Consider the following 64,918-nt stretch of genomic DNA (forward strand, 5'->3'; position numbering starts at 1 on the left):
TCTATCTAGATGACATGGAGATTGGTCCAAAGTAATAATTAAAAGACAATGGATGCTGAGGAGACATCCCCTAGCCTTGTTGTGCTTTATAGTTGCATTATGATTAAGAGAGCTTTGTACAATTCCTTATGAATGACTGATTCAGAACAATTCCTTGAAGTGGATGTGGTAATTTGGCCCCGATGCCTGTCTACAGAGGAACAAAGCTGCCTTATTTTTAGCTTAATGCCATGATTACTTTTGCATGTCTTAGCTGCATGTATTTGTTCATCCATTCAACAAATATTTATTGAGTGCCTATTATAGATGAAGCCCTGTATTAGGAAAAGTAGATGAAAGTCCGACCTTATAAAGGTCTTATTAAGTGTTGCCAGGAAGTTCAAAGACCACAGCTGTAAGAAATGAGTTGCCAGGCATCTATTACATTCAAAGGGATGAAAGAAATGTAGATTCTATCAAAGGATTAAAGGCTTTATATTACAGTAAGTAAGGAGGAGGAAAAGAGGTACAACATAATTTTTTTCCAGTCCTGAATGGTGTGGGTGAATGCCTTCACCAAACCCTGGAGTACTAAAATAAGGGTTCCACAGTAGGAAATGAGGCTGGATTTTCTTAAAGTACACATTGCCCTTAATAATTTTCAGGTGTTGATTATATGTCCTGACTCTATTTCCAGTAATAATATTACCACAATCAGATTGATGAAACAGGGACAGAGAACTCAACTCACCCATTCAAGATCCCTCAACTTGATAGTAGAACCAGGACTGGAAGCCAGGGTGTTTGGTCCCTAAGCTAGTCTGGACTGAAAGTTGTTCAGAGAAGAATTGGTGTCTATTTGCAGAGAAAGTTAACTGGAATATGACACACATACCTTTGTGAAGCTGAGTTACAAAAGAAAGCTATACTTTTTAATGGTCCTTTAACAGGGCCTGAATTTTGGTCTGCTGTGGGAAGCTTAGTATTGTATGGCAAAGAGAACTTAATTGCAAATTTGGTTTCTGCATCTCCCCTGCACTCTGGCTAAGGATTTAAAAGGGACTAGTCAGTTAACTCTCTACAAAAGCTTCCCCTGAAAGGTACACTAAGGTGATTATTCACCAAGATCATGTATAAACGTGAGCAGGAACATGATAATAAATGCAAGGGAGAAATCTGAGACACTGATGAGTAATGGCCTTGGCTGAAACGTGCTGAATCGTTAATACAGTGTCACACTTGTGCTAAATGCAGAGTGCATTACACCCAGCAGTCATGAGTTATCACTCTCATACCTGTGTTGTAGACAAAGAAGCCAAGAAGCAGAATTAATGGCCTTGTAGCTCATAGGTGACAGAACTGGGGCTTACATCCACCTCTGTTTGAATGCAAGCAAAGTTTCTACAGGTAAATCTCTCTACTGGATCAGCATTGCAGCTCTGTTCCTGGCAGCATTTCAGTCATTGACTTATACTAGCGTAAGTCCAGCTGACCTGCCAGATCACTGTCTTGAAGACTCAGATGCAGAAGGCTAACCATTTCAATGTGCATCTTGTGATCAGCAGCTCCTGGTGTGCCTTCAGATGGAAGTAGAGCCACTCTGACTTGTGTTAGTGACCCTGGAAATGAGTCAGCTGAAACTATACTCCAGAGGAGACAGTACCTACTGCAACTCCAGATTGTAGAGATATAAATAGGAAAACACAGCTTGATTAATTCTGGCTGTACCATTTTTTTTGCTAGTGATTATTTATATTAGGGACCATGGAAGGGCAGTGGTCAGAATCTCTCACAGCTTTATCATAATTAAATTTCTATAAAATTCATATCTATGCCTTTCATTTTAGGGGATTTATGATCTTGATGCACTGATGGATTTTGGGTTAGCATTGATTGATGGAATGGTTGGTCTGATCACTTATGCAAATACAATCTTCCAAGTACAGTCCCCAGACACATAGTGTAGCATAACATATATATACATATACATGTTATGTATACATATACAAGTATATACATGTATATATGTATATATACATACATATAATATATATATACATGTATATATATATATATAATGACTTTTAAAAACATCTTTAGAATTACTGTTACATACTGTTGATAAGAATCCAGTCCTGCCTGAAATTTTATTTGTGAAAAAATATTCTGTTCCACAAAGAAAAAATCAAGTGTGCATAGAGTAAGCCCATAGACCAGAAATAAAATTTTTTACCTATGTGTCTGACAGAGGAATCATATTTAGTATAGTCAGCAAAACAAATGACCCAATGTAAAAATAGACTACAGATCTGAACAGAGAGTTCTCAAAATAAAAACAGTTAAGAAATAACTTTTGCCCCTTATGTCTCTCGGCTGGTCCTTGTGGCTGGAGCAGACACCTAGCTGGTCTGCTCCTGTGAAGACACAATATCCTGAGATATCCTAGAGGAGACACTGCACCCACAGCAGCAGACACATAGCTGGTCTACTCCCGTGAAGACACCATATCCTGAGACATCCTAGAGGAGACGCTGTACTCTGGAGCTCAGGATTACAAGATCACAGAGGCATCTGGACCCTGAGGAATTCTAACACAAACAAGATAACTGGAAAGACAGGCTCCAGTCAGAGACAGTGAGCGCAGGTAGCAATAGGGTTAACCAGATGGTGAAAGGCAAGTGCAAGAACATAAGCAAAAGAAACCAAAGCTACTTGGCATCATCAGAACCTAGTTCTCCCACCATAGCAAGCCCTGGATACCCCATTACACTGGAAAAGCAGGATTCAGAATTCATCACTTCTCATGAGGATAATAGAGGACTTTAAAAAAGACATAAATGAAACTCCCTTAAAGAAGTACAGGAGAACACAGGTAAACGGGTAGAAGCCCTTAAAGAGGAAACACAAAAATCCCTTAAAGAATTGCAAGAAAACACAAGCAAACAGGTGAAGGAATTAAACAAAACCATTCAGGATCTAAGAATGGAAGTAGAAACAATAAAGAAATCTCAAAGAGAGACTACCCTGGAGTTAGAAAACCTAGGAAAGAGATCAGGAGTTATAGATCCAAGCATCACCAACAGAATACAAGAGATAGAAGAGAGAATCTCATGTGCAGAAGATACCATGGAAAACATTGACACAAATGTCAAAGAAAATACAAAATACAAAAAGGTTCTAACCTAAAACATCCAGGAAATTCTGGACACAATGAGAAGGCCAAACATAAGGATAATAGGTATAGATGAGGGTGAAGATTCGCAACTTAAAGGACCAGTAAATATCTTCAACAAAATTTTAGAGGAAAACTTCTCTAACCTAAAGAAAGAGATGTCTTTAAATATACAATAAGCCAACAGAACCCCAAATAGACTAGCCCAGAAAAGAAATACCTCCTGTTACATAATAATCAAAACATCAAATGTACAAAACAAAGAAAAAATACTAAAAGCAGCAAAGGAAAAAAGTCAAGTCACATATAAAGGCAGACCTATAAGAATTACACCAGACTTCTCACCAGAGACTATAAAAGCCAGAAGATCCTGGGCTGATATTATACAGACCCTAAGAGAACACAAATGCCAGTCCAGACTACTATACCCAGCAAAACTCTCAATCACTATTGATGGAGAAACCAAGATATTCCATGACAAAACCAAATTTACACAATATCTTTTCACACATCCAGCACTTCAAAGGATAATTGATGGAAAACTCCAACACAAGAAGAAAAACTTCAACGTAGAAAAAGCAAGGAAGTAATGTTCCAACAATCCCAAAAGAAAACAATCATAATTCCACCTTTAACAACCAAAATAACAGGAAGCAGAAATCATTTTTCGTTAATATCTCTTAATATCAATGGACTCAATTCTCCAATAAAAAGACATAGACTATCAGACTGGAAACATAAACAGGACCCAGAATTTTGCTGCATACAGGAAATGCACCTATGTGAAAAAGACAGACACTACCTCAGAGAAAAAGGATAGAAAAGAGTCTTCCAAGCAAATGGTCCCAAGATACAAGATGGAGTAGCAATTCTAAAATCAAATAAAATCGACTTTCAACCAAAAGTAATCAAAAAAGATAAGGAAGGACACTTAATACTCATCAAAGAAAAAAGTCTACCAAGATGAACTTTCAATTATGAACATCTATGCCCCAAATGCAAGGGCACCCACATACATAAAAGAAACTTTAATAAAGCTCAAAGTGTACATTGCACCTCACACAATAATAGTGGGGGACTTCAACACCCCACTCTCAGCAATAGACAGATCATGGAAACAGAAACTAAACAGAGACACACAGAAACTAACAGAAGTTATAAACCAAATGGATTTAACTGATATCTATAGAACATTTCATCCTAAAGCAAAAGAATATACCTTTTTCTCAGCACCTCATGGTACCTTCTCCAAAATAGACCATATAAATAGACCATGTCACAAAACATGGCCTCAACAGATACAAAAAGATTGAAATAATCCCTTGCACCTTATCAGATCACCATGGTCTAAGGCTGGTCTTAAATAATGACAAAAACAATGGAAAACCCACATACACGTGGAAACTGAACAACACTCTACTCAATGATGACTTGGTGAAGGAAGAAATAAAAAAAGAAATTAAAGATGTTTTAGAATTTAATGAAAAGGAGGACACATCATACCAAAACTTGTGGGACTCCATGAAAGCAGTACTAAGAAGAAAACTCATAGATCTAAATGCCTACAAAAAGAAACTGGAGACAGCATACACTAACAACTTGACAGCACACCTGAAAGCTTTAGAACAAAAAGAAGCAAATACACCCAAAAAGAGTAGACAGCATGAAATAATCAAACTCAGGGCTGAAACCAACCAAGTAGAAACAGAAAGAACTCTACAAAATATCAACAAAACCAGGAGCTGGTTCTTTGAGAAAATCAACAAGATAGATAAACCCTTAGCCAGACTAAACAAAGGGCACAGGGACAGTATTCAAATTAATAAAATCAAAACTGAAAAGGGAGACATAACAACAGAAACTGAGGAAATTAAAAAAATCATCAGATCTTACTATAAAGGCCTATACTCAACAAAATTGGAACATCTGGATGAAATGGAGAATTTTCTAGACAGATACCAGGTACCAAAATTAAATCAGGAGCAGATAAACCATCTAAACAGTCCCATAACCCCTAAAGAAATAGATGCAGTCATTATAAGTCTCCCAACCAAAAATAGTCCTGAACCAGATGGTTTTAATGCATAATTCTATCAGACCTTCAAGGAAGACCTAATATCAATTCTCTTCAAACTATTCCACAGAATAGAAACAGAAGGAACACTACCCAATTTGTTCTATGAAGCTAAAATCACACTCATACCTAAACCTCACAAAGACCCAACAAAGAAAGAGAACTTCAGACCAATCTCTCTTATAAATATTGATGCAAAAATATTCAATAAAATTCTCACAAACTGAATCCAAGAACACATCAAAACAATCATCTATCATGATCAAGTAGGCTCTATTCCAGAAATGCAGGGATGGTTCAATATTTGAAAATCCATCAATGTAATCCACTATATAAACAAACTCAAAGAAAAAAACACATGATCATCTCACTAGATGCTGAGAAATTATTTGACAAAATTCAACATCTCTTTATTTTAAAAGTCTTGGAAAGATCAAGAATTCAAGACCCATACCTAAACATAGTAAAAACAATATACAACAAGCCAATAGCCAACATCAAACTAAATGGAGAGAAACTGGAAGCAATCCCACTAAGATCAGGGACTAGACAAGGCTGCCCACTCTTACCCTACCTATTCAATATAGTACTGGAAGTCCTAGCCAGAACAATTAGACAACAAAAAGAAGTCAGAGGGATACAAGTAGGAAAGGAAGAAGTCAAAATTTCACTATTTGTGGATGATATGATAGTACACTTAAGTGACCCTAAAACTTCCACCAGAGAACTCCTAAACCTGATAAACAACTTAAGCAAAGTGGCTGGATATAAAACCAACTCAAACAAATCAGTAGCCTTCCTCTATTCAAAGAATAAACAGGCTGAGAAAAAAATTAGGGAAATGACACCCTTCACAATAGCCACAAATAATATAAAATATTTTGGAGTGAATCTAACCAAGCAAGTGAAAGATCTGTATGACAAGAACTTCAAGTCTCTGAAGAAAGAAATCATACAAGATCTCAGAAGATGGAAAGATCTCCCTGCTCCTGTATTGGCAGGATTAATTTATTAAAAATGGCCATCTTGCCAAAAGCAATCTACAGATTCAATGCAATCCCCATCAAAATTCCAAATCAATTCTTCATAAAGATAGAAAGAGCAATTTGCAAATTCATTTGGAATAACAAAAAACCCAGGATAGTGAAAACTATCCTCAACAATAAAAGAACTTCTGGGGGAATCGCCATTCCTGACCTCAAACTGTACTACAGAGCAATAGTGATTAAAAACTGCATGGTATTGGTACAGAGACAGGCAGGAAGATCAACGGAACAGAACTGAAGATCCAGAAATAAACCCACACACCTATGGTCACTTGATCTTTGGCAAAGGAGCTAAAACCATCCAGTGGGAAAAGATAGCATTTTCAACATATGGTGCTGGCTCAACTGGAGGTCAGCATGTAGAAGAATTCAAATCAATCCATTCTTATCCCCTTGTACAAAGCTCAAGTCCAAGTGGATAAAGGACCTTCACATAAAACCAGATACACTGAAACCAATAGAAGAGTAGGTGGGGAAGACCCTAGAATACCTAGGCACAGGGGGAAAGTTTCTGAACAGAACACGAATGGCTTATGCTCTAAGATTAAGAATTGACAAATGGGACCTCATAAAATTGCAAAGCTTAAAGCTTCTGTAAGGCAAAGGACACTGTCAATAGGACAACATGGCAATCAACAGATTGGGAAAAGATCATTACCAATCCTAAATCTGATAGAGGACTAATATACAATATATACAAAGAACTTAAGAAATTATACTCCAGACAACCAAATAACCCTATTAAAAATTGGGGTACAGAGCTAAACAGGGAATTCTCAACTGAGGAAACTTGAATGGCTGAGAAGCACCTTTAAAAATGCTCAACATCCTTAGTCATCAGGGAAATGCAAATCAAAACAACCCTGAGATACCACCTCACACCAGTCAGAATAACCAAGATCAAAAACTCAGGTAATAGTAGATGCTGGTGAGAATGTGGAGGAAGAGGAACACTCCTCTATTGTTGGTGGGATTGCAAGCTGGTACAACTATTCTGGAAATCAGTCTTGCAGTTCCTCAGAAAATTAGACATAGCATTGCCTGAGGACCCAGGTACACCACTCCTGGGCATATACCCAGAAGATGCTCCAACATATAACAAGGACATCTGCTCCACTATGTTTATAGAAGACTTATTTATAATAACCAGAAGCTGGAAACAACCCTGATGTCCTTCAACAGAGGAGTAGATACAAAAAAAAAATGTGGTACATTTGCACAATGCAGTATTACTCAGCTATTAAAAAAATGAATTTGAGAAATTCTTAGGTAAATGGATGGAACTAGAAAATATCATACTGAGTGAGGTAACCCAATCATAAAAGAACACACATGGTGTTTATTCACTGATAAGTGGATATTAGCCCCAAAGCCTGAAATAGACAAGATTCAACTCATAGACCACATGAAGCTCATGAAGAAGGAAGATCAAGTGTGGATACCTCTGTCCTACTTAGAAGGAGTAACAAAATACTCAGGGGAGCAAATATGGAGACAAAGTGTGGGACAGAAACTGAAGTAGGGACCCTCTGGAGGCCATTCCACCTGGGTATCCATACCATATGCAGCCACCAAAGGTAGATGCTGATGTGGATGTCAGGAAGTACATGCTGACAGGAGTCTGATATAGCTGTCTCCTTAGAGGTCTGTTAGAGTCTGACATATTCAGATGCAGATGCTCACAGCTAACCATTGATTTGATCAAGGGTTTCCCAATGGAGAAGTTAGAGAAAAGACTGAAGGAGCTGAAAGAGTTTGTGGCCCCATGGGGAGAGCAACAATACCAACCAACCAGAGCTCCCCAGGGTCTAAACTACCAGCCTAGGAGCACATAGGGAGGGACCCATGACTCCATTTGTACATGTAGGGGAGGATGGTCTCGTAGGGCATAGGTGGGAAAGGAGATCCTTGGTCCCATGAAGGCTGAACACTGATTTGGGGGGGGGGGGGATTCGAGGGTGGGGAGGTGGGGGGGTAGATGGGGGCACATCCTCATAGAAGCAGGAGAAGTGGGGATGGTATAGGGGGTTCCTGGGTGGTGGGGGAAATGGGGTAAGGGGATAAAATCTGAAATGTAAATATAATATCCAAAAAAAGATTAATAGAGGAAAAACAAGAACTAACTTTCAAAGTATTAACATACTTAGCAATTAGAGAAACAGAGGTTAAAACTGCTTTGAGATTTCCTCTTATGCCTGTCAAGATAGCTAAAATCAAGAAAACTGACAGAAACTTGCTAGAAAGGAATTAGAGAAAGGGGAACAATCATCCACTAATGGTGAAGTTGAAAACTGATTCTGCCACACCTATGGACCAGAATAGATTTACCATACAGTTTTCAACTGTACCACTAGTAGATGATGTGACATATGCCCAAAGACTCTTTCTCCACAAATACCTGCATGGTCATGTGACACTTGCATGGTCATGTGACACTTGCATGGTCATATTCATTGCCACTCTATTAACAATAGGAAATGGAGACAACCTAAATGTCCTTCTACTGATGAATGGATAATGATGTGGTACATAATACACTATGAAATACTATTCAGCTATAAAGAAAAGTGAAATTTTGAGATTTGCTGGTAAATGGGTAGATCTAGAAAATTCTATCCTGAATTAGGTCACTCACACCCAGAAAAGCAAACATTGCATATTCTCTTTTGTTTCTGGCTCCTATCCCAGCTTTTAGATATAAGCATATAATCTGAAGTAATTTCAGATGCCAGAAAAGTAATAAGGGAATATAAGGACAGAGAAAGGAGCTCTAGAGAGTGTATAATAGGACACAAGTCCCATGAGGGAGAAAACAGAAAAACATGGGGAAGGAGAGCAAGGGGAATACACAAAAAGGAGGAGAAGGAATAAGTGATAACCAAGGGTGTGCTGATGATAGAGAGGGTGGAGCGGACATAAACATGAATTCAAGTGCGTATGTCCAAATCAGGATTTTCCTCCTCCGGCCAGCTGGAGGGCTGCCATCCACAACAGCTCAGCTCAGAAGCCATTCCCTCCAGTATACATGATCCTTCCCTACCCAAACAATGAAGTGTAGTTCTGTTGCTCTAGGCTACCTAAGGAGAGTTTGTGGAATGAAGTTGTCTCTATTAACCCCCTTATTTGTCTTATGCAGATTAGTTAGTGGGAGGGAGCCTCAACCTCCTGGTTAAAGTTTTTAAGGGCAAAACAACGCCAGTTATGACATTTGGAAAAGCATCTCTGGACACTTGCTGCAAGCAAACGTTATTCACAGAAGCAGAGTGAAAGCAGTTAAATGGTCAGACATTTATGGTCAACCTTTAGCTCAGAGTCACACTGTATAGGGATTTAGATTCAGAGACCACTTTTACCCAAGATAATTTTAGTGCTTACAATACTTTTAGGAATACTTTTATGAGATGGCATAACTATAGTTCAGTAGCCCACTGTATTATGGGCTAACAACATAGCAAACAAACAAAACAGCAACAACAAACCCAGTAATGTATAATTCTGCATTTTTATTAAACTTAAATAGTATTTCAAACTGTACATTCACCACAAGTACACAGTTATTAAAATGTCCACACTTCATTTGGTCCCCCCAGCATGCCATGTTCTGTTTTCTGTACCTGGACTTACCGGCTTCTCTACTTTCTACATGGCTGCTCCCATCACTGGCAGCATCAGCTCATCTCTCTTTCCCTTTGAGGACCTTTTGTCTGTGGACTGCAGGGCCCATTATCAGGCTTGGCTTGGGGCTTTGGAGGAGTAGGGTTAGCACACAAGTTTGACCAGCTTCTCTGTGGTTCCTGCTTCATCTTGATGTGGTCTCCTTCAGCCTTTCTTTGTTGTGTGTAGCCATCACAGCAGGACATGTATGTAGAATATATCAGTAGGTGTGGCTTTGCTCAGTCCAGGGGTCTTTGCTAAGTCTCACTTCTTCAACCTGCCATTCCTATGTGCTTAGCCTCCTGAGCATCTCCTATGTGCCAGGTCCTGTGCCCGTTGCTGGAGACATATTGGTGAGTGTTATAAATAATCATAAGAAGTGATCAATCGCCAGTGTACTGGTTATAAAGGAAAAAGTCACAGCTCTTAAAACTTATAACTTAGACCCTGAGGTATTCTGAAGGATGAGAGAGGGCCTCCCTGGAAGGAGACATTTAGTCTGAGATCTGAAGGGTAAATTAGAGTCACTACCCAAATCAGTGTCTTTCTGGTGGAGACATTGCAAGAGTTTTTACCCAGGCATCTTATCCATGCTAAAGGACAGAAGGAGGCAGATGTAGGGAGTATGTGTTCCACTGTGACTTAAGGCCCTTTGCTATCTGAGCCTTTAGATTTTCCAGTTAGAGCATTCAGAGGAAGGATGAACAAAAGGCAGGATTTAGGCCAAGGTTAGTGCATTTTCTGTTTGTGAAAGCAAACCCTGGTATAATGGCCATGGAGAATAATCAATGGCCTTGTTCTTAAGAGACAGTCTGTGCTGTGGAAGATAAAGATGATTTGCTCTGACTGTCTATGTCAGTCGGTGTCTTGGCTATCGGAAATGCCTGGGGACAAAGATAGGAGCAAGGAGCCATGCTCTGGGAATCCATAAAGCATTGGTTATGCAAAGATATCTTTATTTATTTCAGAGTAAGTGTGTTGATGGCACCAGAGAAAATAATAAGGACAGAACAAAGCTCAATTTTCCAACTAAAAAGGCAGTCTAGGAAAGGAGTTTATAGTAATTCATGCTCAAGATGTGGTATCGACGGACAGTAGAACTGGGAGTAGAATGGTTCTTACATCAGGTGCTACTGAAATATACATATTCTGGAACTTGGGGCCACTAACTACTTTCATTATTATATACCTCATTATGCCTGGGGCAAAATGGGAGCACAATCCTTGGTTAGTAAACTGTGATAGAGTTTGTTTATGCCTTTACTGCAAATATTCATGAAGATCACAGGGGCATTTACACTTGCAATTAGTGTCAGGTTTGTAATTAGTGCAAGCCTATGACTATCAAAGTATAGATAGGCTGGCGTCACTGTCAGGATACAGGCTTTGGCTAATTGGCAAGAAAGCATCATTTCCAAAGAAATTGCTCTTCTCCCTTCATGTACATTGTACCCAGAAAAAAATGCATGGTACCTTGGATGTAGATACTTTGGAAGGGGAAGGAATGTGAGAAGACTGATGCAGTGAGGAGAGAAGGAAGAAAGGGAGAAAAGTCTGTTATGAGTTTTAGACTGGCAGGCCTCAATTCTGACTCCTGCTAGAATCATTTTATTTTCTATTAGTTATACATTTTACAATATAACACACACACACACACACTGAGACACACATGCACACACACACTGAGACACACATGCACACACACACTGAGACACACATGCACACACACACACTGAGACACACACACACTGAGACACACACACACACTGAGACACACATGCACACACACAGAGAGAGAGAAAGATAGAGAGAGGGAGAGAAAGGGAAGAGAGAGAGAGAGAGAGAGAGAGAGAGAGAGAGAGAGAGAGAGAGAGAATGCTTGGCATAGTTTTTATGGACATACCTCAAGAAACAAAAGGTAATAGGCATCCCAGAAGCTCCTCGAGTGTCTTCCTCACTGTTAAAGATAACCACTACCTGGACTATCAACTCAGTGGGTGAGTTTTGATTGTTTTCACAATTCATGTGAACAGGAAGGTAAGAGCACATTCCCAGGTATCTGGCTTCTTTCAGCAAACAGCATCTGAGATTGGTCCATATTGTTGTATGTAGTATCAGAATCCGCATTCACACTCTTCATGGTGTTTGGATGTTTGAAAATAAATGGTGTCCATTCTAGGAGAGATGGCACAGACAACTGATTCCTTTTCTGTTTTTAATTAGACTCAGCAAGACTATTGGGAACGTGTTTAAAATGTTGCTTTATGAACAAAGGAACAGAATTCCTGGGCTATAGTGCTTGTATGTGCACAACTTCATTAGTTATTGCCAAACCCAAGTTGGTTGCACCAGTATGTGCATTTGCTTCTTGGGTGAGAGCTCCAGTTGCTCTGAAAACATTACTCTCATGTAATGATGTAACGTCATATGCCCTTATCATTTCCACCATTTTGCAGGCATGTGGTATTGCTCTGCAGTTTTAAGGGGCATGGCCCTGGTAATTTGTAAAATTGATTACCTTTTCTAATGTCAATCAATTATTCAGATCACAGTTTCAAAGTTAATGCTTTCGGTCTTTTGCTTGATTTCTTATATTTTTTTCCTTTTATTTCTTGTTTTGTAGAAATCCCCAATATACTCTGAATATGAGTTCTTACTTAATATGTGTATTAAATGATTGTTTCACCTTGAGTTTACCTTTTCATTTAATATCATTTAAATATTCATATGCTCTTAATTTTAATATTGTCTAGTTGGTCAGATTTTTCCTTTCTGGTTGTTCTTTGAGTGTCTGTCTGTTCATGTCATTTTACCTTTGCTAAGCTCATAAAAATATCATCTTCTTTTTAAAAAGAACCATTGTTTTTTCCTTCTTTGTGTAGATACATAATGAGTTTGGTATTGTAGCTTGGGTATAGTGTGAAGTAGGTGTCAACTGCTTTTCCATTTAGATATCGAGTTGACCTAGCCTCAGTTGTCTTTGTCTGCTGTACCACACTATTTGTTTGTCTTGGTCATTCGTGCGTGTCTGTTGATGTACACTATCCTGTTCTGGGTGTGTGGTCTTGCATACGTCCTAGCTCCTCTTACTAGGTTTGTGTTACATAAGGTGAGCCCTACAGATCTGTTCTATTTCAGGATTGTCTTAGTTTTTCTTGACTTTCACATTTCATTATAAATTTAGCATCAGCCTGTCAGTTTGTACTAAAAATAGCACACTGGGATTTTGATGTGGATTGCATTGAACAGGTAGCTTAGTTTGGGAGAGGTGACATCTACAGAATATTGAGTATTCCTCCACATATACATGATACATTTACTTAGGTTTTTTTTAAATAACATTGTTATAGTTTTCAGTATTAATTGCTCTTGTGCACCTATTGTTGTTGTTTTATTGGTACTTAATCGATTTTCATGCCATTGAAAATGGTACTCCAATAGCTTTTTATACATATATGTAAAACAATGCCAATGTATAGGCCTATGACATACACATTCTGATGTAACTAGTTCATGATGAAGCCACAGGTTCACAATTGTAAATTTGGAGCACCTTTCTCTAGATCTGTTTCCTCACTTGCTTCAGCAAATTGTCTTTCCATTATGTGAAGACACTTAATTTGATTGTCTACTTCACTGGTTCAAGAAAACTTTATGATTCAAATCTGATGCTAAGTGTAAAATCCAGACGTAAGATAATGTGACCTAGATTATTTTATATTTCTTTTTTTTTTTTAATTTTTGGAGGCAGATCATTTGCTGTGTAATCTAGGATGCCCTTAAAGTGGTGCTCCTTCGCCTCAACACTGTACATGCTGTAGTTATAAGTGCCTGCCACCATGCCCAGTATATTGATGTTTTCTTGTTAAGGTGTGTGTGGTGGCTACCCTAGTGCATTTTTCTGTAATTTAATACTGCAGACAGGGTAGTTTAGAAAACTGAGATTGATTTAGTTCACAAGTTTGGAGGTTGAAGTCTCTATGCACAAGGTGTTGGCATCTACTCTGCAGTTGGTCAAGGCCTCCTGACTGTATCATAACAGAGTGGAGGACATCACATGTTAAGATAGGACAGGTTACTGACTCGAGGCTGTCTTCTATTTCTTATAAAGCTACTAATAGCACCAAGGAACCCACTCTCTTGACTTCATCTAATTCCAATCTTCTCCCAAGGCCATTCCTCTAAGTGTTTTTCCAAGTGCAAGTGTTATGGCTCTATCTTGGAAGTCAGGAACCAAAAAATTGAAAAGTCTGCAAAACCAACCTTATACAATAGATTTTCTGGGAGGAGAAACAGGGATGGTGGCTGCCTCTTCACAGAAGAGAGGAGCACTTGGGAATGGAGAGGGAGGCCAGCTTTATATAGGGTTTCTTGGGGGTGGAGTTTTCCATGGTGGGGATTTCCATGGTGAAGATTAATGGGATTTCATGGCAAGACCATGGATTCACTGAATTTTGAGCTCTAGGATTGGCAAGGTTTTGAACTTAGGGATTGGAAGAGATTGGAAAATTTTTAAACCTGGGTTTTGATCTTTTACTCTATATATACCGTGTGTGTGTGTGTGTGTGTGTGTGTGTGTGTGTGTGTGTACAAGACACAGCAATGACAAAAACTGTTCATAAAATATAATACATTCGCAGTAACATAAAGGTGTTTTGTGCATGCCAGCCCTACCTCATAACTAAGGACTGAAAACAGAAGTTACTATGACTGATGGAGCTGTGAACCTGCCACCATTTCATTGAGACCCTGCTTATGATTATGTATAAAACAACTTCAGCAAGCATTTTTATATGAATTTGCATGTCTGAACAACATAGAAGATCCTAGAAGAACAGAATGGAAAGCAAGACCACCAGGGAAAAAACCACAGGCATCAAAGAATAATGAGGACAGAATCAACGGTGAACATGCAGGAACAGCGTGAGCAATCTGCAGCTCCTTTGCACAAGTAACAGAATGTGCCAGTTACCACCAAAGAGAATAATTTTGTGATATAGAATTCCACAACTAATTATCAGTACCTAAACCCTAAAGTTCCACAAAGATGCTATGTGCTGCTTTCGAAGATAATACAAAAATGGACAACATATTTTATAGAATTTAAGTGGAACCAGGGACAACTGAAGCCAGCCCATGAAGGTTAAGTGCCCTGGATTTAACCCTTTTCCTTATAACATAATCTGCTGTTTGGATGATTGAGAACTAATGCTTACAATATTGCATGAGTCATCCATTTGGTTTTCCTATGTTATCTTCAGGAGCAAATTTAGAAGCAGAACATTTCCATGGGAGATTGAATTATATTTCCCCTGGAGCTGTATTTTTCCAATTCCTGCTCTGGTACCTTTGTATTAAGACTTAAAATAGAATGATCAATACTGCTTTTTATCTGTGAAATTAGTCTTTGGAGTCATTATTCAGCATGAAAAGAGGCAAAAAATATTTCCTCACCTGAAAGCAGACTGACTTCAGATAGGAGTTATCTAAGTTAGGGCTTTTATTTGCTGTAATAAAATATCATGGCCTAAAGTTAGGTGTGGATGAAAGGGTTTGTTTCAGCTTCTAATTCAGGCCAGGAACTCAGGGAAGGAACCTGGGAGCAGGAACTGATGTAGGAGCGGTGAATGAATGTTGCTGATTGCTTGCTCATCATGGCTTGCTCAATCTGCAATTTTACAACACAGGTCCACTTACCCAGGTCTGGCATCTGTAATAGACTGGTCTCTCCCGTATTGATTGTTGAGTAATGAAATGCCTCATACATTTGCTTAAAGAACAATGTGATGAGGGCATTTTCTCAATTAAGAGTTCCTCTTTTCAAATATGTCTAGATTTCTGTCAACTTGACAAAATCCAATCAGGACAAGTATCCTTCAAAACATTTGACTAAAACCTGAAATTGAAATGACAGGTATTGCAGTAACAATGATGACACAAATCTGAAGAAGCCAAGATTTTCTGCACTGCTTTACTTGAAACCAACAATCATACTAATCAACATTTACTTATCTACTTCTGGGGATATCTGATCAACCAAATCATTGCACTGACATACTAGAATTGACCAACTTACTACATTGTAAAAACTTCCCTATGTTATTATTACACAGACATTTTCTTTATATTGGATTATTCTAATTTTTATATAAAAATTAATGTATTAAAATTGAGATATTGTTTCTCTGATTTCCTTGTCTATAGTTGTACCAGCAGAACACTTCTGAAAAAGCTTTATAGCTGTGAAAAATTTTAAGTGTTTAACCCCTTTGTTCAAATCCAGTTCTACTACCTACAAAAACTGTTTATGGACACAGTAACATCCTTTGTCCTGGGGATATAGCTCAGTTGGTAGAATTCTTCCTTCATGTAGGCATCCCTGGGCTCAATCCACCACACTCAATTAACTGAGTGTGGTGGCACATATATGTTGTCTTATCACTTACTTGGGAGAGCAGAATAGAGGCAGGAGAGTCAGGACTTCAAGATCACCCTTAGCTACATAGCTCCACTGAGGTCATGCTGAGATACATGAGATCTCAAAATAAGCAAACAAATTGGCAAACAAACAAAACTCTCTGCAAAAGCCTTTGATAGTTCTCAGAAAGGTTACGGTGTTTTGCCTATATGAGACACTTAAGTATCTCATTTTTTTTTTTTTTTTTTTTTTTTTTTGGTTTTCGAAACAGGGTTTCTCTGTGTAGTCCTGGCTGTCCTGGAACTCACTCTGTAGACCAAGCTGGCCTCAAACTCAGAAATCCACCTGCCTCTGCCTCCTAAGTGCTGGGATTAAATTCATGCGCCACCACTGCCCGGCAAGTATCTCATTCTTAATCAGTTGCTATATACAGAGGTATAGGGGGTGACAGAGGCTGTGGAAATGTTATTTGGATAAAAAAAAGTTATTTGGATAATAACATAGTTTAGAATTTCTGCTATTTGGTAATAATAATTTTAAAATCCCACAATGCTGTCTGTGTGGATTATTGATATGTTTAAAATTTCCACAGGCAATGCATCCTCCCTAGTTATGATATATAGGCACCTGCTCCCCCTTTCCCCGTCACTGGGGAGACTCACATCGCTTCTAATTTAAGAAAGGTATTTCTTAAATACCTTTCTTAATACTTCTGTTTCTTGTTAAAAGAACCATTAGCATTTCAATCAGCAGCTAGCAGAACTAGTATCATTGAGCACAGTTTCCCTACCTTGGCACTCCTGACATTGGGACAGGAAATATTTGCTGTAGAGAGTCTGCATTGCAGACACTTAGTAATGTCCAGGCCTCAGTCCACAAGAAGCCATGTTTTAACAGGCTGTCATTTAGGTAAATGGAAAATATCCGTAGAGGTTTCTTTGAGGTCCAGATGAATGGAGAGAATAAACCCCATTACATAACTCTGTCATCATTTCTCAGTAAGAAGGTAGCAGAACTAAGATTTTATTGTTTTGGTAGGTTTTAAGATTTATTTATATTTTATTTTTAACTATGTGCCTGTATGTGTCCACGTATAAGTATGTGCATGTATGTGTGGGTGCGTTGAAAGGCCAAAAGTGGTGATGGATCACCTGGAGCTGGAGTTATAGATGATATGGGTCAAAAATTATGAATTTGGGGAATGGAACGCAGATCCTCTGTAAGAGCAATGTGCACTCTAAACTGCTGAGCTATCTCTTTAGTCTCTACTTGTTTTTGTTTTGGGGACAAGGTCTTATTTGGTCCCTCTGGAACTTGCTATGTTTCTGAAGCTGACCTTGACCTCTTGGTTCTCCTATTTCTCAAGTGCCAGGATTACAGGCGTGAACAGTCAGACTTGATTTGTTCAGTGCTGGAGCTATAACCCTGTGCATTGTGCATGCTGGTCAAGCATTCCACACCAACAGAGCCAACTCCTCAGCTCAAAAATTTGAATTTTAGCCAGGCAGTGGTGGCACACGCCTTTAATCCCGGCACTTGGGAGGCAGAGGCAGGCGGATTTCTGAGTTCAAGGCCAGCCTGGTCTACAGAGTGAGTTCCAGGACAGCCAGGACTACACAGAGAAACCCTGTCTTGAAAAACAAACAAAACAAAAAGAATTTGAATTTGAATCTAAACAATTTTAACCAGTAGTGTAAGCATCATATACTGTCACTGCAAATGCAAATTCTTAAACCCTACTTCAAACATTAAATTATAGATTCTCATAAGTTGGGAGCAGTTCTGCATGATCCTAAAATACTAACATTGTTCAGTGCCTTTCAGTGTTTCTCTGTCTTGGACTTCAGTTTAAAATTACTCAGAGAGAAAAACATACCCAGGCCTTATAACGCATCAGCCGGTGTGTGAGTGCTTAGGTCCAGAGAAATTTTCTTTTCTTTTCTTTGCCTGTGCTGATTCTAAGTTCCCCTAGTAATATTAATGTCAGCCAGATTTGAAAGTCACTGATGTAGCAAGAGATGTATTAGATGTTCAGAGACCAGGGCTTTCAGTCCCCATCTGATCTTAAACAACCTTTCCCCATCTCAGAGCGGTTGTTTCTTCATCTTTGAAGACAGTGTTGGAGGTGACACTACTTTCATTTTCTGGCTCACATCTATAGGCAGTCAGTGTAATGCCTTAGGTTAACACATGATATATGAATGGATTCATCACTTCCATCAGATAACGACCTTGGCTGAATTACATATCTTTTTTGTACCTTGACATTTTTTTTTTTTTTGTAACTGAGAAGAAATACTGGTGGTTTAAAAAAAAAAAAAAAAAAAAAGGAATGTGTTTGGAAGAGAATATTCTCACCAAAAATTCAGAAGTAAGTTGGGTCTTCTCCTCTGGGGCTTGGTACTCTGTGACAGGCTGATTTGCAAAACAGGTGGCCTGGGCCCTTTATCTCTACCTGTGTCTGTTCCATGCAGACACCATTGCAGCTGTCATGGAATCACTGAGAAGACTCAGAGGTGATTTAAAAACAAACTGATCTGTAATCATTAATATTCATTTGATAGGTCTTGAGTTTTCATGGTAACAAACATCTGGGCATGTCCGTGAGACATATCTAGATTAGGTTAATTATACTTAGAAGACCTACCCTAAATGGTCATGGTACCATTTCATGTCCAGAACTTAATAAAAGAAGAAAGTGAGCTGACTACCAGCATTCCTCATCTCTCTGCCTCTGGATTACAGATGCAAGTATTCCCTGTTCCTGCCTCCAAGACCTCCTAAAGTCATCTTGAATCATCTTGAAAGAGGAACACTCAAGTGAAGAATTGCCTGCATCACACTGGTCTGTGGGCATGTTTATGGGGTGTTTTTTTTTTTTTTTTTTTTTTAGTTGCAGATTGATATGTGAAGTTCCATTTCACCATGGGTGGTACCATCCCTGGGCAAGGGAGGTAGCTGAGCAAACCAGAGACTAAACTAGTAAACAGTGTTCCTCTGTGTTTCTATTTCAGTTCTTGTCTCAAATACCCTTGAACTGTGAGGCAAAATAAACTATTGCATCTTTAAATTGCTCTTGTCAGTTATTTTATCATAAGCAACATGACAAGTAACTAACACAGCTGCAGACGTCTTCTCTGAACAGTCTAGACCTAGAGTGTTCCTTTCTGGAGCAGGTGCAGCTGGAAAGTAATGAGGACAGAGATGTCAAGCACCTGGCAAGTCTTTGTTCTAAATTACTTCAAGTATCCACTTGTTATCATTGCTACCCAGGAATCTTTATTTCCATGTCTATCTCCTAGACACTGGGCTAGTCTAGTACACCAAGTGAAGGAATGAGCAAGGCCATTTTTTTATGTTGTTGAGAAAGAGTTCAAAGATACAAAAGGGCAATGCAGTAAGAAACTACCTAAGGGCTCATGATATCCTCGTTCATTCCTTCCATTCAATAAAGCAACCTAAGTCAATTTCCATGTTCCATTAAATGAAATGTATTTCCAGCAATGAACTAATGAAAACACAGTCCAGTGGTTAAGAGTACATGCTTAAGAATCTCCTGGGAATATAAAAAAGATGGAAATGTCAGCCTTCCACAGAAATTCAGTTTTCACATTTATCTAATGATTTTGGAGACATGTGTTTAGAAGCATATATTTAAAACTACTTCTCTAGGGGAATTTTATTATTACAGTGTGTGTTGGAGGGCAGGGGTGTTCAGGCCAGAGGATAATTTTGGCTAGTGCTCTTCATGAGCTATCCACCTTGTTTGGTTTGGATTTTTGTTTGTTTGTTTGTTTGTTTGTTTGAGACATGGTCTTTCTTCAGGACAAGAGCTCACCAATTAGATAGCATGGCTGCCCACTTAGTTCCCACTTCCCTAGTGCTAGGATTACAGGCACACGTCACCATGTCCAGCTTAATGTGAGAATGACAAACACATGTCATCATGTCCAGCTTTTTGCCAAGGGTTCTTAGTTCTGAACCCAGGTCTTCATATTGCAAGACAAACACTTTACCAAATGAGCCATCTCCTTGGCCCTCAGCTGCATTGTTTTATTGCATTGATGCTGCATGTGACCTATAACTTCATCTGTGTGACTTGATAGGCAGCTTCCCCTGTTCATGCTTTGCTTTTCTCTCGATAAGGGGAAATACCAGTGCTTGCTGTAACTGGTACACAGTGATTGCAAATGTTTGGATGACTTTCTTATATTAGGCTCTTAGCTACTAACAAGGGAAGTTAGATCCAATTTCTGGTGCATACTAGACCCTCAGGACATACATGGTGAATGGATGAATGAGTTCTTGCATGAGCAAATCAAAATGATGCATTGACATAGCCTCAGAGAACTTTGTCTTCCCTTAGTTTTCATGTCTTATCAAGATCTTCACATTGTAGTAAGACTTCTAGCTCACAAGTTTTTTGGCCTATCCTTCTAAAAACATCCTGGAGAGTGAACTCATTTGAATCAACTCTATTTAATTCTGTATCTGTCCCTGACTTTAAGGGACATTCCAAATGTTATGTTGACTATATTATATCTAAAATTGAGTTATATTCCTAAGAATATATAGTTATTTAATGTTCACCTATTCCTACACAATAAATTATTCATTATTTTGTTTTAAAATATGTGGTTCAAAAAGTAAGAATGTCTGGAAATTTTGTTCATATATACATGCAATAGTATTTAGTAATACAAAAGATCTGACTGTGAATATACAAAACAACATAGTGATCAGAGGGAATTTCAATGAGTCATGGATACATACATACAAATATGCAGACATGTATACATACATATATACATACAAACACACACATACACACATATACACATACACACACATACATACAAATATACACACACAAAGATACAAAATTAACCTACAAAGTAATGGGTTTCATTATTTTTATACATATTTGTCATAACTTCTTCTTTTTCATTTTTATTGAAAATGTTTTCTTTTCATACTATATATTCTGATTATAGTTTTCCATCCCTCAATTCCTGCATGCCGTCCCATCTGGGACCAAGCCATTTCTGCCTCTCATTGGGAAAAAAAACAGACATCTAGAAGAAGAAGAATAAAATAAAGTGAAAACAAATCAGAATAAAAAAACAGGAGAAAAGAGTTAAAAGCACAAGAAACACATACAGATGCAGATGCACACACATGCACACATAGGAATCCCATACAAACACAAAACTGGAAGCCATATTACATATGCAAAGGCCTATATGGTTCAAAAAAAGGAAAGTCCCAAATGAACGTTTTGAGACAAAGAACCTCGAGGGCAACCCCTGAGTTCATTTGTGTCAGTTCTTTACTGCTGCCTGCAGCTGCCTGAAGACTGGGTTGAGTATAATGTGGTCCTACTTCTCCCTCCCCATTGCTCTCTTCTACCCCAGTGGTGGTCTTTTTCTTCTCACTAACTAGCCCTGTCTTCTGCCCTCCTGTCACATTATAAAGCATTGTTGAGATGATCATAATATAAAATGGTACACCGCATCACTCCTTGTTTGTGGTCATGAACAGGAGAAGAGGAGCAAGTGGCTATGGTTATGGAACATTAATATGGAAAGTTTTTTCATAATGGCAAATTCTGTAGTCGTTATGTAAACCTACACATGGGGTAAACTTGCATAGAAGTATGTGCACACACAGGAAAAGTGATGAGACCCGAATTAAGGCTCTAGGCTCTCAATATGAATTTACCAAGTGTCTCTCCTGATTTATTATTCCTTTATAATGAACTAGTAATAATTGGCTAAAATATATCTCTTCCCAGTGCCATTAGGAGGAAGCACACTTGTAGATGAAAATAAGAATTCATAGGAATATTGCACCATAACATTTTACCAATCAGGACTTGAGTTCCTGTTCGTTTGTTTCTTTTTACTGAACTTAAGATAGTTCAGAGAATAAACTAAAGCTAAGGCTAGCAAAATGACCCAGTTAGCTAGAGTGCTTATTGCCAAGTCTGAGTACATGAGTCAGGTCCTTCCATGTGGTAAAAAAGAAAGAACTCACTCTCACAAGTTGTCCACGTCCCTCTACAGGTCTGCTGTGGTACCTATGTGCTACCTATGTACCACTCTCCAAAATAAATAAGTTAAATGCTATAAATAGTTAAAATAAAATAGTAAAACCACTAGGTGTATCATACTGGTAGATGTTACAGTGATCTTCACAAAAAATAGAAATATATTCTTTCAATATTTAAAAATCGTTTTTAGAGTTATTTTTTTCAGTAGATTAATTTTTCCTCCCACACTCTCAAACAACAACCAATCCTTTTCCATGTTCAGAACATTGTGGGCTACTTACTTACAAAAGCAGGACACCTGGTAAAAGGTTCTGGCTAGCTAGCAGCTGGCTGGTTCTCCACGTTGCTCTACTCTACGGTCTCTGCATAGGGTTCAGTCCTGTTATAGCTGAGTAGGCTCAGAGTGGCGGGCGGATCTGGGTTTGACACGATCAGTACCCACTTGGATTGGTTTCAGTTACTGCTGTCACTCCAATTCCTGCCAGCTTGGAGAAACTACCAATCATATCAAGAGCCTTTCTGAGACAGATTTTTATTGAAAAGGCCTAAAACTCTCCTGTTAAATGCTATGAGTTTGCCAGCTCCCTTGGGCTGCCCTGTGGCCTCCTCACGTCCTATCCTCATATTTTCTTACTTGTTCTTTGTCCTTTCTCTCAGTTATATTCTCTATGTTATAAAGGTAAAAAAAATAACAGAAGATGTTGAAACCTATGTGTTTGCTATTTTGGGTCACTCTGATTGAATTGTTGAGACACGTTGTGTTTGGACATAGGTTCAAGGTAGTTTGAATGGCAGGGCTAAACTACATCTATTAGAGTTTTGGTTCAGAAAACAATCATGTCCTAAGTCATTAAGTCAAGCCTAGAGTAATTAAGGACTTGCCTCCATTAAGGGACTGTGAATATGGAGTACCAACAGTCTAAGCCTGGAATACAGGCTTCATGGGACATCTCTGCCGACACATGCAGGAAAGGTGGGGCACACCCATTTCTCTTTTCTCTTAACTTTCCATCCCATCCTTATTTCTAGTCTGCTCTTCTGCTTCCTCAGAGTACCATAATAGGGTTTGTTGGTTGAATTTATATTTCAGAAGTAATGAAAAGAAAATAAGTTTCTCACTTCTATGACGAAGCCCTGACAACTCCTAATGCAGACCTTTCTTTCACTTCTGAAAGTGGATGCCTTTGTGTTCTTCACCTCCAGGAGCTTTGGGAGGAACTGTTTCAACTCATGCCCTGACAGTGGCCATCAGACTGTGCTCAGAAGTTGTCAGGTTTCCAAGTCTGTTGTGGTGTCATGCTTTTACCTTACATCTATCTTTAAATTTATTATTCCTAGAGTCCTGAGATCTCTCTGTTAGATTTTGTTTGGTTGAGTCTTACTTACGTATCTTTCTTGACAGAGGATCTTTCCTAGACAAGGTAGGTAGTCAGCTGATGCTTAGTGGATAAGTGAATGAATGCTTGAGAAGAGAAAGGCCATTCTGAATGGTTTCCCCACAGGAGATGTAGAAACATTGTTATCACAGTTCAGTTATTGGTCACTGCTTTCTCTGTCTCTCTGTCTCCTTTCCTTCTCTCTCTCTCTCTCTTTCTCTCTCTCTCTCTCTCTCTCTCTCTCTCTCTCTCTCTCTCTCCTACCCTCTCCCACACTTTCTCTCTTTCTCATAATTATAAGGTCATAGTAGACCTCTGGTCACCATTCTATCTTAACTTCTTTGAATGGACTGCAGAATATAGAACCTGCTTTTGACTTCCATAAACCAAGGCCCTTGGCATGTTCTCTAAGGGTGTTTAGCATTCCACTCCTTGTTGTCCACTCTTCTTCATCCTTGGTGGTATGCTTGTTTGAAAGTACCTAAGAAGAAAAGATGAGAAGAGATGAATGAAATCATTCTAGAATACATCTTTTATCAATCATGAGTGAGAACAGTGGAAGAGGAAAAAGGTACTTAGATGAAGAAGAGGAGCAAGTCCAACTAGGAACAATAAGGGGCAGGGGAGAAACTGTGAAGAAGCAAGAAGAAAGGAGAAAGTGTTCCTTTGTAAAAGATATGGGGTATATGTTCAAATGATGAAACCACCCATGGTGACATCACTACCTGAGAGAATCTACAGTGGGCTTGATTACCTCTAAGATGTAGAACTCAGCATGCACTGCAGAGGCTCATTTCATTCCATTCTTTTTGTGGTGAGCTGAAGTCACTCTGAGATTCCCAGAGGAAATAAGGTCCTCCACATCATACTAATTAGCATATGAGACTCTGTAGCAAAAGTGAGGCTGGTTTCTGTTTTACTCTTTTGTTTGTTTATTTAGAATTATGTAAGGTTGATGACAACCCAGACAAACTGTGGACAAAGCTGACTGCACAGAGAACAGCTTTTACAACTGTGAACATAGGTTTCCCCTCTCCCTTTGCTCAGTGGACAAGTTAGCAGCATCGTTCAGTCTTACATAACATCTGGCACCTGTTTGTCTATTGCTCAACAAAGATTGCGTGTGAGTTTATCTCTTCATTTAACAACTTGTCCTGTCGTCGGTGGCTAGGCAAGCTTTGTTAGTAATTTTACTCTGCAAGCGTTTAGATTGTACAGGAATAGTTAGACTAACAGATGGGAGCAGAGGGCAGGGTTTCCTGTACTGTAGCTGTGCCTAAATGGACTCAAGGCATTTTTATCTTGAAAATGAACAGTAATTTTTAAATCATTTGTTACCGCCTGATATGCAACTATTGGGTTACCTTGGGGAATGTTCCATAACCCAAGTTGTCTCAACTTTATTATTGAGATAATTACATCTAGTGCATTCAGCTGTGATAGTAAATTTAAAAAAACAGACTAATTTTTAGTGGCTACTGAGTATTTAGTACTAACCGTGGCATCTATACCATCCTCTCCAAGGCTGAGGACCATAGTGGAAGGGGAGCAGAAGAAGTGTAAGAGTTGGGGGGGGGGTCGGCAGAAGTGCTGAGAGATGACATCATCTGTGCACTCAGCAACAATACTGTGCTGAGCCTACAGCAACCACAGATAAATGCACAAGATTGAGCCCATAAATGTCCCATTATGGATGGGGAGAGACTTGTAAGCCCTTATTCTCCCTGGGGAGCTATAGGCAGCTAATAATTAATGGGGACAGTCACAGTTCTCAGTAGTGTAGCCTCTGATAAGTTCCACTTGCTCAAGTAAATAACCTCTGACTCAAGCCCATGTAAGGGAACCTAACAAACTGAAGTGACATCATGCACTCACTCACACACATACTGTAGTGGCTTGAATGACAATGGCCCCCTTAGGATCATATATTTGAATGCTTGTTCCATAGTTGGTATCATTATTTGAGAAAGATTAGGAGGCACAGCCTTGTTGGAGGAGCTGCATTACTAGGTGTAGGCTTTCAGATTTCAAAAGCCCACACTGTTTTCAGTTAGCTCTTCTGCTTCCAACTTGGGGGTGAAAAGTATGCTCTCAGCTACTGCTCCAATGCCATGACTGTCTGCCTACTGCCATGCTCCCTGACACGATAATCATGGACTAATCATAATCCCCAAGCTAAATGCTTTCTTGTACTACGTGATTTGGCCACAGTGTTTTGTCACAGCAGTAGAAAAGTGCTAACACACACACACACACACACACACACACGCACATACACACACACACACGAAAGTAGAATCAAGACTAGTTGAGAAGAGGACGCATGGAAGGAGGAAGGGAGACTATCAGAGTACATCATAGACGCATAAAATTGTGAGAAGTAAATTTTAAAAAGACAGCAGAATTGATTCTTAAAACGATAAAGGAGAACCCTCGAATCCTCCCTTGTAAATTTCCTCCATGGGTTACTGTTTTCTCACTACTCTGAGAGTCTTTCATTTGACTGCTCATGCTTCAGAGTTCTTTGAAATTTTCAGATTCCATACTTAGTGGGCATTGCATCATCTACCCATGGAACTCACTTAGGGGGCAGTGCATCATGTACACATGGAACTCACTTAGGGGGCAGTGCATCACGTACACATGGAACTCACTTAGGGGGCAGTGCATCATGTACACATGGAACTCACTTAGGGGGCAGTGCACCATCTACACATGGAACTCACTTAGGGGGCAGTGCATCATGTACACATGGAACTCACTTAGGGGGCAGTGCACCATCTACACATGGAACACTTTTTCAAGAGTTCGGAAGGACAGAGCTGACCTGAGCTGTTGGCATACAATGCTCTGTGTAAGCTGGCTGTCTTGAATGCTGTTTCCTCCCACAACTGAGGATCTAGTGCACCTTGACACCTTTAGATAAATGCCAACGACTCCCAGGAATCCCAGGGTAGAGCAACTTACAGCTGCTCCGCCACGAGCTCTTTCTCTTATGGCTTGACATTTCATTTAAACTTTAACCCTTAGTTTTCATTGTATTTTGAAAAATATGTAAATATATATGTTCATCTTACAGGCCTGAGCTACCTTAAACCTCGGCCAGAGAATCTCCTGTCTGTAGTAGGTAGCAGTCAATGCAGAGCCTTTTAACTTATCAGAGTGTTGAAAAGAAATGACAGTGAGTTTTCAGCCCTAAATAAGATATCTTCATCAAACTCTTGCCAAGGCTCTGAGAACCTTAAGGAAGCAGAGGTGGAAAAAAAATGTAGGAACAGAGGGATGAGGAAGGATGCTGTGGAATGCTGTTTTCTAGACATTATACCTTTATTTGTCTAATACATTCGCAGATGATACTGCTTGTCACATGCAAGCATAAGATAAGATAAGCATAAGACTTGCATAAGATCAGACCAGTGAAAATTCCAGACTGGATGGGGGTGGAGTTCAGCAGGCCCCACTCCTAGCTACTGACAACTGATAGCTGCTGGGGAAATGGTAACCGCTCTAATTTGTGTGGCCACTAGTAGCTAATCCATGTCTCAGTTGGTGACCCATGTCCAAGCATATGGGGACAGCATTAATGGACTTAATGGGTTACTCTTAAAGTAATAATAATAATAATAATAATAATAATAATAATAATAATAGTAACCTCTCCCCAACATCCATCCTTTGCCTCTTTGTGGAAAAGACTGGATAATTTATGATGTAAAATCTCCATACTTCGGGATTTGGCTAATTGCATCTTCATAGTATCTTTGAAAATATTATAGTCTTCAAATTTTCTGGGATACTTACTAAAGCTTAATCACAATTTTCTAAAAAAGCAGAGAACAAGAAGTTGAAATAGAAAAAAATTGGGGGGCATCTGGGAGTGTTAAAGCAAGAAAACGGGATGGCTATAATCAATGGTCAATATTGGAATGGGTGGTTATTTTACCTGTCCTTATCTGTTTTTGAGAAAGGATCTCTTGCTGAACCTAGCGTTTGCTGTTTTGATTTGACTGGCTGGCCATCAAGCCCCGACACCAGACCACTTATCCCCCAAGCACCCTGCTAATTATTGAGCTTTCAGACATGTATTTAGAATTTTATATAGGTGCTGAGGATTCAACCGGGCCCTCTTGCCTGTGCAGCAGGCGCCTTCCTCACTGAAACATCTGCCTGTCTTCCAGGATGGTACTGAAGAATGCAGGGCTGAAAGCTCGATGGGACCACTGAGGTCTCTTCTGCCTCAGCCCCTTCCAGCATTATGAAGTTTACCAGCAGCAAGGAATTTTTTCCATTTGGTTTGAGACTGGAGAGGTCAGAAGAAGAAGTCAGGTCTCCTGGAGCTAGAGTTATAGGTAGGTTTAAGTTTCCCAGGACGGGTATGAGAATTGAACTCCAGTTCTGCAAAAGAATATCAAGTGCTCCTAACCACCGAGCCACGTTTCCATCACCATCCACTGTGTAGCTTCTCGATACCCTTCTTTAGTTTAACCCTCTCTCTAGTCCTGCATTTCCCCCACCCTTTCATCCTCTCTCTGGTTGAACCTTTCCACCACCCCATCCCACCCCATATTCTACCTTTCTACTTTCATTTTACCTGAGTTCTGCTCTACTCTCTTCTAATGCTACTCCCAAATAGTGGCCTCTTTCTACTTTTCTGTTTTCTATCTGTGGTCCAAGTTAAACAAAACCAAAGTAAATGTTTTAATCTAAGGTCTTTATATGAGAATGAAGACACACAATTTGTCTTTCTGGGCCTGTGTTACTGCACTTGATATATTTTTCACAGTTCTGTACATCTACCTCAAAATATCATGATCTATTATTATATAGAATGACAGAATCATATGTAGACCAATATTAGTTATTAAGTCACTATCATTATTATTATACTACTGTCATTTTCTTCATACTATCACTATGTTCAATTTTTTCCAGATATACTGTGATTTACCTAAAATTAGATACTTGCTTTTTTGTATACTGTAATAATGCAAATCTCTGTATATCTTGCCTTATAATTTTGTTTTTGGTACTAAGGTTAAATCTTTCTCCCTTTCTCAGCACACTAGGGAAACATCCTACTGCTTGCTACTGGGCCATATCTTTCATCTTTTTAAAATGTTATCTTGAGCTGGAGAGATGGCTCAGTGGTTAAGAGCACATACTGATTTTGCAAAGGACTTGTGAAGGTCCCAACAGGTACATCTGGTGGCTCACAACATCTTATAATGCCGGACTTGGCAGATCTCATGCTCTATCTTGGCCTCTGCAAACACAGGCACAAAACTCTTGTGCACCTTACCCCACATATATACACAATAAAAAAGATATATTTAAACACCACTAAATTTTTAGCTTGAGACATAGAGAAAGGGTCTTGGTAAAAACACAGCAGAGCCATGACGTCACTATGTAATATATGTAGAGTGGCTTTGAACTTGCTATGTAATCCCAGCAGACCTTGGACTGATCCTCCAGCCCCAGGTTCCTAAGTAGCTGCAGTTAGAGGCCTGTGACAGCAGGCTTGGCTCATGATACTCTTATAATCAAAATTTCCTTTGTTCTAACCCATCAGTGTTCTGTCCATCCTTTAAGGTATGTTGCAGAAATGTCCGTGGGGTGTTGTTGTTTGGTTCGGTTTTGGTTTTGTTTTGTTGTATTTTTTGAAACTCTCCAGCTATATGACTCTGCTCATCCTCTGACTCTGTAGTGCCCTCTTGGACAGCTTTACTTTTTAAAAAGGTTTGATTATTATTTTTATTTTATGTATATTAGTGCTTTTCTTGGATGTATGTATGTGCACAGAATGTGTGCAGTCCCTATGTAGGTTAAAAGAAGATGCTGGATACCATGGAACTAGAATGAAGGACAGCTAAAAGTCACCATGTGGGTGTGAGAAACCCAAACCCAGTCCTCTGCTTTAGCCATGTCTCTGGCCTGTACATGACATCTCTTCTTGACATATAATCATTTCAATCTTCCTTTGGAATATAATGATTACAGGGTGTTACTTACTTAGATTTGAGAAGTACCATTTTCATAGCTGCATATCCTATACAACCTTGATAGCAAAAGGGCCAACATAGGTGTTAAATAAGCAAGTGTTAAATTAAGATGGGCAGATGCTAATAAACTCTGGCTATTTTAAGCATCTCTAACAAGAGCTTGTTGTGTACTACAAGAAAACCACAAAAAGCAATTTGTCATCCTTATAGTACAATATATTGCCTGTATGCTGTCTCTGCAAAGTTATACTTAATAATTGTAGTTGAGGTGGCCTTGTAAAAATGCATCTACCTCTGGAGGTGTTCAATAGTTGCTCTAAGGGCTCACAAATCTTACCAAGCCCTTACTTTTTATTACCCGTGGGACATTTTCATAAGATGAATAATGATCAGAGATCATTTTCATACAGAAATAAAAAAAATGCTGCTTTTGATAGGACTGATAGTCCACACATTGACCTACACACACTGAGTTTATAGTGTGACTTCATAGATGTTATTGAACACTTTCAAATGCTTAAGAAGTAGGCTGGAAGCATGGTTTATAAAGCTAGACTAATAACATTTTTCATTTATTTTGATGTCAGATAGAATTCAATGTTCTCAGTGGGTTCTTCATAAATTTGCTGTCCTCCCACCAGGATTTGGAGACTACAGAGCCCAGTGACATCCTGAAATCACCACGCTGCCTCTGATTTAAGAACTTGCCCATAGCTTAGGTCTGTGCTCATTTCTCATCCTCCCACTGAGACAAAAGCTTACAGGATCACTAAGGTGTTGTCAGACAGCTGAAATATCTAATGACTTATGCTTATTCTAAAAGCTGAAATAGAATGAGGATCAAAGCTAATCCACCCCAGAATAATGATTTGTCAAGGCCAAGATTGTTTTTGTCACAGTAACAGATACTCTTGGCTTCCTGAATGGTCTAAAGGTGACTTAGAACATGGAAGGTCAACAGCTCTGATATATACAACCCTTAAGTTCTTAGTCTGTCTACAGCTGCTTTGTTGGCTTTATTTATTGAGTCTATATGTTGGGTCTACCATAAGTGAGGGGCTGATGAAAATGTTTACACTTAAGACTGCAAGATCAGGGTTTATAGTAGAGTGGAGGGAGATGTGAAAAAAGAATGTTATATTCTTGCAACCCAGGAAGCCTCTCGTTTCTGTCTGCCTAATATCCTGATGTACTCAGGTTGTGTGATTATAAAAGAAGAAATGAGACACCCAGCACAATGTACTGTTTGTTTTCCAAATTTACTTAAACACACTGTAAACACACATACAAACACACACATATACACACAAACCCTGTGCTGGTGGGGGTGTGAGATTTTTGGTTTTCTTTTGTCTTTAATGTTAAGGACGAACACACGGTTTCTCCTGTGTTCTAATTTATCTCATGCCATATTTTAAATATTGTATAGCATGCATTTTAGGAACAAAATGAAAGATGCATGGCTTTACAAATGTAGTTAACAAACAGATCATGAGCGACACTGTAATGATTCTTTATGTATATGCTGTATTTCTGATGAGAGGGATCTTGTAAATACAGCTGATCTAATTTGCCATCTCTGAAGCTTACTGCCTCAACTGCTAACCTAGGCCTGGTCTTGGAAGCTTCTAGCTTCCATACAATTAGTTTATCTAGGCCTAGAATGATTTTAGCTTGTGAGACTTGCTGTTGAATAAGCGCATCCTTCTTTTTCTTTCTGAATTCTGGCTTGGACATCTTAGGTATTCTGGCTCAAACTCCCTCCAAGCTGACTGATTCAATATGGTCTCTCTCTCTTCCCCCCCTCTCTGTCTCTCTCTATCTCTCTGTGTTTCTCTCTGTGTGTTTCTCTCTCTGTCTCTCTCTCTGTCTCTCTCTCTGTCTCTCTCTCTGTGTCTCTGTGTCTCTGTGTCTGTCTCTGTCTCTGTCTCTGTCTCTCTCTCTCTCTCTCTCTCTCTCTCTCTCTCTCTCTCTCTCTCTCTCTCTCTCTCTGCTTCCCCTGAGTTTCTCTGCTTGGCTTCATACTAACTTTGTGTTCTCTCTCTCTGCAAATCTCTTTGTACAACTGTCCTGATAAAACTACCCTCCCTCTCTATGTGCAGCTCCCTTTCTTTCCTCTCTGTTTCCGTGAGAGTTGAGGATATCCTATTCTGCCAAATGTTTCTCTGATTCTCCACAATCACTCTGATTGTCTGCCACTCAATTAGACATCACTTTCAAAAATAGGTACTTTCTTCTACAAACTAACTTTACCTATATTGTTTAGGATTAAAGGTATGTACTAAGGTCTGAGCCACACCACAACTAGAAACATGCTTTTTCAGTGAAAAAAAAAAAAAAAAAATCTTGGGGTTCACAATGTGATCAAATGTCCTGCAATAGGAGCTGACATGGGACATGGGGTATAGAAAGAGAACACAGGCTGGGAAGGGTCATGATATCTAAGCTACATATTCATGGAGTTCCTACATTTGGTCACCTAAGGTTATAGATTAATGCATTTGTCATGTTGTCAAGATTCAGGGACAAAGATGAAGAGATCATTTTTCAACCTTGGACTAGTATTCTTTCCTATGCTATGCTGCCTGAGTATTAGTGTACTTTACTCGGGTTTTGTGTGTGTGTGTGTGTGTGTGTGTGTGTGTGATATACTTACATATGTACATATATATATTCATATGTACATCACTACCATTTAAGACATTATTATTTGTTCAGTAAGAGGTTCATCATTGGAATAACACTTGAATTTCTCCAACTACAGAGGAGCCAATCTTGCTAATAACCCATTCCAATATAAAGAAGAGTGAACTCCGCATGCAGGTATGCTTCCAGGCAGATCAACAGTCATTAGACTCAGAAGTCATTTCTAAGAAACCTCCTATCATTCCTCATGAATCAAGAGCAATGCACTGTGTTGTTGTAATCAACTGGATTATTCAAAAGCTTTAAGCATAATGTGTATGTGTTAAAATGGCTGCAGCCTATGGAACCTTTCTTTGCTCCTAATCTCTATACATTTCATTCATTGAATCTTCCCAACAGCTCGTATCATGAGTCCTTTTGTCGTATCCACTTTACTTATGAGATCAGTGGAGCTTAGCAAGATTGAGTAAGTTGTCCAAACTCTATTTGTGTTCTGAGATGGTGTTTGAGATGTGGTGTCTAGCTCCAAAGCCCATGTGTTTGAACAGTGTGGCATGCTGCATCACCTTATGCAAGATCTTATGATTTAATTGACTGTAGCATAAGGATAGAGGCATCGGCCAGGACCAAGCAGAGTCAGTTCATAAGCTCCTGAGCTTCAGCAGCACGTGTTTCTTCAAACACGAATCTACATGAAACTAGAAGTGAATGGCCATTTGCTGATACAGCTTTATAATAAATATTTGGCCAGAAGATGGAAAAGTGGTTTTGTCCATTTAGAAAGCTATTCTGTAATGAGTCTTTTCTTTTCTTGTGTGTGTGTGTGTGTGTGTGTGTGTGTGTGTGTGTGTGTGTGTGTCATGGTGGCACACACCTTTAGTTCCAGCGCTTGGTAGGCAGAGACAGGTAGATCTCTATGAGTTCAAAGCTAACCTGGTCTCTAGAGCAAGCTCCAGAATAGCCAGGCTACACAGAGAAACTCTGTTTCAAAAAATAAATAAATAAAAGCAAAAACAAACAAACAAGAAGATAACTAATTAAGTTATGATATGATAACAAGTCCAGTGGAGTGGTTCTATATGAGCTTTGGAACCAGCCAGCCAGGTGTAACTGCAGCCATCCTATGAACAGGTATCAGCTTAGGAGGATGGAAAAGAAAACACATGAAAGTCTTCATCAGAGAACTGGCTAAAGGTAAGTCATCTGTATCTGTTATTTTCTTAAATGCATGTGGTTGTATGAATGTAAATGGTCCCTATAGACTCATAGATACTGGTATTATATTTTGAATGATTAGGACATGTCACCTTGTTATAGTAGGTGTGGCCTTGTTGGAGAAAGTGTGTCACTGGATGTGGGCTTTGAAGGTTTAAAATCTCAATCCAAGCCCTTTCTCTTCTGGCTGCTGCTCATCCAGATGTAGAACTCAAAGCTCCCTCTCCTGCACCATGTATCTCTCTCTGCATATTGCCAGGCTTCCTGCCATGATGATAATGGACTAAACTTCTGAACCTATAACCCAGTCCCAATTAAATGTCGTCCTTTATAAGAGTTGCAGGGTCATGGTATCTCCTTATAGAAATAGAAACCTTAAGACAATGCGATACACCAAATTTCAATTGAAGATTATTTTTCACAATGATTGGCTCCCCTCCAGGCACACTCATTTCTACCAGATCCCCACATGGATCTGACTCATCTCTCTCCACATCTTCACTAAGCCATGCCTATTGCTGGTTACTTTCCTCAATGGACTTTTCTAATTGTTTGCCAACATGACTAGCAGAGTCTCATCCTTAGTTTCAAGCTCAGAAGCAGAAAGCTGTATTTCTTGTATTCCCAAGGCTATGGACTTGGGTTAGTCTTAATTGAGAATCCTGGCTTGGCCCTATTTCTAGGCCAGTCACTAATATGAAGTAAGTGGGATGTTATATTTTAGGAGTCAAGCTTGTTCCTTGCTTCCTTAAACATCAAGCTATATCAGAGTAGGGGAGGATTGGCTTTCTATCATTGAAAGAATGTTTTTTAAAAGGGGGTAGATGTGTTGTGGACTAGCAAAAAAAAATGAACAGAACTAGAATAGATAATTTCTTTAGACTAATCTGTGCACTGATGTACAAACAAAGTGCTTTGCCTTACTGGGTAGAACAAATGGTCTTCCAAAAGGGAGGTGTGCCAGCTACTTGATCGATAATTATGTTGATTTCTAGAATGTTCTGAGCTCTATTTTAACTGCTCTTTTGAAAATTCCCCTCTTGCATAACAATTACACTTGACACACTTACTTGGGAGCCAGTGAGAATTTTCTTCATGTTTTACTTAAAGATACAATTGTTTCTGACAGCCAGTGTCATCTGAGGTGTCGCATGTCAATTCTGACTCTCTGGACAGACAGCTGAGTACAAGGAGAATACTAGGCTCTGATAATGGCCAAGAAAATTGAAACATTTATGTTTTGTGGATCCTCATAGAAATATGGGCAGGGTGAAAACTTTGTATTAGTCAGCTTTGTGTTAAAACGGACACCATTGTTTTTTAGAGAGAAGGTTTAATTTTTGCTTAGTTCTAGAGATTTCATTCCATGGCCAGCTGAGTGTTGTTGCTTTGAGCCTGTGACAAGTGACTACAGCACATAGTGGAGCATGAAGAAGAAGAATAGAGAGGACAGGGTGGGGCAAAGGTTTTACTATCCCCTGCTATAGGATGCCCACAGTATCCTAATCCACTAGCTTCCACTTCTTAGAATTTCTAGCATATCTATAATGACCAGCTGAGGACCAAACCTCTGACAGGTGGGCTTTTAGGATCTATTCAAGATTTAAAGGACAGCATCATTTTCCTGCAATTGCATACAATCCATGCACTACCCTATCACCAGACACCACATCTGGTTTTCAAATGAATTGTTTTAATGCATTGCTATATAAACTCCAAGAAAGGCAGACATCAAGTTTTGCTGAGTGATTTGTGCTTTATAACTAGAAATGTGGGCATAAAGTTAAATATATAATATTAATTAAAGATATGTAAAATGGTTGAGTGAATTAATGCATACACAAATAGTAAATTGAAATTTGTGACTCATATGATCACATATGTGTGTCCATATAACTAGTTGTGTCATTTTATCTGTTGCTTAGATGAGAAATTGATCAGGGAATTTGTATGAATCCCAGTAGTAAATCAATACCATGACTGAAATGTAATATCTTAGCACATTTTTTAAAATTGCTTGAAGGAGCTATTTGGCTCTCTTAAATATCTTTCTTCTTAAGAAACATTTTCAATTAGTTTCCATGATAGTCCATTGAATACATATTTATTATATCTATCATTATTTTCATTTTCTACCTCACAACAAGGAAGGTATGGCCAACAGAGGAGAGATGGGTAAGCAACTATATGAATGCAGCTGGTGTTTTCCTTAACTGAAACTCACAAAGGGGCTCATCACTTACACTATTTCCCATGTGCTTCATTCATTTCTCAGTCTAGCAAGCTGAGCTACAAAAAGTAAGTGGACAAGTCAGATCTAGAGACATGACTCTGGCTTCTTAAGTTTTTCCTTTCTTAAGTTTTTCTTCTCTACCAGGCCTCTGGTTTGGGCTATGCATTTTGATATAAGAAACATGTTCTTTATTGAGACAATTTCAACCAAATGAGTTACTAGGATGGTGTGGGTATAATACATAAGGGAGAAAGAAAACCGTGTAATCTTACTGAAATAGATATTCTATTTGACCTTCTTTGGCATAGCATTTTTTCTGCACTTAACATTTTATTCCCAGTGTTCCAGGACAGCCTATTGATACTAGAAGCTCCATGTGTATTTGAACAAAGAATAAAAAGAAACAGTGTATTCGAAAACAGCTAACATTTAGGGGGGCTCACCAGGAGACAATTATGATTCTTACATGGATTACTTTATCTTCATTTGTTCTATGCAATAGTACCATAATTCTCTTCTCACAAATGAACAAAATGGCGAATTAATGACTAGCTCAAGATTAAAAAGCTGGTATGTACATGCACTGAGATTGTGATAAAGGATCACAGATATGGAAGCCAGTGTCCTTAGCCAGTACAAGAATCCAAAACAAGGCTGCAAGGAAGCGGTGAGATTTGGGAGACATGGAATGTCAGAGACACTGAGGATCTTCTCAAACTTTCTGTGTCTCTTTGTCTTTCTGTGTCCCTGTGTCTCTGTCTCTGTCTCTGTCTCTCTCTCCTTTCACCCCTTCTTTCTGTCTCTCTTCTATACCATGTATATGGTCTTCTATTAATTTTATCAATTTTATTTTCACTCACATGACTTACCTATTTTTATTTTTTTCTCTTTTCTAACTATATTCTCTGCTCAGACTGGGTTCTGCTTTCTAATGAAGTCACCACCCCTCTGGCATGCTTATTCTATGTAAGGGGACTAAATCTACCCTAGTCCCCCCATCCTTTAAAATGGTCTGTTTAATAGTTTAATCTTCAGTTTTCACCATCGAACGTCACCTGTTGAGCTTTCCCATTCGAATTCACTATAATGAGATCCCACAGGGCCAGTTATTAGACAGGGCTTTGTTGTTAGAAAACAGAGCATGCGCTGTTGACTTTCATGTCCATGATGCAAGCTAGGCTCACCCCACCAGAGCCTGGGCAGGGCATTTTCTGTGCTTGGAATAAACCTGACTAAATGAATCTTTACAGGTTCTATGCTGTATCAATTCTTATATTAGTTTATTGCATTTACGTGTCTGTAAATTGTCCTTTGAATCAGTAGGGACTCTAGCAAGTTAAATGTGAAAGAAGTAGCTACCTGACTCAATGTAGCATCTCCAGTGTGGTTCCAGTAGTTCCTTTCTCACTTGACTCATTTCCCATCCTAGGTGGCGTCAATCTCAGATAAAATACATAGCTAATCTAAAGACGTGGAAACCATGAACCCTTTATTTTTTTAAAATACCTAGGTTTAATTCAAGGAGAAACAGTGCCTCTTTCCTAAAACAGAGGCTACATCTCAGCTAGAACTGGGTCAAGGTGGCGGTATGCATTTGAAACCATTCCTGATTTCAACCACAGTGGGAAGGTAGGTAAAATGGTACTGAAAAATCTCAAGAGGTCACATGGCACGACTTGTAATCCCTAAAAGCTAGAGATGAAGACTGTGAATGTCAGGCTGAATGGGGAAGAAGTTTCAGGAGAAAGCCTAGAACATTTCCGCAGAAGAAAGAGATCATGTGGTTGAACCTACAAATTTTCCAGTGAGAACTAGAACTGCCAGGTTGGAGTTTGAGTCCAAAGAGAGAACAAAGATTCCACCTTTCCATTCTGGACTACCAGGCAGCTTTATTGTGAAAGAAATCACTAGAAACAAGGGAAGTGCCATCATCTCACATGATCTATAATTTAAGACCCACTATGGCATCTGTTTCATGGTCTAGTGCTGTGATAGTGCCACCAATGAAATGAACCTGCAAGACCAGGGTCCTCAAATACCAAAGATGGTTATGTGTATTCTGTTGCCACTTCAAAGAAGGAACATGATCCCCTAAAGGGAAGAGACAGTCTTACAGAAAGTACAGTCAGAATAAAAGCCTTATTCTTTGGAATCTCAGGGGTAAAAGAGGCAGATTATTTGGATGAAATGGGTTTTTAAAGTTCTGTCTGGGGCGGTGAAGACAAATCAGTGAAATGACCTGCCACACAGGCAACAAGACCCAACTTCTCACCCCTAGCTCTGCATAAAAGCTGGTGTGGAGGAGGCTCTCTGCTGCACTCAAAGGCAGGATGATAATTCAGTGGGCAGACAAGAGACACAGCCTGAAGGCTCTGACACTGAGGTGCAGTTGTGTGGGCTATGCAGCTGCACTGGCACACAGGGAAGAGAGACTGAAGACATTTTATATACCCAAAGAATGGAAGAAAGATCCTTGAATGTGCTCTGACCTATGAGAAGGAACTAACTATTGTTTATTCAAGAACTCTGAGTTGAATCTAGCACAACATCCACTTCCAACTATTCAGACCATGCAGCTTATATAGTCACAAAGGTATGATATTATTTTCCAAAGGTCTGGGCTCCTTAGCTTCTCTCTTCTCTCTCACTATTGGTCTTTTATATCATGGACACTTCAGCTCCCAGAACGTCTATTAAATCATCCACAAGGGCAAATGAATGAGCCTACGTACAAGGTGAGCTTGCAGGAGAATTGATCATTTCCTCGGCTGCTATCAGTGGAAATCTACTGCATGTCTACAGCATTCATAAAAACAGATCATGTTTGACAAATGTAGCTCGATATTTTTATACACTTTCTCTGTTGCCTGATAAGTAGGAGTAAGGGAGGTGGATTTTATATAAATACTTGTAAAGCGCTTGCCATCGAGCCCATGGGTGGGATGATTTATGAATCCAGCAAAGTAGTCTCTTCCCAGAGGACAAAAGACAATGAGGTCAGTGGTTACCAATGTCAGCTTTAGGTTCACATCCAGTTGGATTTCATTCCTGATAGTTATATTTATTTAGGCAAATTTTCATCCTCAGTTTTCTCAAGGTAATAAAATCATCTGGTCTGTCTCTTGTCATCCTTTTAAGATCTCTGGGATTTCTGTGGTATTTTACACAGTCTCTGATGAAGGTTTGGTTGTTAGTAAGTGATAATAATTATAATAGATGGAAATTACATGGTGTCAAGAGAACTCAATGCCTAGCAGAGCCGAAACCTTCCAGGGACTTTTTCAGTGGCATTTGTCTACTCATTTTATTGTAGCCTGCAGTTCTGATTAGATCTTTTCTATTAGTTGACTAGCAAAAAATGAGCTACTTAAAATCTGCATATTCAACACTGAGAGATGCAATAGGATTTCAGAAGAATGTTATTTCTGTTTTATTTAGTTTTTTAACTGCATAATCTTGAATAGAATTTGTGCCCTTCATTAAAAAAAAAGAGAGAAAAATTAAGTTTCATACTTTCCTGGGAGTTAAGGTGGAACCATTTAAAATCCCAAATGTTAATATGATAGCCAAGAGCTGAGTGTCTGATGGTGGGACAGTAAAGAGGCTGTGTCTCCTCTCTAGCTAGCCACACACAGATCTCTGCTATTAAGGGGTGGGCTTACGTCTGCAGTTGTTACTCTGGGATAAAGCAGAGAACAAGAGCTCACTTAAGCTCTTCATCTCTAGTTATTTAGTTATTTAGTTAGATATAAATCTTTCATGTGTGTATGTGTGTGTGTGTGTGTGTGTGAGAGAGAGAGAGAGAGAGAGAGAGAGAGAGAGAGAGAGAGGGAGTGTGAGAGAGAGAGAGAGAGAGAGAGAGAGAGAGAGAGAGAGAGAGAGAGAGGTTAAGGAGCTGGAAAGCTCATTGGTTAAGAACACATACTGCTTTTGCAGAGGACCAAGTTCTATTCCCAGACCCCACTCTTGGTACCTCATAAATGCTGCCATACCACATATCAAGGATCCATTACTTCTGTCATCCATAAGAAGGGACATTGGCACTCAGATACACATACCCACATACATTCATGTAATTAAAAATTAAATCTGTTTTTTAACTGTCCATTATTTGTGAACTACCCCTCAAAGTGAGATCTTCCCTGGAGTGGTTGATACACCTAGTGTCATTCCATTGGAGAAAACTGATTTTCCCTCTCCTAGAAGGTATACATGACAGCTCAGTTGTTAATCTTTACCGTATTAGATAGGTTTTCATTCATCCATTAATTTTTTAAAAAATATAACAAAATAAAAGATAATAAGATAAAACAAAACCTATCATGTAAAAGTTGGACAAGACAACCTAACAGAAGGAAAAGAGCCAAAGAGTAGGCACAAGAATCAGAGACCCACTCACTCACACACTCAGGAATCACATCAAAACAGTAAACTGGCACAAGAATCAGAGACCCACTCACTCACACACTCAGGAATCACATCAAAACAGTAAACTGGCACAAGAATCAAGACCCACTCACTCACATACTCGGGAATCACATCAAAACAGTAAACTGGAAGCCATAACATACATGCGGAGGACCTGGTGCAGAGGCATGCAGGCCCTGAGCATGCTAACCAAATCTCTGTGACTTCATATGACTGAGCTTTGCTCATGTTGATTTAGAGGGCCTTGTATTTTTAATATTCTCAATCCCCTCTTGCTCTTTTGCCTCCTCTTCCTCAGGGTTCCCTGAGATCTGAGGAGAAAGATTTGATGGAAACATCTCATTTAGGACTGGTTGTTCCAAAGTCTCTTATTCTTTGCATAATGCCTGGCTGTAGGTCTCTGCATTTATTTCCAGAATCCACACTGGGTGCCTCACAAGTGCCTGTAAAGCCAGGCCCCAGGGATCCAATACCTCTGGCTTTCACAGACAGAGACACTGTCATCCATGTACACATACCCACATACATGCACAAAATTAAAAACAATAAATCATTGTAAACACACATAAAGCACACACATGTGCACGCATGCATGCACACACACACACATGTACTCATGCATGCACACATGCACATATTGTTTGACATGAGCCCAGAGGCTGGAAAGAAATAGAGACTCTGTTCTGCTCCTCTGAACATTAAAGCCTCCGCATCTCCAGCAGAAAACAGAGCTGCTATGCTTACAACACAGGGCTCCTGGGAGTTAAGAGAAGAGAAGAGATGCAAAACATGTTGTCTGGTAAAGTTTAACTCTTCCTGTTAACTCAAAAAGGAAGGCAGAAGCTCACATGCTCTCCTTTAACTGAAAACTCTTGAGGAAGCGTGATATGAAGCAAAGCTGTGTTGAACAGTCTGTTTCCAGTGGGGGCTCCATCCACTGTACCACTGCCAGCCAGACCCATGATGGTTTCCACTGACAGTCTGCAAAAAAGTAAGAGGCAGGCAATGAGGGGGCATGTCTTACTGCCTCTTTTTTCTGAAATCAGGCCAAGCATATAGCTGTGTGTAAGAGTTTCAAAGTCTTCAAAACTTGATAAGTATCAGTGCCAAGAATAAAAATATGCCAAAGTTCCCACAGCAGTCCTGCCTCTGACAAACACTGATCTGTTGAAGTTCTGTGTTTTGAGATGTGTGCTCCAAGCTGCTCTGGGGTACGTGGGTGGCTGACTGCAGAAGCAGTCAGCCAGCAAGAGTGTGCTTGTCCGTGCATGGGGAGGCCAGGATTGTTGATAGAACAACTATAGCAAGAATCCACACTCATAGGCTGTGCCCTTACAGTTCCCTCCTATTTCTGTCTAAGTTCCTTATTTCAGTATAGATGGTGTACAGATGCTGGTTACATTATGCTAATTGCCTAAAAAGTTAGATGCTCGGAACAGAGTAGAATCAACCCTGAATTTTCTTTACCTTTGTATTCTCCTGGGTTTAGCACAAAACTTAAAATAATACCTTTTCAAACTTTTGTAAGTAATTTCCCTCACATTTTTCTCTTTATTCATGTAAAGAGGCTGTTTGATCTTATAAACCATGTCTATTACATAGATGACACCACTGTGGCCCAGACAGAAGAGGAAAGGCACATTTTATGTGTTCCTATCCATGCTTGGTAGTTTAGAGGTGTGTGTGTGTGTGTGTGTCTGTGCACGTGTCTGTTGTGTGTATGTGTATATGTATGTGTGTGTGTATGTGTGTGTATGTATATATGTGTAACAGCTATCTCTATAGAAGCTGTGATGGTTAATGCCAAAAGTCAACTTGTTTGAACAAAGATATACCTAATAAGTTCGAAAAGCCCTTCTCTGGATTTGCCCAGGATGGTGATTCTGAAGATGATTATGTCATTATTGCCTGGGCCTTATCAATGACTTTATTTATGGAACAATTAAATTGAGTGAACCATTTGGGAAGTGGTAGAGACTTAGAAGGTGAGGCCAAGTTAAGGGAGGCAGGTCACCTGGGGCTGTGTCTTACACTGGCTCCCTCCTGTTACTTCTCTGTCTGTGTCATGGCCACCATGAGATGAGCTCCTCTGCATGTTCTAGCCACCATCGTGTTTATTCCTAGCCACAAGTCCACAGAGTAAGGCAGTCATGAAGCCAAACCTCTAAAGCCATAAACCCAAATGCATAAACCCCCTTTATGTTGTTTATGTGAGCTATCATACAATTGCCATGAATAGCTGACATCAAGGCAACTTAAGCAGCAGGTAGGCAAATAATCAGAAAAATAAGGAAAATACTGCAATTCCCATGAAACTGAGAAGAACTGAAGCTGTAGATTCTGGGAAAGACACATATTCTCTGTGAGGTTGGTGGCAGGAACTCAAGGTTTCCACTGGGATGTCTTTCAGCCTCAGCTACATCATGATGACTGCTCAAGATCCAGATCCTATGTGAAGGTCTGATTGACAGCAAGTCAAATCTTGACCTAATCATTTACAAGCAGAGGTCAGGAATAAAGGTTCCATGACTGTCATCCCTCTATGATTATGGTAAAGTTGGAGTTCTAGTTCCCAAAGGACCCTAAAAAACAGAAAATAGAAAAATATGTGAAACATTGTTACTGCATGCTTAAAACAAGGCAGATACTTTCCCAAGAAGAAATATTATTTAACTTTGAAGTTAACTTAAAATCTTCAGAAGTAGGAAATTCTTGAAGTCAACTTTTTGTCCTTCAGTGTCAGCCTGGTAGAGGATGATCCAGGATCCAGTATCCATTTCAAAATGTTCTCATGAGCCATAGACATAACAGCCTAGAAAACAAGAAAACTCAAGGTTGCAAAGCTTGAATTAACTCGAGATAATGACTCAGACATGATGGCCATGAATGTCCACTCCAACTACTTAGAAAGTTTAATTTAAAAAATTAAAAGGAGGTTTTAATCATGTCTTTGACAAAACCAAGATAACCCTAAAGAAAAACTATGACCTGGGAGAAACACAGTAGTTCATGAATAGAAAGGCAGAGCTTGGCTTTCTATCTCTCCTAGCTTAGATAATGTTGTGTTACTGTAATGCATATGATGTGGTTGTTGATCAGAATTGTTGAATTCTAGTGAAAGACAAATGGAAACATGAATGAATGTTGCAAAACTAGACTCTGCTTCATAGGTATGCAAGGACAAGTAGAAATACACAGAATAAACACCAAAGAATCATCTTGCCAATTATTTATTCTTTTCACTCTGAAACAATGGTAGCAGTCATTAAGACAGTAAGCCACTCTTGTGACTTCTTAAGCTATGTTTATTTGGAATTTAGGAGCATTGTTAGATGGCCTCTCTGCTTATGACTGTTTTCTAAACCGTGAGTCACAAGGACAGTGACTGGACACGTGGCCTCTAGTGTTGTTACTTTTTCAAGAGCAGAAAGTTAGATGTATTGGCATTCAGCTATCGCTACTGGTGATTGGTTGAGGTGCTTAGATTGATTGACTTCCATTTAAATGAGAACATAAGCAGCAAATAAATATAAATTTAGAACAAAGAGAGCCTTTGGGAGATTTTGCAGACATATTTTTTCATATTTTGCAGACATATATATATAAATAATTCATTCATATATATACATATATATATATATGCATACACACATATGTATACATATATATATGTATATATACATAATTTAATATTTTAACATTTAAACTTTTTAGTGGAGACTATTCCCAAGCCTGTAACATGGGATTCCAGTCAATGAAGAGTTTCTTTAAATTATCTAGAATTATTCTAAATTACAATGACAAAGCCTTGGTGTTTTTTTTTAAGGACCTCCTGAGTGGTTAGGTGGAGGTAGAGTGCCTTCCATTCACCCCCGAATCATGAGATGTATGTGTTCTGATTTGAATGTAAAAGTCCCATATAATCTGATGTGTTTGAACACTTCAATGCAAATGGTGATGCTATTTGAAAAAGTGTGGTAATAAATTATTATGAAAATATCTTTTATTCTAAGAGATAGTAACCTTTGTTGAACCTCATAGCAAAAGTTGGTAGTACACCTTGATGTGACTTAAAAGACTAATATCCTACTGTATACTCTTCCAGTTTGTTTAACCTGCCCTTCAGAGAACAATGTAACAACCAATCTTTCATAGCCTTGGCTTTCCCATGTAAACAGTGTTTACCACCTAAAATAATGCATAGCTGTAATCTTAAGATATGTATTCTTCCATGACCCTGACCCAGAGAGCAATGTATGTGTAAATATGTGTGTGTGTTTGTGTGTGTGCCTCTGTGTGTGTGTGTGTGTGTGTGTGTGTTTTGTGATGTCCTTTTGTTGAAAGCAACAAATTAGTTGAAAGCAACTGTATAAAGCAAATGTCCATCCTAAACATTGGATACAGCATGGATATAGGTTGTTAATAGTGATGTTTATAGTACTGTTCTCTAGCTCAATCAGTTGGAGTCAGTTGGAGCCAGTAACTTAATCCCCTGTAAAACAGTTAGATTCTCTAACGTGCTCTTCGTTCCTTCCCCTATGCTATGCTTTCAGCATTGTTTAACATATACAAAGCAAGGGACACAAGGACATGGGAACAAACAGATAACGTTCAGGCAGGGATAAATTCAGACCCATACAGACAGACAGAAGAAGAGGAAAGAGCCAAGGAGAGAGAAGAAGAGAATTCAAATCCATGCTTGCTCGTGGTAAACGTACTCCAATGTTTTACTTATTTTTCCTTAATGAGAGACAAATGGAGAAGTTTGTGGGACCTAGGAGGTGGAACCTTGCTGGAGGGAGTGGAGCATTGAAGCAGGTCTTGAGGTTTGGGAGCCCAGCCCCATTTTTTTCTCTCTGCTTCCTGAAAGCCAATGCAGCATGCCAGCAGCAGCCTGCTCCTGCACCGTGCCTTTCCAGCCATGATGAATTTTAGTATTCTCATGAACTGTAAGACAAAATTAACCCATCCTTCTTAACTTGCTTCTTGCCAGATACTTTGTGATAGCAATGAGAGAAATTGTATCATCAATTTTTTCCCACAGATTAATTGAAATGAAATTCTATATAAGTCCCAGTATTCCATTTGGTCAGATATTAAACAGGATAGGGAGGGCAAACATAGGATAGACTCATGATGTCTTAGCGCTTTCTACCTCGCTACACATCTGTGTTTTTAAGGAGATTATTCTTATGGTACTAGCAAAACAAGCTACTCAAAAGACTTCAACTATCAAATTTATTTGCCACTTTGATATTATTAAACTCAGGGAGTGCATATTCTTCATTATTCTAGAAGTTGACAGATTATTTGTCCATGAATCAGAGACAAGCTTATGCTAGATTTATATTTTCATGGGGTTCGACTGAGCATGTAAATATTGCATTCTCCCTACTGTGTGTGTGCTCACTGGTACAGATGGTCAGGGCTTCTCTCTTTTAAAGATTCTGATAAAAGATGAGAACATCTTGAATATTGCATGGGGCAGAAGCGTGCCAGCAGCCAGGTCTGCTACAAACATTAGCCTTGTTTTGGGTCAGTGCTAAAGCATAACTTTGCCTTAGTCAAGGTTTATTTTTGTTACAATTAACATGTTTCCTTTCAGAAGTGGAATATGAAAGATTGTGATGAGAAGAAACAGTCATGCTAGCTCAGGATTGCTGAGGACTGTGTGGCCTCAGAAAAGGCTGGATTTAAATTGTTTCTCTATGTTAAAATGGGCAACAGATCTAAACAAAGAATTTTCAACTGAGAAAACCTAAATGGCCAAGAAGCACCTAAAGAAATGTTCAACATCCATAATCATTAGGAAAATGCAAATCAAAATGACCCTGAGCTTCCTCCTCACACCAGTCAGAATGGCTAAGATCAAAAACTCAGATGAAAGCAGATGCTGGCAAGAATGTGGAGAAAAAGAAACACTTCTCATTGCTGCTGGAATTGCAAGCTGGTACAACCACTTTGGAAATCAGTCTGGTGGTTCCTCAGAAAATTGGACATAGTACTACCTGAAGACCCAACTATACCACTCTTGGGCATATACTCAGAAGATGCTCCAACGTGTGAGAAGAACACATGCTATGTTCATAGCAGCCATATTTATAACCAGAAGCTGGAAACAACCCAAATGTCCCTCAACAGTGGAATGGATACAGAAAATGTGGTACATAGTATTACACAATGAAATACTACTCAGCTATTAAAAACAATGATTTCATGAAATTCGCAGGCAAGTGGATGGATCTAGAAAATATCATCCTGAGTGAGGTAACTCAGTCACAAAAAACCACAGATGATATGTACTCACTGATAAGCGGATATTAGGCAAAGAGCATGGAATATCCATGATACAACTCATGGGCCACATGAAGTTCAAGAGAAAGGAAGACCAAAAAGTGGATGCTTCAGTCCTATTTAGAAGTGGGAACAAAATAATCAAGGGAAATAGAGGGTAGGAAGGAGTTGGGAGAAAAAGAAGAGGGACAGGAGAAAAGAGGGGAAGAATCAAGTATGGGAGGAGATGAGGGAGATGTACAGAGGGTCAGGAAATTGAACAGAGGTGTGTGACAATAGGGGATGGCAAACTGAGGGTAACAACCAGAAAGTCCCAGATGCCAGGAAAGCAAGAGCCTCTCAGGACCACACTGGGACAATATTAGCTGAAATACCCCAGAGAGGGGAGGCAGAACCTGTGGAGACCATATCCAGAGTTTTGGCATGGCCCCAAGGATGGGGCCACCCATCCCTCTCCAAATTTCAACCCAGAATTTCTCCTGTGTAAAGGAAATACAGGGACAAAGTGTGGAACAGAGACTGAAGGAAAAGCCATCTAGAGACTGCCCTAACTGAAGATCCATCCCACATGCAGACACCAAACCCAGACACTATTGCTGATGCCAAGATGTGCTTGCCTGACAGGAGCCTGATACAGCTGTCTCCTGAGAGGATCTGCCAGATCCTAACCAATAGAGATGTGGATGCTCACAACCAACCATCAGACTGAGCACAGGAACTCCAATGGAGGAGTTAGGGGAAGGACTGAAAGAGCTGAAGGGGCCTTATGTGGCATCAATGTAAGGGGAGACCCTTGGTCTTGTGAAGGCTTGGTGCCCCAGTGTAGAGGAATGCTAGGGTGGTGAGGAGGGAGTGGGTAAGTGGGTGAGGGAGCATCTTCACAGAAACAGGGTAAAGGGGGGATGGGATAGGGGGCTTGCAGAGGGGAAACTGGGAAAGGGGATAACATTTGAAATGTAAATAAATAAAATACCCAATTTTTTTAAAAGGAAAAGAAAGTAACGAAGACATAAAAAAAAAAAGTTTCTCTATGCCGTCTCTCCTGCTCTCTTGAAGACCTATTTTCTCTCATTTGTCTTTATTTTGGAACCTCAAATTTGCTCTTCTCTTTTTGACATGCCCACAAAATATCCATCTCCACATACAGCAGAAGAAAGTTGCCCTAGGTTCTTCTGTTCCCATGCTGTCGACATTCACATGTCAGGAAGTGAGCAAAGGCTGAAAGACGCCCAGATTTTCCTGGAACTTTCAAAAAAAAAAAAAGACTTCCTGATCAAGTTAGTTGAATCTGTCTCATCCATGCGGAGTCCAAGTTAAGACTTCAAGAATTTTATAAAAAACTTTTTTATTCAATGAGGAAAAAAAAAGAATTTGATACTGAGTATTTTGATGGGCAATTCATGGGCATTACCCTTGTTGAAAATTCACCGAAACCCTAGGAGATGGATATTGCAAACACATTTTATACACAACAAAGAAGACTGTCAGAGCAGTTGAGTAAGCTGCAAAGGTTTATATAGCTCTGTAACCAGCAGAAGAATTTGAACATAGATGGGATTAATTTCTAAGCCTTGGTTGGTACTGCCTCCTGCTCAGAAAGGCTTTTCAAGCTTCAGTTGATATCAGAATTACTTAAATAAAAATGCAAAGTATACCTCCCTAGGCTTAAAAAATGCTGATTCTGCAAAAGTAGGGGCAAGGCTCCAGAAGCCTTTCCGACTACGGACAAGGGCTACCCAGTAATCACTGGCTCCAGAAGCCTTTCTGACAAGGATGCTGCCAAAGATCACTGATCTGAAGGACCAACTCGACCCCTTTTCTGACTGCTCTGCCTTGGTCTTCCAGTCTGTTCTGAAAAGAACTGGTAAGTGAGCATGTGTGTCTTAATGTGCTTCTCTATCTCAGCAGGAAGGTCAGTGTGACACAAGCTTCTGTCTCCTCAAGTCTGGATTTTATCAGGCTAAGTCACTTTCTCTTTAGACCTAATGCATTGATAATTTTGTTGTGAGTAGATGTTGCTTGTCTGGAAATTTTTTCTCTGAGAATTTTACTAAGATGATCACACAGGTCTGTCTTTTCTTTTGGTAAAGCAATGCATTTCATTTATTGATTTTAAAGGAGAGTGGTTACAATAAGTAGTATTTGGAAAACCACAGAGAATCATTTTATTGAAAAGCTGAGTAGACACACAAGATACATAATTTACATTAAATGATGTAAGCACAGAGTGGCAAATGTCATATGATCTCACACATACACAAAACTGTACAACTCAGAAACATAGACTGTAACATTGTGGACTCTAGAGGCTGGGGCAAAAGAGCAAGTGAACAGGGAAAGGGGGTATTGGTCACTGACCACAAAGTTAGTTAGGCAGGAATTTGTTGAGTGGTAGGGCAATTATAGCTGATCATAATGTACCATCTTATTCAGAACATCGAAGAAACAGGATTCGAGTGTTCTCAGTTTTCAGAATGATAAATGTTTGAGGTGGTGTCGGGTAAAGTGCATAATCTCCTGAAGCACTCACTGCATTGTGACCCATCAACATGTGCAGCTCTTTGTCAGCAAATAACTTGTTCATGGATTAACAAATCCCTTTGTGTTATAAATGTATCCTAGACATAACCAGAAAAGGAAACTTCCCGTGAGTTTGTTTATTTTCTGTGCCCATTTAGATTTTTGCATATCTTCTAAGAAAGTAAACTCTTTTGAACTTGAAACACTACATTCTGAGGGACTCATGGGAGTCCTGCACACACACACACACACACACACATCACTGGAGTCCAGCATGGGAGTGTCCACTGTAGGTTTTATCCTTCCCCTCCATTAAAAATATTACTCTGATGCTCTGGCTATGTGAGTCAATAAGTCATGTGTTACGGCCTGAAAATAAGTTTTGTATAACTCCTGCTTTGAGAAATTAGTTGGCATTTGTTGCTATTAATTGTTCAATAGATGCTGGAGAGATAGGTCAAGATATTAACTTCAACATGTATCTCAATTAATCCTTAGTGTTTAGATTCTTATGAAATATTGAAAAAATGTTGCTTCACTGTATAATGCCAGAGATCAGTTTTTTATCTCTGGAGTAACCATGAACATCACTCTTCTCACCCAGTATTTGTAAAACATAGCATTTGTAGGGAGAGAGAGAGAGAGAGAGAGAGAGAGAGAGAGAGAGAGAGAGAGAGAGAATAAACTACTGCTGCATATAGCATTGCATGTGAAGCTCACATGGCAACTGTTGTAGGAGAAAAATAGACATGAAAAATACCCACTGCCTGATCCCATGGATATGAAGTTCAAAACCAGACCCATCAGTGTCCAGGGTTACTCATTAGGAGAATGCAGAACACTGGGCAGGGCTTGTGTTGGCACATGATAATGTTCTGCTTTGTGATACATTTACTGGTCTCAAGGGCTCAGAGGATGAAAACTCATCAACTTGCATACTTACGAGCTGAGAATTTCTGATTGTTCCTTTCAGTGTAAATATCCAGGGGTAATTTTTAAAAGTCATTTTGTATAAAGGCTTTATACAAAACTGTATTGAGAGATTTCACCTCAAACTTGGTAAATTTTGACACTAAAATTAAGCATGAAAAAAAATCTTCCAAGATGGCTGCATTTTAGAAAGTGGAAATGTGGCTGAGTTTATTTTTGCACTTTCGTGTACTAAGTTTTTATGTTGTAAGCATATTTATAAAACATTTTGATCTACTGAGTTATTTAGAAGTTTCTGTTTTAGAACAAATTGACTTTATAAAGGTAGAAGTCAATAAGTGATTCCACACCAACAAATTCAGAAGCTGAGGCCTGAGATCAGCAACAAATGTCAAAATGTGGTGCTTAAGAGCTACGGACTTCGCCCATCACAAGAGGCATTTCTCCAAGGTCACTTTTTACTTGCATTGCTACATAGAAATGAAGGTTCCTGGGATGAAACTTTATCAGGGAATGAAATGACCTTTTTGTGGGCTTTCAAAACAGAATACAAATGTCCAGGGATCAAGTGATAAACAGTAAAAAATGAGATTTTTGTCAAAGCTCAGGCATGCTGGAAATGCCTGAAAAGGCGTCTTAGGGTTTTAAATACCTTTCATTTTGTGACAATCATAAAAGTGGATAGAAATGCATGTGTGTCTGCAATCAGAATTTTTAAAGCCTTCTTTTATCATTTCCCCTTGATGTTCTAAGACAGTGAAGCATTTTCAAGGAGGCTACATGTTTACTGTCAATCCTGAATTTTCCAACTAAAAGTTCAATGCACTTCCTCAACAGGAAAGACAACAGTGTGGTTATCCATCCAGGTCTCTAACTGATACAGAGTCACTCGTTCTGGCAACATTAAGCATCCCAAGAAGGTAGATGTGCTGTGGGTACAGCAAGCAGGGAGGCCAGTGCTACCAAGGCTGTGCTCCTTGACTGCAGTTTGGAGTCTCACACTTAGATCTTTATGGTGCTGGTTCAACTGGCAGTCAGCATGTGGAGGAATGAAAATCTATCCATTCTTATCTCCTTGTACAAAGCTCAAGTCCAAGTGGATCAAGGACCTCCACATAAAACCAGATACACTGAAACTAAAAGAAGACAAAGTCAGGAAGAGCCTCAAACACATGGGCACAGAGGAACATTTCCTGAAGAGAACCCAATGGCTTATCTTCTAAGATCAACAATAGACAAATGGGACCTCATAAAATTGCAAAGCTTCTGTAAAGCAAAGGATACTGTCAATAGAACAAAATGGGAACCAACAGATTGGAAAAAGATCTTTACCAATCCTACATTTGATATATATATCGTGAAGTTAGACTCCAGACAATCAATTAACCCTATTAAAACTGGGGTACAGAGCTAAACAAAGAATTCTCAACTGAGGTATATGTCCAAAAGGCACTTAAAGAAGTGTTCAACATCCTTAGTCATCAGGGAAATGCAAATCAAAACAACCCTGAGATTCTACCTCACACCAGTCAGAATGGCTAAGGTCAAAAATTTAGGTGAAAGCAGATGCTGGCAAGGATGTGGAGAAAGAGGAACACTCCTCCATTGTTGGTGGGATTGCAAGGTGGTACAACCACTGTGGAAAATAGTCTGGCAGTTTCTCAGAAAATTGGACACAGCATTACCTGAGGACCCATCTATACCACTCCTGGGCAGATACCCAAAAGATGCTCCAACATATAACAAAGACATATGCTCCACTGTGTTCACAGCAGCCTTATTTATAATAGTCAGAAGCTGGAAAGAACCCAAATATCCTTTAATAGAGGAATGGATACAGAAAATGTGGTATATTTACACAATGGAGTACTACTCAACTATTAAAAACAATGAATTTATGAAATTCTTAGGCAAATAGATGGAACTAGAAAATATCATTCTGAGTGAGTTAACCCCATCACAAAAGAACACACATGGTATGCACTTACTGATAAGTGGATATTAGCTCAAAAGCTCCCAATAGCCAAAATACAATTCACAAATCACATGAAGCTCAAGAAGAATGAAGACCAAAGGGTGTATGCTTCAGTCCTTTTTAGAAGTGGGAACAAAATACTCAAGGGAGGAAATACGGAGATAAAGTGTGAAGCAGAGACTGAAGGAAAGGCCAGCCAGAGATTGACCTACCTGGGGATCCATTCCATATACAGTCACCAAACCCAGACACTATTGCAGATACCAAGAAGTGCTTGCTGCAAAGAACCTGATATAGCTGTCTCCTCAGAGGTTCTGCCAGAGCCTGACAAATACAGAAGAAGACACTTATGGCCACCCATTGGACTGAGCACAGGGTCCCCAATGCAGGAGTTAGAGAAAGGATTGAAGGAGCTAAGGGGTGTGTTACCCCATAGAAGAATAACAAAATCAATTCACCAGAACTGCCCCCACAGCTTCCAGAAACTAAACCACCAACCAAAAAGTACACATGAAGCGACTCATGGTTCCAGCCATATATGCAGCAGAGGATGCCCTCTTGTCCAACATCAGTGGGAGAAGAGGCCCTTGGTCCTGTGAAGGCTCCATGCCCCAGTGTAGGAGAATGCCAGGGTCAGGGGGATAGGGCGGGAGTATGTAGATGGGTGGGGGAGCACCCTCATAGAAGCAGGGGGAGGGGGATGAGATAGAAGTTTTCCAGAGAGGAATTGGGAAAGGAGAGAACATTTAAGATGTAAATAAAGAAAATATACAATAAAACAAAAGAAAAATTAATCAGAAGTATAAACAAATATAACTCTGACAAATAAAATTATTTCTGGAGTCAATTGGGAAGGCCCCAGTTCTATAAATTTTTGTTATTTTTGTTGTTCTGTTTGTTCATTCATTTTTTTTTTTTTTAGACAGGCCTCACTATGTATCACTGGATGCCCTGGAATTTACAATGTAGAACAAGCTGGCCTTAAACTCAGATCCACCTGCCTTTGCCTCTCTCCTTCCCACATGCTGGGATTCAAGCTGTTCACTAGTATACCTGGACTTATAAGACTAACTATCCTTATCTTGAGATTACAAAAAGATTCCTTTAATCATTTTTCTTAATTTATGCATCAGCCATCAAAATTGAGGCCTAAATTTTTTGACCACCTCTATTTTTACAGTTTTTTAGCTTGGACAAACACCCTTCCTCTTTACTGTAAAGAATAGACCATGTATTTCATCATCACATCATTTGAAATGTGGGGTCTTTCTTTGCACATTCAAAAAGTCTCTCCTTCTCTGGGTCTTGTCCATTGTTTTGTCTAGTCTTGGGGAGGTCCTCTATTACTGACTCTTTCCTAGTCCAACCCTTATCCTCTCTTTTTCTCTTCATAGTATCTATTCCCGATAAAAAAAATATGGGAATATGTTTCACCACAAACAGTTTCAGCATCAGCAACTATGCAGTTTAATCTGTGGTAGAAAGCTGGGCTCTCTCTTGACATGAAAAAAAATCAAAATTATTGTTGTATTAACACACACACACCGGATGCAGTTGGGTGACATCAGTAAAATGATACATTTTAGTTTCTCCCCTAGTTTTTAGATGCAGCAAACATAAGCAAACAGAAGAACATGGCTAGACAGACAAACTACATGTTCTTTACATTGCAGTTGACTAATGTTTTTATGCCCTTGATGAGCTGACCCAAGTAATTTTCCTCTGGATCTTTGAGCAGAACTTGATTATAAAATATTGGACAGGCAATTGTCACTGGGCTTTCCTTCAGGTTAATGAATTTTCTCTTCTCCTTTCTCATTCTTGATTAACAAAATTATTTAGAATACAGTTCTCTCATTTTAAACATCCCCTCTGGCAATTTAAGCATCTATTTTGGAAATGTAATTGAAAACACCAAAGATGCTGAGGAAGAAGCCAAAATAGTTTAGTCAAGACTTCCAGAATACCCTTTTACACTGACAGATGAGGTTTCTTTCCTCTCATCAAACTGTAGCAGCAGCGTTTTAGTCGGGGTGACATAGAGGCTGCTGCACGTGGACACACGGGCCTGGAGAAGGGAGAAACCTGGTTATTCTGCCAGTAGCTTTCATTCTGCAGGTTTGCACTTCCCCCAAACACTTTTATTTTGAGCTAGCTTTTGTCTCTTGAGAATTGGACTAAAAAGAACACATGCAGACTGGCTGTGCATTTTCTCATTAAGTATTATCTTTCTAAGCTCCCTGATGGCAAATTAGCTAGGACTGAAGAGTTATTATTGCATCTAAACCACCATGTTTGCTTTAGGATTATGATGTCAGAGAAATATTAACCCTTTCCTATGGGTGTCTAGAGCTTTAGACAGTTCTCAGCTAGACAATGTTTACAAAACAATGTAAGGATAGTTAACAACTACTGAGAACTCACAATTTGCTGAACACTGTGCCAAACACTCATGCCCTTTGCCCTTTAAATTCTCACAAGAACAGTATTAGGCAGGTGCTCTCATTATTTCAATTTTACGTAAGAGCAGACTGAGGTTTGGGTGGGATAAACAGTCTGCTGTAGAAATGTGTCAGCCATACACTCAAAGCTGATGTTACACATTGTTATACCGTTTTATGTTCATAATAGAGCAATGTCCCATTTGTTGGAAGCCACCAGCAATTTAATACAGGCATCCCACAATGAATAGCTTATGTCTCAAATCTGCATCACTTCAATAGTGTTCTAATCAGCCTTGGTGTCTAGCCCATTTTACTTTAGTCTCTAGATGATCCCAATGCTCAAAATGATGTGAGTTTCTAAGGAAGGGAAGGAAAGCAAAGATAAACATCTTGACTTTGGTGATTCTAGTATTTATTCTTTAGGAGTATGTGATCCTGAATGCCTATATCTTCTCTGTGCTTACCAGAGGCTAGCCTGAAAAGAGAGGAAGGATACAAATGTCCCAAAGCATCAAGAAACAGCTTTATTCATAGCTCAGTGTACTATTCGGAGAAGAGCTAAGTTTATCTCCATGGCTATCAGTAGATATCTGGTTTCTGCCTTACTAGTATCACTACTGACTGGGGAAAATCAGTCTGTTGTGAAATTATAATCTAATAAGTACCATTTATTTTAAAGGACCCAGTCACTGCTGATTAAATTCTACCTTTCAGGAGACAATGTGGTATATACATGCATAGGAATAAACCTGTGGATTTATTGTATATACACGTAATACATGCAGAAGTAACTCTTTGACTCACATGGCTACCCCTTTCTGATTGCCTATAGGCAGTTAATGGTTGCCAGAGGATTGAAGTCACTTCCTGTAATGGGATAGGCACTGCTAAAGTACCCAAGCTTCTGTAAATAATCTTTTATTTATGCACCTGTAGACAACTCATTGGGCTTTATATATGTGAAAAGACAAAAGACAAGAAAGCAGAGGGGAACAGATTTGGGAAGAGGAAGGAAATTAACAGGAGTGGAGGAGACAAGAGAGAGTAATAGAAGTAACATTATATACATGTATAAAACATAGTGAGACACATTATTACCTATAACTAATATATGGCAATAAAACATTAATTTTTAGATAAAATTCACAAAACATAAAAAGAAACACATTCATAAAAAATTATTTTTGAAGTATTTTGAAGTTGCATCCCAGGCTATAGTTGGTTAATTTGTTGATTAATAATACTCAACTTTGCCAGTCAGGTTATTTTCTCTGAGTGGTTTTTTATGCAGTACTGGACATGAAACACTCCAGGCAAACAGTCTGCCACTGAGCCATTTCCCCGGGGCCTCTTTTGCCCTTTTTATTTTAAGTCAGGACCTTAGTAAGTTTCCAAGGCTGGCCTTCAACTTATTCTGTATCTCAGGTTGCCTTGAACTTGTAATACTTCTGCCTCAACCTAAGGAGCTAAGATTGGTGCCACCGATCTCCTTTTGATTTTGTATCTCTGTCCTAATAAGTAATACTTAATGTTGGAATCAAGGAATGAGCACAGTTTGTGAGAAACAAGAGGCAAAGAAAGTTTGTGTGCACATAGAAAGACTAACAGCACTGCAGTACAGCAGGAAGTGGCTATAAAAAGTGGGGAAGTCATGAAATATATAAAATTCTTAGGCAGTGACCCCAATTTTGGGGGCCTTTGTGTTAGTCAGTTTTCTGTCACTGTAGCTGAATTCTAGACACCATCAGCTAATAAACAAAGAGAACGCTTTACTTTGGCTCACAGTGTGGAGTTCTCACTCTATGATCAGCTGGCTTCTGCTTTGGGCAAGGCTTTATTGCTGATGTGAGTGTAGCAGAACAAACCTGTTACTCCTAAGGCAGGGAAGAAGGGAAGGAAGAAAGCAGAAGTGCACTGGGGTCCAACTATACTCTTTCTCCATTATATCTTAAGCTTCATGGATTTGCAGGTTGTAATGCTTAATATTGTCAACTTGACCAGATCTAGGATCACCTAAGAGACAGACTTCTAAGCATACCTGTGAAGGGTTATCTATACTGGTTTACCTCTGGACATACCTGTGAGGGTTTCTTTTTTTTTTTTCAAATAGGTGAAATGAGGTAGGAAGACGACTTAAATTGTAGAATAAAAGAGGAACTTGAGCCAAGCATTAGAACTCATCACTCTCTGCCTCCTGACTCTGGTTGTAAAGGGAGCAGCTGCCATAAGCTCCGCAGCTATGATTTCCCTGCCATGACAGATTGTACTATTGCACTATGAATCAAAATAAGACCTTTCTCCCTTAAGTTACTTTTCTCAGAGTACTTTGTAAAAAGACATTCTTAATTTTTTTTAATTTTGATTTTATGTGTATGGGTGTTTTGCCTGCATGTATTTTGCATGCATCTGTGCGCCACATGTGTGCTATGCATGTGGATGCTCAGAATTCGACATGAGTCCTCTGGAGAAGTAGCCAGTACTCATAACCATTGTCTTGTCAGGCTATTCTATCCCAGCAAAAGGAAAAATAAACATTCCATCCTTATGCAGAAGCCAAGAAAGTTTCTGTATTGCCCTACTATGGCTGTGCATGGCATCAGAATGAGCACACACAGAATGAGTCCTTTAAGGGACTGTCTGTTCACAATTACCCAAGATTATTTACTGGCTCCCACCAACTTCCAATGTGAGCACCAGACCTTTACCACAAGAACTTTTGAAGGATATTAAGACAAACATATCCATTGAAACCCTGAGCATCACATACCCTGAGTGTTCGAGTTAATTTATCATACATTGAGTACTTATTTTGCTCCATTCTATTCTCAAGACTGTGCTGTGCACCAGATGCAAACCATGCAAACAAATGCAGGCTGTACGCTCCAGGTGGTCACTATCTGTTATGGCCATTCTCGGCTGTCAACTTGACTATGCCTGGAAGTAACTAAAACTCAAAAGGGTGGGCACACCTGGGAGGAATGTTTTGCTTAATTCTTTTGAAGTGGGAAGATCCACCTTTAATCAAGACCACACCTTCTGCTGGCAGCCTCTGTAAGGGACATGAAAGAAAGAGGCTTGCTCTCATTGCTTGCTTGTTTGGACTATGGCTGGAAAATCCATTCCCTTACTGGCATGAGAGCATACCTTTCTGAGATTCTGGCATATACTGAAGACCAGCTAAGACATCCAACCTTGCAAACTGGACAACTACTGGGTTCTTGAACTTTCCATTGGTAGACAAACCCAAGACCTCCTACTTAAGGGTTTCAGCTTCCACTGGTGCTGGGTCCCCCAGTTCAATCACCAATCAAGGAAATGTCCCAGTCTTATGAAATCTTATGAAAGCATTTTCTCAGATGAGGTTTGTTCTTTTGGCTTGTGTCAAGTTTGTAAATGAATTATTTATTCTAGATAGCAAGTATAAAAGCCACAAAAACCTGGCATTTTACTGACAAGTTATAATCCTAGATTGGCCAGGTTCTGGTCTGTTTTCACCTGTATCCAAACTCCTTGTTACTTGCTGTTTGAGACTCACCTTGGCTGCTTCTGCTCCTTCAGCCTGTCCTCAGGGTGCATTTCTCCTGATCACATGCTCAAGATCCATCTGACCTCATGGTGGCCTCCTCCTCTCTCTGTCTGCTTCTTTCTTCTCCTCCTCCTGGTCTCTCCTGAGACCCTTCACTGGATCCTCAAGTACCCACCCTCCTCTCTGAACTGCCCAACCACAGGCTCCAGACTTTTATTAACTAATTAGTTTTAAATAGGGGACAAGGTTTACAGGACAAAGGCCAATGTGCAGAATTTAGCACTTGTATACATAGCAACAGACTAACTCCCAACACAAGTTGACAAAAACAAGCAAAGAAGCAGGACACTGAGCAAGAGCATCAGGCCATAATGAAGTCTGAGGAAGGTCCTGGAAAAGCCACTGTGGCTTCTGTGAATGAGGCTACAAACTCATGGATAAGAGCTGCATCAAAAACAGTTGAAGACAAGCTGTACTCTGAGCCCTCCCCTGTGTCCAGTCCTTTGCTGAAACACCAAGGGCAATGGGTGGATGTCACAGTGGGGCTAGCAGTCCTGCAGCTGGTAGATGCCCACCCTCCACAATCCAGGCAGTGGTTTCTCTCAGTGACTCACCTCCGCAGCTATCATTCTTTCTCTTACTACCTCCAAACACGCCCTGACAGGCGGCTGAGTTGAGGAAGGAAGGAATTAATCTGCCCACACTAAGATTAGCCTTGAGAATTTCTAGTGACAATTCAAAGCCACTTGTACATTCTTCATTTAAAGCATCACAAAGAAAGCGTGGCTATGATGCGCAAGTGTTTTCTCCAGAGTGAGTAAACACTGAGTCAATAAATACCAGCAAGGCTGCCATCAGTCTGCCAACTGGTTGTCTTCAGGGACGTGCCATTTAGGAAAGCAGGTGAAATGTGGATGTATTCATTAAGCGAGTCAGCCAATATGTGTTGAGCACTGTGAAATTCTCCGCGTTCAGAATAAGAGATCCGATCCAGTATGGTTACTCATTGGAAATGGAATTTGAATGAGGAACAATAGAGCTAAAGCCAGTGCAATGTACAAATAAAGAAAATTATCACAGCTTCTAACTACTGTTTAAGATGGATGCAGAAAGAGCCGTAATCAGTTATGAAATTAATTATAATAGTAATAGTATAGTAATTATAGTATAGTACAGTAATAACTGGAACTGATCTAATGTTGGGTCTTTATAAGAAGCTTCAATGAAATGGACAATATTTAAATGGAGACTTGAATTTTCAGGGAACGTGGTAATTTGAGAAGAGCAGAACCATTAGTTTACTTTAAGTGTGGCTCAAGGCCTGTTGTGCAGAGACACATGGTGACTGTGAAGAAGGAAGAAGGTTGGGGTACCCTATAGGTTCTTATTAAATTGTATTTTAAGTGTCATGGCATATGAACTGTGCTTCAGAACACTGGAACTCATTCTTGCCACTTAACTATATTTTTATACTAGCCTTTACCTCCACTCTAGTTTCTAGTCTAGTGCTCACTGTTCCCTTTATTTATAAGATCAAGGTGTATTTTCTTTCTTTTTTTTTTTTTCCAAGTGCGTGCACTATAGAAAGTATGGACTCTTCATTGTGTGGTGTGAGGAGGGGGCTGGAGAATGGTCTTCATATGTCATGAATGACTATAGAGTTTCTCTTTCTCTCTTCCTCCATCCCCCCCTTCCTGCCACTTTTCTCTCTCTCTCTCTCTCTCTCTCTCTCTCTCTCTCTCTCTCTCTCTCTCTCTGCATATGTGTGTGTTGTGTGTGTCTCTCCCCCTCTCTGTGAGCATATGTGTATGTATGTATATGCATATATATACACATATGTGTGTGTGTATGATTCATCTATATGTGGATGAAAGACCTCAAGATAAAACTTAAAACTATGAAACTACTAGAAACTAATATAGCGGAAAGCCTTAAGCCATTAGGTTAGAAATAATTTGTGGGTCAGATATAAAGTACACAAAACAAAAGCAAGAATATTCCAGTGGGATTATATAAAATTAAGGCTGTTTTGCACAGAAAAGGAAACTATCAAAAGAATTGCGAGTCAGTAATTTACAGAATAAGAAAAGTTATTTGTTAGCTCTTCATCTGGCATAAGATTAATCTCTCGACTATGTAAGGAACTAAAACACACAAACAAAAGCCCAGTACAAAATTAAAAAGCCCAATATAAACAGGGGCTGGAGAATGCTTTATAAATGGTTCAGTTGGTAAAGTGCTGCCATGCAAACACAAACTCAGTCTCCAGCATCCTTGTAAAAGGATGGGCATGGTCACTCTTGATTAGAATTTCAGTACTAGGGATGTAGAGCCAGATGGACCTATGGGCCCAGTCTACTTGGTGAGTTACAGGCCAACTGAGAGACAGTGTCTCAATAATAAAGTTAGGCAGTGTACCTGAGGTTGATACTTGGCCTCTACCACTTGTACATACACACATGTGTGTCCCCAGATATATACATGTGTACACACACACACACACACACACACAAGTGAAGAGGGGAGAGAGAGATAGAATCCCTATAACCTACAAAACAGTATCATCTACGTATCTATATCTAAGGTGTAAAGACCCAGAAAGTCCACGAGAATTTCAACAATTTTACAAACAACAGCAAAAAATGGAAATGGCTCTGAGGCATTGTTACTCAGAGTACGTTATCCCTACATACAGACTCTCCGCCATTTCCAGATGAACTCTGATGTTCCTTGGGACTGGGCTGGTTTGTAAACCATCTAGAGTCATTTGCTACATTGGCATGGTTGATATAGCATGGATCTTTTCTACCCCATGCTGCTCCCGACAATTATCCCTGCATTGATTTTCTGTCATTGTTTTGGCTTGTCTCTTCTTTTCTTTGCAGCCGACCAAAGTGAAAGATTCTCTTCCTTCCATGCATTAAATTTCATTCTGTTGGCAATCAATTGAATCAAATATAACTATAAGAGGCATCTTTTGGTGGAGCAACAAGACTAATATCAGACAAAATATGATCTTCACAAATAATGCACTGGACCCCATACAAACCTAGAACCAAGCTTCTTTGGCAAAAGTAAACAGTGACATTAAGACAATAAGCAGAAGTCACTTTTCACACCCTTCTTACATGAAACAAATTCTGAAGGCAGCAGGATAATCCTGATTTAATTTGAGACTTTGCTGCACACTTTCTCGTGGAGGTGATATTCAAATTAAGACCTGAAGGATGCTGTCATTACAGCCCAGAGAACCGAGAGGGTAAGCCTTCCAAACTGAGAAAATGGAAGAGGGAGAGAGAACTTGGTGCATTCACAGACCTAAAAGGAAGACAGAATATGTTTCTAGAGGAGATGCAAGGAGCTAAAAGTCAGACTATGGGTTCAGACCAGGAGGAGTAAGCTAGGATGTAGCAAAATGTGTATAATACTAATACAAGTCTATCATACATAGTTATCCCCAAACAGACTGGGCTTTTCATGAGCTATAGTGTGCATTTAAAAAAAGAAAATAAGAAATGAATCTTTGGTATGTTGAGGTTGGGGTTTTATTGTATAGCAAGACTGGCCTCAATCTCCCTGCCTCAACCTCCTGGATTACAGGTGTGTTCCATGTCCAGTTCTTGGTGACTCTTAAGGAAAATACATGTTAAAGAGATCGGGCGTCATGTATGGAGTTAGAAAGAAGGACTAAATGACAAGGTACAACAGGCTGCTTCAAAAATGGAAGGTCTACTCTTCTATACCCCATGTAACCATTTTAGTTCTTGGAAATTTCTAGATTTCCAGTATTCCTACAATGAATGTTGCATGTAATAAAAGTTAGAATTTTAAATGTTCTGAACAATAACAAGTAAAATCCCGAAAGAAGACATACTATGGGTGTAAAAGTTCCTACATGAACTGCCACCTTGGTTAAGGGTTTGGGCTTAACTTCAATCTTCTTAACTTGGGGTTCCAATTTCATATGCTAGGTTTATGTCCAATAACATCATAGCCCAGTATCAGGGAATATGGACTCTTACCTATTTCTTGATTGACTCCAGTCTTAGATAGCCCCTGGCATTTTAATATATATTAGCTGAGTAACTGACATTTCTGCTGTGGTGGCATGTCCAAAGTTGTCCCTCCAGGACTGTCAAATAAAGTTCTCTCTGACTTTAACATGAAGTTCCTGGCAATTCCTGAGATCAGCAGAGGAAAGAGGGGACTCTTTCATGTGATCATTCTTTTGCTCTCAGGGGAGAAAAATCAAATTGCTCTTCCTGCCTTCAGATCCTCCCCATCCCTCCCAAGGCTCTGTTCTGATCACTTCTGCTTTTTTGTCATATCTGCCTGTGATATCCCCTTGACCTGATTTCCCCTGTACAATGCTGAGGGTGATTAAGCCACCAGCTCTATCTTCAATCTGAGGCAATGGAAGAACTTTCCTTGTAGGCAGTCTTCACAGTACAGCACTACTCTGTAATTGGGGAACTTAGATGTAGTCAGTCCAGGAGTTCTGTACTGTTAATGCCAAGTTCACAAAACTAAGCAAGGAAGCAAAGTACTGGGCCATATGTCCTTCTCTTGGTGCACTCCGTGCTGGGCCAGACTCTAGGCATTTCAGCAAAACATGCATGATCCAGTGCTCCTGCAAAAGCCTATTAAGGACAAGACTGCCTTCCCAGAAACTACAAAAATACTATAAGACAGAGCCTGATTTGGTTGCCTGGGTTTCTGGAGACTCTGTCTGTGCCTACCAGCTTTAACCTTGCTTCCTCACAGCTGAAGATACACACAAGAAACATCTCAAATCGGCATAGGAATCAAGATCACAAAAATGTTATGGGAGGCCTGGGGTCAGAGCCCTTGCTTACTAATTGCCTCTGAGGCATGAGGCTCACACAGTGTTCTCTGTATGCCTGTGGTATACACAGTGATGAGACACATAAGGCCTTCTTTAAGATGCTGCTACAACTACTAGAAGTCCAGATGAATAACAGCCTTCTGTCCAAGGTCATTCCCTTCCCTGAATGAAGGACATCAATGACTGATCAAGAAGCATCTGTAAGGGCTGGCTAATTTCAGCCCAATTCAGGACTGCTCTGATGGAACATTTCAGCTTTCAGACTTCCCCGAGGTTATCCAAGGCTGTCCTTATCCGTACAAAGCAGAATGACTTTTCCCTCTTTCCAGTATGTCCCTTTCCCTTTCTTTGGTGGGTGTTTTCCTAAGTGCTCCCTTTTATCAACATCCTACACATGAGACTCAGTCTCCATCTGTTTCCTGAAGCACAAAGCCTGTGACAGGGGTTCTTTTTAAAATTGCTTTATCAGATATTATGTTAGATACCAGTTTGGAAACTTTTATTTCTTATACAGAGCTTCTTTATATTTTTCAGATATTGCTTCAATCGAAATGCAACATGATAGGGCATCTACAGTTCTCTCTCTCTCTCTCTCTCTCTCTCTCTCTCTCTCTCTCTCTTTCTCTCTCTCTCTTGCTTTTATACCATTTAAATTACCTGCAAGAGTATTAAGGTCAGTTCTATGTTGAGGAACTAAAAATACAATAGGTGCAAATAGTCAAGGAACAAGCAAGACAATAAACAAAATTCCGTGAACACTTCTGTAATCACTGTTTCTAAGGGCTTATCGGGATGACCAAAATGTCTAAGCCTACTTCCCTGTCCTAGCCCAAAGTTATTTTCATGTCTAAAGCTTAGTTCCTTGTTATAGCCTAAGATTTAGATACCTGCCTGAAATTACTTCTTTGTTCTAGCCTAATGTCAGATTCCTGCCAAGCAGCCCATTTCCTTGTCCTTGGCCCATGTCAGATTCTTGCCAAGCAGCCCCAAAAGCTCTCCGACTCTTCCTATTTTTTATTTCATAAACAAGACTGAGCTTGTCTTAGGTTATTCTGACAAGAATGCCTTCTTTACCTGTTATTGAATATGCATTATCAAAGGCAATGTATTTGGTTGGTAAGGCTCTGTGTAGAATCTTATCTGTCTTTGGCTTGACTGCCTATTAATTTAATAACTCTGTCTGGGGCTCCATTTTCAGTTTCAAGCCATGTACTTTGGCTGCCAACATGTTGAGGTTGTTAAAGACAAGTTTTCACACGATGGGAAGGAATAGAAGTAGTTCCAGGACAGAAATGGCTAGCATGATCAAGTTATATATGTCATTCTTGAAGCTTAACCAAAATAGAAATACTGACTTCAGGTCATAGGTAAATTTATCAGAAGTATCTGCCGCATCCATGCTCAGAAGAGCAGCATTCTTGAAATTCATAAGCTCACTATGCAAAGTTAAAACATCCAGAGAGGTGTTAGAATTATGCCAAATACCCTGCAAGTGTTTTAAAACTTTTTTCTAATTATAATGACTACCCCTGTAAATTTTAGAACTAATAGGAATCCAATGGTATTTGGCATGATACTCGAGATGGCTCCTTACTCTTAAACTCTGAACCTCCTTCTAATAATTTGAGTATGATAAAGAGCATCAATCTGTTGTTTCAAACACCTATCTAAATCCTCTTGTATATCAACACATTAGTAACATTTTTTTTTGCTAAATGATTAACAAAAGTAGCTGTCTTAACTTCTGTGTCAAAGCAATTGCAGAAGCAGTGGTGCAAGCAATTAATGTAATTAAAGCTGTTATACCAGCAATAATCAAGCCCACTACCCTCTTGCTTCTGCTTAAAGCCTGCCTTACTTCTTCCAGTACTTGAAAACTTTTTCTGAATACCAAAATTCTATGATATCTAGGGCTATAAGACAAAAGCTGGTCGATAAACTTCTGTAACTGACATGCCAGGTTTCATCACATTAACACAATTAGAAAGTGTACAATCACTGCAACTTACATTAAATACTGTAGAAGAAACAAAAGTAATTTTAGCTTGACAATTAAAAGAGCCTTAACACATGTACTAACACTTGTTT

At 39.4% G+C, this 64,918-nt stretch overlaps 1 long non-coding RNA gene across 1 annotated transcript; it reads right to left on the reverse strand.

Moving 5' to 3' along the window:
* Positions 1-39,733: 39,733 nt before the first annotated feature.
* Positions 39,734-58,231, reverse strand: LOC143441781 (uncharacterized). The gene is made up of 3 exons (XR_013109457.1): positions 57,994-58,231; positions 42,970-43,107; positions 39,734-42,877 (listed from the first exon to the last, which is right to left on the reverse strand). It is a non-coding gene; the product is annotated as an uncharacterized LOC143441781 (long non-coding RNA).
* Between the last annotated feature and the right edge of the window lie 6,687 nt (positions 58,232-64,918).

This window comes from Arvicanthis niloticus, chromosome 3, assembly GCF_011762505.2.
Source record: "Arvicanthis niloticus isolate mArvNil1 chromosome 3, mArvNil1.pat.X, whole genome shotgun sequence".
NCBI lineage: Eukaryota > Metazoa > Chordata > Mammalia > Rodentia > Muridae > Arvicanthis > Arvicanthis niloticus.